Raw genomic sequence first — 72,089 nt, forward strand, 5'->3', positions numbered from 1 at the left:
TTGTTGGAAAGGTTATTCTCGTGATTTACTCTGCCCGCCAAACCAGGTTGGTCTCTTTGTTCATTTTGTTTTTTGGCGGGTTTCACTGCTGAATCCCGCCTCTGGCTCCAGCGTGTCTGGCAGGGCAGGAAGTGAGGGAGGTGCCCTAAACTCCCTGTGTTTAGTCCCCTTGGTTACAGAAATGCACCCAAAGGTGATTGGCCGGCTGGCTGTCCATGGAGGACAGCCACCGTGCTGTGTGAGTGATAGCTAGGCTGCAGAAGAATGGGACAAACCTGCATGAAAGGCAAGGCTTTTTGCTTGGAAGGCAGAGTCAACCACTGGACGAAGGAATCCGAAGAAGAACTTGGAAGAGACGCCTGCTGCAACTCCTGGACCGTTGGTTTGCCCGCTGAAGCCCTGCTGCATTGCTGAAGCTCTGAATTTGCCTCGAGTAGATAAGCCCTGCAATGGTCAACTTCTCCCCTTGGGTTGGTGGGACCAATCAACACCAAAGCGAACTTGTCTAGACATCCTCTTGCAGCTGGTTTTGCTTCTGATTGCCAGGGAGAAGAACACCAGATCGAGTGCATCATTTTTAAGTCAGACCCAAGCTCCAGGAAGATCCTCCGCACTCCCATGAAGCAGGACTAACCAAGCCTGAGCCACCTCAACAGAGTGCTGGACCCCAGATGCGAGGAAAGTCCATAGAGGTATCCAAGAACCGCTGTGGTGCTGTTTGCGAGAGCTGCAGAATGCTGAAACTGCAAAGTGCTGCTGATCTGAAGTTTGCCCATTGCTGCCGCCAACCTTCAATTCGTAGTGCAGGAGTCCCCAGACATCCTCCCTCTTGTCCCCACAACTGAGGCTCAGGAACACAGGATCTGCAGACCTACAACTGGAACAGAAGCTAGCTGGAACCAATTTCTTCAAACCAAAGGTACTGCAAAACTAAGGGGTTGCTTACATCTTGTTGTGTAGCCTTGCTAGCTCTCAGTTGAGACTTGTCTTGTTTCCATTGCAGAGTTGCTTGCAGATTTGCCCCTCACAAGCCTCCCAGCTTGTGGCCATACAGTGATTTCATTTTCTACAAAGATTTCTAAAACATTGTTCAATACGTTTTACCTACCTTCAAGAAGTGCTTCAGCTCACCTAGACTTTTGCTCAACCAACATTGGCTGTCTTGGCTCCCTGAAATACTCTTCTTACCTCTGACTTTGTGCTTTAACTATCCCTCAACAAAAATCACACATTAGACAACTTGTGTAGCTGGGAAAGGGTTAATTTACTTTGCATTGGAGGGTTCAAAAAGTACTTATCTGCTGAAGGATATTTGTTAACCATTTCTGCGCTTTTTATTGGTGTTAATTGCTAACCTGTGTACTCTTCTCTTTGTACAGGTTGCGGTGATGTTCCAGAGTGATGAGCGATCGAAGCGCTGCTTGCCCAGGTAAGTGCTTTGTTAATGCTGACCTTGTTCCTTCTCCCTTGCAGGTTACGGTGAAACCCGGAGATGGGCGAGGTAAGAGAGGCGCAGGGTGCTGCCAGGACTCGCTGCTTGCCCAGGTAAGAATTGTTATTAATGCTGTCCTTGTTTCTTTACCTTTGCAGGTTGCGGCGGACTCCGGAGATGGGTGAGGTAAGCGAAGCGCAGGATGGATTCAAGAACGGTTACTTCACAGGTAAGTGTTCTTGCTCGCTAATGCTGTTCTTGTTCTTCCAGGTTATTAATGGAATCTGGATCTAGGGCTTCAGGATCGGGCCACCGGAGAAGCAGATGAGCAGGAACTGGACACGGTGAACGTTACGCTGAAGGAGTTCAGAATAACGCGAAGCGTGTTGTCCTGTTTGGGTGTGGTTTAAATAGCCCAGGTAAAGTAGTTCCAGGCCAAGTAGTTCCAGGCCCAGCCACACCCAAAACACTAGACTGCATGGCTTGGTTCTAAAGAACTGAGCTGTGTAATAGGCATCCACGTTGGATTAAGGTCCAAAACTGGTATTGCTTTATTCCTGATAATGAGCCTGGCACCAAAGGCACCAGGACTGACTCCATGTATGTTTCTGATGGAGTTTTAAGGCCCTTGGGGCTAGTGTGAAGGGCTTTAGCCCCATTGCTGCCAGGGGGCTGTTATACCTGAGGGGGTCAGGAGCATGGATCGTGACAACACTCCCACATAAGACCCCTCTCAAGGTATTTCCTCCGTCCGGCCCTCGTTTGGTCGGATGGTTCAGATGAAATCATCTTACCAGGCATGGACATGCTCGCTAGGCTCCCATGTCCTGTCCTTAGGGCTGTATCCCTTCCAGTCCAGTAAGTAATATAACTTGGACCTGGTGAGTTTAGAATCTAGGATGTCCTTGACTTCAAATTTGGGTTCTCTGTTAACCAGTACTGGATTTGATGGTGTTTTGACCCGAGTTCCAGGCTGAACAGGTTTTAAGAGTGACACGTGGAATACGGGATGGATCTGCATATTTGGTGGTAAAGCTAGTTTTACTGACATAGGATTTATAATAGCCTTGATGGTATAGGGCCCTAGATATCTGGGATGAAATGTTTGAGTTCCTCTTATGGGCACGTGCCGATCTGAAAGTCATATGGCCTGTGAGGGGGTAAGGTATTAGCCTGTTCTTTTTGGAAATCGTCTTGGAAATTGTGGTATTCGCTTGGTATTGTACTTGTTACACCTAGTACCAACGCCTCTTTATCTCGGACAGGTGTCTCTGGGTCAGACAATGGATTTTCCCTTGGTAGCACGCATGAGCACACTCATTGGAGAAGGCTAATTTCTTGGCTTGCCAGTTGATGTTAGGATTGTGAGCCACCAACCACGGCATCCCTAGAATCACCCCGAACTGAGGGGCCTTGATAAGGTTGAAGGCAATGGCTTCCCGATGTTCGTCTTGGCACAGAAGGGTCAATTCTGCTGTGCGTTGAGTGACAGGACCAGAAGCCATCTCTCTGCCGTCGACAGTTGTGACCTTCTCAGTTGTCATTTTCTGACAGAGGGGAAGCCCATCCTTGTTGCCAGGCCTTGGTCTATGTAGTTACCAACGGCTCTATTGTCTATGTATGCTTGCACAGCATGCATCCGAGATGGTTGTTGGTGACTGACAAAATCACAGGCAGGGCAAGGTATGAGATCTGTGGCTCTTTTCCTTTGCTTGACAAATGGACCACTACGCTTGCCGGGCCTGGAAGTGTTCCGACTCTTGTTCTCCTCTTTCTTTCTCTGTAGCTCCAACTGTTTTCCTAGGGGGTTTTATGGGACATTCTTTGTGGAAGTGACCTGATTTCCACAGTATAGGCATAATTGCTGTTGTCTCTTTTGGCCTTGGTTAATGGGCTCAGTACTCCCCCAATTTGCATGGGTTCCTGATAAACGCAGACTGTTCTCCTTTGAGCATACATACACAGTCCGATTCTCTGTTCTGGCTTTATCTGTCCTTCGATCTTGCAGCCTGTGGTCTAGCTGCACCACTAGGTTGATAAACTCTGCACAGTCATTTGGTGGGTTTACCACCTGAGCTAGGACGTCTTTCAATTCCCCCCGTAATCCTTGATGGAATAACGTTGTTCGTTTCTCCTCAGGCCACCCAGTTTCAACGACAAATCTGTTAAAAGTGTCGATATATGTTAACAAATCTTGGCTGCCTTGGCGGAGGGACAGAAGTTCGTTATCCAGAGCTTGGCCTTGGGTATGTCGGGTGAACAGCTTCTCCATCTCCTGTTGAAACCCCCTGAAATCCCGCAGGAGTGGGTCATCCTGGCTTACTAATGGTATGGACCAAACTGCGGCACTGCCACTCAGATATGACAGAATGAAGGCAACCCGCGACTGATGGTTAGGAAAGGCTCCGGGTCTACAAAGAAAATTAATATTGTATATTTTCTTGGGTCCCCCGTAAAACGTTCCGGTGGGGCCAAAGGAACTGCCCCAGGGAGGACCACCTGCACTGGATTGATGGATGTGGCTGGAACCGACGGAATACTTCCTGGCAACAGAGCCTGCCAAGCCTGTGTTTGGAGCAATTGTCTGGCTAATTCATTGGTGCGGTCCTTGGTGACAATCAACTCCCTCCTAAGGGTGTTGGTTTCTTGCCGGGCAGAGTGCATTCGGCCCGTAATTCTCCCAGTAACTGGGCTTGTTGGTCAGTCTCTGATGTTTCCATGACGCCCATGTGGATGTTTTAATTGAGGCTTTGCGTTCTGTTACGCTCACCTGGTATCCACGGGGGCGCCACACGATACTGGATGGAGGTCCAAGCGCTATCCCGGACCCCTCTCTGCTTGGTTATGTGCCAGACATTGGGTAGCGCCTTTAACAGGAGTTCTGTGATGGGTGGACTCCCACCTCCCTCTGGTCCAAATCCCCTCCCTTGGGGTTATTGCTCACCTTAGGTTTTTGTGCGTTGAATTCTCCGTCCTGCGTCTCTGTGCAGGTCCGTGTGGTTGGTGCGGGCGTTCCGTGGACCTAGTTGCTTCACTGGTCGGTGTGCCCTTATGTCGGGTCCAGACCGGCTGTGACTCCGACTCTGCTTGCTGTCTTCCAGGTGAGTTATAATGTCTCTTCCGTCTTTATTCTGTCTCTTTCTTTCCCTCTGTTTTATCTGTCTTCTCGGCGTCTTGCTCCACTAGGCTGTTCCCTAACAATGTCTCTTTTTGTTTTCACAGGGATGGTTGTAATCTCGAAGTTGCCACACCGATGGCAAAGACCACGGTGAGTTATTGATGCGCGGAGCGCTGCGCTGTTTATTGGTGTTAATTGCTAACCTGTATTCTCTTCTCTTTGTACAGGTTGCGGTGATGTTCCAGAGTGATGAGCGATCGAAGCGCTGCTTGCCCAGGTAAGTGCTTTGTTAATGCTGACCTTGTTCCTTCCCCCTTGCAGGTTGCGGTGAAACCCGGACATGGGCGAGGTAAGAGAAGCGCAGGGTGCTGCCAGGACTCGCTGCTTGCCCAGGTAAGTATTGTTATTAATGCTGTCCTTGTTTCTTTATCTTTGCAGGTTGCGGTGAACTCCAGAGATGGACGAGGTAAGCGAAGCGCAGGATGGATTCAAGACCAGTTACTTTACATGTAAGTGTTCTTGCTCGTTAATGCTGTTCTTGTTCTTCCAGGTTATTAATGGAATCTGGATCTAGGGCTTCAGGATAGGGCCACCGTAGAAGCTGATGAGCAGGAACTGGACACGGTGAGCGTTACGCTGCTGGAGTGCAGAATAACGCAAAGCGGGTTCTGCTGTTTGGGTGTGGTTTAAATAGCCCAGGTAAAGTAGTTCCAGCAGTGGTAGAAGTGTACGAAAAGAAGTAGTGGAGCTATGTTCTCTGCTGGTCTGCCCTGCTCCCCACAAACCCTATCCCTGCGCCTCCTCCCACAAACAATCCAAACCCCCAAAAAAACACACCTGCTATTTATGGGAATGTGCAGTGCAGTGCACTGAAGTGCAAGCTTCAACTTCTTCCTACACTTTTATTTGAAAACTAAACCATTCCGGAACGGTTTCGTTTTAAAATAAAAGAATAGGTACTGTGAGACTTAAAAATAAAAACTATGGGAGCACCGCTCCCGACCGCTCCCGCCCGCTCCCGCCCACTTCGTCCTCTGAGTTCCAGGCCAAGTAGTTCCTGGCCCAGCCACACCCAAAAACGCTAGACCGCATGGCTTGGTTCTAAATATCTGAGCTGTGTAACAGGCCTACCTGTTGGATTAAGGTCCAAAACTGGTATTGCTTTATTCCTGATAATGAGCCTGGCACCAAAGGCACCAGGACTGACTCCATGTATGTTTCTGATGGAGTTTTAAGGCCCTTGGGGCTAGTGTGAAGGGCTTTAGCCCCACTGCTGCCAGGGGGCTGTTATACCTGAGGGGGTCATGGGCATGGATCGTGACAGGGACTGCAAATGGATTGGTGAGTTCCTTGCAGATTTTTAAAAGTTCAGCCGTGTTGTTAGTAGCTCCAGAAATGCAGGCTGGAATGTGGGCCCGCAACTATAGTGCTTTTGCAGCAGGCAACATACCAGTTTGTCAGAGGGTGAACCTGAGGGCTGCCACTTCTGTTTGGCAACTTTGCACTTGAGTTTCAGGGCTGCTAGATCAGTCTCATACCAGCTGTTGCACTATAAAAGTGTAGAGAGGTAGATCAAGAAGTAAACTTGTGCAGTAGTCTACTTTTCTTAGCACAAGAGTAAAGTGTTTTAAAGTAAATAATTCTCTCATATGTATGAGGTTGAATATCCCAGCAGGAGCAGTGGGCATGATGAAATGGAAGAGTCTCAGGTCACTGTGAAGGAGAACCTCAAACGTGCGAGCAATGGGTGAAGTCAGAACTAAAGGAGTTTGGTGAGAGAGAGAAGGGAGGAAGTAGAGAGAAAGAAATCAGGGGAGAAGAGGATGGTGAGGGAAAAAGGTGTTAGAGGTGAGTGAGAGACAGAGGACCAATGAAGATTAAAGGGGGAGGAGAGAGATAGAAGTGTAGATGGAGAACGAGAAGAGGCTGAAGAGACATTGTGGATAGAGGAGACGAGGACGAACAGGGAGCGGGTAGGCGAGAGGAAGTGAGAGCCAGGGTATGTGGAGGCAAACATCACAAGACCATACAGGAAAAAGCATCATTGTGGGGACTTTAGAGTTAGGAACCATTAGGAACACCAAGAGGGAGTCAAATAGAAAAGGCCCCTGCTCTATGACCTCCCTTGCATCTTAGATGTAGGAGTTACCTCTTGCTAATCTTTCATTTAGAGATCTTTTTTGGGGAAGGAGGGATTCCTGGACTAGGGTAGTAGGAGCCCACCAGGACTTCCAGGGTTACGCTAGGCACCACCACTGTCTGGCCTTCCCAGGCCTGCCTAACTCACAAATCTTGGAAAGTTTAATAAAAACACCTGACATTTTTATTTTTGTCCACACATTTCTAAAGCCATCTGTGATGCTCCTGAGAAGTAAATACCCCAGAAGCTATGACTCAGGGATCAATTCACATGGAGAAGAGAAATGTACACCCAAACATGGTACTTTCCAAAGTACCAGAAAAGGAGAATGTGGTTCACCAAATCCTATCCAGCAGAAAGACATCAAAACTCAACAGGTCTCTCCCATAGATTGGAAACACCCCTTGTTGGTTAGGGAAGGTGACCCTTGGAGAATGTACAAGTGTCCAATGTTCTTCTTAAACTGATACCCCCAGGAGTCAGAGACAGAGAATGTAGGGGACTTCAAAGAAAATAAATATATATTTTTTCATACAGAGCTCAGTCAATGTAATTCTTCACAAAGACAGGATGTTGTCCCCTATGTTGAGGCGGACCCAGTGTAGCAGGGGTTTGCAGGGCTTTGGAAATTTGGTAGACAGAAACATGGCGTGAAAAACATTCAAAATGAACAGGCATCTTTCAACTGCTCACAAGCCTTCTAACACAGAGCTTGCAAAGCCTGGTGCAGAATAGAGACAGCTATGCGTACCAGATTGGGTATGAATGATGCTCAGAACAATGGGCCTCATTCTGAGTCGCGCAGTTCGGTAATGAAGTCCCTGTATCCATGGGTACCTGCACTTTGCTGGACCGCCCGACTATGTGTTTGCCGGTGGGGCTCCTGGGTTACCTCCAGCTCAATGCTGGAGGTAAGCCAGGCACCCTGATGGTAAAAAAGCCCTCATTACCGGTGGCAGTAATGATGAAAAATCCCCTCATGGAGTCCTATTGGACTCCATGAATGGGGATTTACACTGTCCCCCCGGCACTCGTTATCCGGCGGCAATGCTGCCGGACCGAGTGCGGTAAAGGTAAGTACCAGATGCCGGTATCCTAGGATACTGGCATGCTCAGAATGAGGCCCAATGCCTGATGCTGATGAATGTAACCACTGGTCATCTGAATTCAAGATGATGCCTGGCTTAACAAATCCTCAGTTAGTGGATATTTGCTGCGCAAAACTTGCAGATCAAACACAGCTGAGAGATTTGTGGTCCACACTCACTCAAAGCGAGCGTCAATCACACACATGCCTAACAGTGGTGAACAGCTGTTACCCATGAAACACTAAAGCAGCATTCAGAAGGGTCGGTGGCTGAATAAAAGGGGGTAGGAAGAAATGAGGAGTCTAGGAGTGAGGAGTGAGGAGTGGGAGGAGAATGGAGAAAGGCAGTGCATTCAAAGGAGGAAAGTGAGAGAGGAGGAAGGGAATTTGAAGGTATATGAAAGTAGAAGTCTGGAGTAGGGGAGACTGACAGGAGACAGGAAGAAAGGAGGTAAAGAAGAGTTCAAAGAGGATGCGAGACAACCAGTCAAGAGGAGTTGATAGCGCTGAGAAAAGGTAGTCAATAGGATGAGAGGACCGAAGTGATGAGGAAAAGTCATGAGGAGGAGGATGAGGTGAGAACCCTAGAAAGAGGAGGTGGAGGTGGAGTGGAGCAGAAGAATGTAGTGGGGGTGTACAGAGTGAGGGAAAGAGGCAGATGAGTAGGTGTATTTACAGGTTCTCTTATCTAAAAAAATACATGGAAGATCGCTTAGATCCAGCAATCAGGATCTTCTGCTGATCCCCAGGTGTAGCATCGCAAAGGCCTCAAAGGGAGCCTTTTACGCTGCTGCCCCTAGGTCTTGGAATGACCTTCCTCTTGAATTAAGAGGCATTGACTCAACTGATGTCTTCAAAAGAAAACTTAAGACACTGCTGTTTGCCTAAGGAGATCAGCTTCTGCCTACTACTCCTCTGTAATCTGTCCATGCCTGCAGAGTTTCTGTTTTTCGTTTGTTCTATGTCCTGTTGCGCCCTTTGCGCCCTTAAGCCTATGGGTCCATGGCCTGCGCATTATAAATGTATAAAAGTAAAGTAAAGTAAAGGAGGCGAACAAAAATCATGAAAGGGAAGAGTAGAGGAGGCAAGAGAGAAAGTAGAGGGGCAGAGAAGTGGGGAAGCCGAGATGATTTAGACTGCTACAAGAGAGGACTAGCAAAGGAAAGAAAGGGTGTAGGAGAATAGTGTATTGAAAAAAATCAAGGAAAAGAAGAGCAAAAAAGAGATACAGGAGGAGGTGTTGACGGCCAAGGAGGAGAACAAAGGCAGTGATAAGGAGGTGGTAATGACAACCAAGAAAGATAAGGCAGGAGAGGTCTGGTTGAGATTAAAGTCATAGGGAATCCTCTAGTTTGGTGGAAAGTAGTACCTAAGGAGGTTGCTAACAACCTGTCAGTGGTAAATACACACAAACCAAGAACCCAGCACAATCCTACATTGGACCATGCAGGATTTGATGCTTGGGCTCTTTCTAGATGACCCAAGGCACTAGGGCTAGTCGTGCTGCCAGAATGTCCTAAAGTTGAATTGTGACATCTTGACATCTATGCAGGGCAAGGGAGCATCCCCAACTACCAAGAAAAAGGTGCCAGGCACTTTAAATCCTAAAGAGTGTTTCTGATATGCTTAAGGGGGAGAAGGAAATATGGAGGACATACATCCAAAAGGGGAAGCTTCATTTGTTTTGTTCTGTTGAATCCTCATTTAGTAATTTTAGTTTACCCTAATCACTTACTGTTTGTTGTTTTAATAAAAACCCTTGAATCGTATAACCCGGCTTTGTTTCGAACCTTGATCCCATGAATGTGACATATAGTGTTAGCTGTGGGATTACAAACCTTGACCAAGTGAAGGTTAGCTTAATGCATCAATTAGGGTTTGGTAAGAACTGACCCAGTAGATTTGGATCCGGCCACCTTTGCTTCTTGTCCTCTGGGGATGGAAGGGCAAGCGTCCACAGACTGCCCTCCTCCACATGAAATGATATGTTTGGGTCAGCTTAGTCCAGTGACCAAGCTTTTCACCTCTTCCTCCTAGAAGGACAACAACCCTTTTCCATTGCATGACAATGGAGGCGGAGACAGTGATGTGGGCCAAGCCAAGAAGAAGTTGTCCAAGAAGAACTGAAAGCCAATGTCCCATTAATTTCTCAGATTTCAGAAAATGGTTTCTTTGTCAGTGAGGAGTACCACTAAAACCGACAGTGAGGAGTACCACTAAAACCGATTGTAGTGGAATGGTCAAAAAAGGTCACCATCCAGGAAGTTCCAAAACAAGCACGCAGTCACAGAGGGTCTCGTTGGAAATCCAGAGCAATTACTGGTGAAAAATCAAGTGATGGAGAAGCCTGTAAACCCAAAGCGTTGTTATGGAACCTGATGGAGGGAGATAATCAGAGGACAACCAGACCAACCTTATCAAAGAGCCTGAACCCAAATGGATTAAACCATCTTTCAGTGCAGGAGACAGCCTCTGGGTCCGTTCTTGGATACCCCAGGATTGCACTGCAATGGATCATTTAGGAGTGGGTATCTGGAAAGCTGAATGTCATTGGCAAACTTAAGGTCCCTGTGGTTCACCACAGATAGGAGGTAGCCGAAGAGGGTGAGACATTGGTTATTATTACTTGAGAAGAAGAGCTGGACACCTCAGCAGGGTAACGATAGTAAGTTAGAGGGGACAGAGGGAAGGATCTTTATCCAGTGAACAGACCATTCTATAAGGTTCTTTGCTGGGAAGGAAAAATGAAACAGCCAAGAAGAAAGAGAAATGGAAAAACCCCAACAAACAACTATTTGAGATTCCCTTAGCTAGAATATAACAATATTTGTTGTTGCACCCCAGGTGGTGGATGGTCAGCCCATTACAGGCACCCAAAGAACCTGTTTAGCTTTGTTAATTCCCCTTTCCCCTTGCCAGCTAATTTTCTCCCTCAAGCCTTTTTAGGCACAGTTCTAACAAAGATTCACACTATGAACCTTGTCCCTTCCTCGGATCTTCAATGAGCTCAAGTTATCAGCAAGACTCTCCATCTGTTAGTGCTTTTACCTTGCCTGCACTCAAGCACCGGTTGCACTATTTTCGTCACTTACCTTGCAGCATCTCCTCTAGTTGTTGGCACTCTTGGCTTGGTCAATGCTTGGTCTCTACTTGGGACCTCACTGTCCCTTTTCTCCTCCTCCTTCCTGACTCTACTCTGTCTCCAACAATTGGTTTCCTTCTCTGCTTCTACTCACTTGAGGCATGTTTCATCTTCTGCAAATTATAGCACTCTGGTGTGGTCTCTGACCCCCTTGTTATACTCGTGTCTGATCAGGGATTGAGACAATGAATGTTTGTCTGGACACCTCTGAATGATAATTAGCCATCTCTCTGGATTGGATTAGTATCTTCAGTCCTATTGCCAACCCATGTGTAGCTACTCATTTTTAAATTACTAATGGTTAGCCCTTGGAATTAGGAGGTCCTCGCATTTTGGCTGCCTGGTTCTGACAAGGTTCTCTCCTCCCGGGTCTCATAAACACAATAACACCTTCTTGTCAGTGACTGGCATCCAGAAAATGCAGCATATGATGCTATGAATAACTCAGTTTAAAACATAATTTTATATTCGTGCAAAAATAATCATTAGTGCATACATTTCCATTTACATCAGTGAACACCTTTCCAAATACGGTTTCTGTTATTTACCTCCATCACCAATCACCAATCAATAAATATACATATGATGAACATAAAATAAAAAGTAGATACAAGAGATTAAAGACTCACCCTAAACATCTTCTAGACATTCATTGGGGGAGGTTTGTCTAGCCCTGCATGTTTCAGTTATGTCAGTTGGACCTTCTTCAGAGGCATAAGGAAAAGTGGGATTGGGTTGATCTTGAATGGTATAGAAAGTGTCCTGTAACAACAGTTTTACACAGTATACTCATTGCACCTTTCTACAAAGGGGGTCCTTTTGTGAAATACTAATTTCCTCTCCTGAGTTATCAATACCTCTAAGGTTTACGGGTCTTCACCAGCCGGTTATCTCATAATTGGTGGGTCTGTACAATAGCCATTAAATGTACTGCATGTTAGGAATTTTCATTCGCTTACGATTTTATTATTACCAGGGTATTATTGTGCTTGATCATAGTTTTGGGAAGCAACGCAGTGTTTTTCAATCACAGAGCAAAGAACACGGCGAAGGAAGCAGAGAAGTGAGCTGGTAGCTAACAGCAGGGGAGAGGAAGGGTGGTCAATTTGGCAGCAAAGGCTCTATAAACAACCTGGGGAGAACACCACCCGGTCTCACATAGGGGGTGGAGTTGCTGGTGTGTGGACTTATGTTTTAAGACAAAGCCGTTCCTTGTAAAGGAGGGTCTTGATCTCCTTTCTGAACTGTAAAGCGAGGGAGCAAGTCCGATGTTTATTGGAAGGAAATTCCAGAGTCTTTGGGTGTAGACAGATAAGGCCTTTCTTCTGGTTCTTTCCTTCCTGTACATGTTCTTACTTTTGCTGGATCGTGGGCTTCTGGAGATACTCATTTTCTCAGTGAGGTAGCATAGGAACTTCGGGGTAACATCCCTGTAGATGATGCAGCAGGATTTAAAGATTATACGGGCTTGCAGCGGGAGTCAATGCAGTTTGATGAGTCTTTGGGTGTAGACAGATAAGGCCTTTCTTCTGGTTCTTTCCTTCCTGTACATGTCCTTACTTTTGGTGGATTGTGGGCTTCTGGAGATACTACTTTTCTCAGTGAGGTAGCATATGAACTTCGGGGTAACATCCTTGTGGATGATGCAGCAGGATTTAACGATTATACGGGCTAGCAGCAGGAGTCAATGCAGTTTGATGAGGGTCGTGGTGAATTCCTTGAGTCCTTTTTTCAAAATTAAAGTTTATTACAATTTTGGAATCAGGAACAGTGAGGTTACAAACAACACAGTCAAGAACAATAGTCCAAAGCCATATCCGTAATCAATACCATTCCCCACCCTCTTTCCCCTAACACTCCCTAACCTGAAACCCATCTCTCCCATTACTAGGCCAAGTGGTTAGTACAGATGCATTCAAGATACGCAGCATTAAGAATCAATGTACAAGCAACTCTATCTGCCCTATTTGTCTAACAAAGGGATCCACCACTCCACTATACTGTCCATGGATTCATCTAGTAAATGTTCCATGAAGCCAGTCCCTTTTCGATGGTACAGTCAGCCACTTCCGCTGTTGGGCTATGCAACTCCTGGCTGCTACCAAAAGAGTATGGGACATGTGATTCAGACCCTGGTTATCATCTTCCTTATCTTCCATTACCAAGAGGACCAACAGTGGGTATCAGGTAATAATATCCCCAACAAAAATATTGCTGTAAATATGGCCGTTTAGTTAGCCATAGGCAATATTTTCATTGGGGATATTATGTGGGATCGGCGGTTGCGGGGGTGTCCCCCGCACATTAAAAAGTGATTCAGGGTTTGTGGGGGTGTCCCCCGCAGGGTCCTTTGTGAATTTCGGCACACAAATATGGCGATATTTTTGTATGGTGATATTTATCCGGCGAAATTATCACATGGAACCGGGGAATGAGTTCTGGATATTCCATCAAGCTACCTTATCCAGGACAGCACATAAATCAAATATTTCTGTATCTCTCCACATCTCCATCACATATTGGCAAGGGAGGAAGGATAGTGCAGAGGCAACGCATTTGTCTTGGGAGCAAGGCAACGCAGCACAACACAGGTTTGAATCCTGATCCCACGCTTAGGAACCACTTGCTGATATTACGCGCGTTATAAATGAACAATAAAATAAATAAAAATAAATATGCCAATAGTCTGCTTTCACAGGACCACATTCACATCAGCCCGGGTTAACTCTGGGATATATCCTCGACAGTTTGTTCAGAGGATAATGCCATTGATGTAATTATTTAATAGCTTGCCATCTGTACTATAGAGACACAGTGAGGTGTGACACTGTTCAGCACATGATGGACTAGAGGCCATCTGCAATATCCCTACCAAGATCCTTTTCCCATCTTCTCCATGTTTAATCTCATTAGACAGCTCAGCAAGCAGTAATTCTTTATGCAGGCTAGCACTAAACCCTTAGAACACCTCCTCTGGATCAGGATCTTTTCGAAGCAGGTTAATTCCCTCTACAGATTATCACCCCATCTCAAATCAGGAAGCACACGTTTCATCTGTAGATAGCGGAGGACTGAGATGTTGATAATATCAAGGTACTCCTGACTGTTCCAGAGATAAAAACTTTGCATTTTCCCACATCTGTCCCTCCTTCCCCAGACCACCCTCATACCAATCCTGAAAGCCTAAGGGTTCATTGATGCTATCCCTTAGTGGGGAGACACAAATGCAACTCAGTGGTGAGGTGCATGTTGTGAGACATTGCATATGATTCTCATCCTTCCACAGACTCCACAACACCGCTAAAACGGGATGCTCCCTAAACCTTTTTGGGATTTTTGTCCGAAGAGCTCATAACCACTCCCTCAGGGACACAGGGACCAAAAGAGCATTCTCAATATCCAATCATTGTTTGGGTTTAAGAGGGTCGAGATGATCCTCCACCACCCTAAATTGAGCTGCTTTAAAATATCTTCCCTGGTCAGGGAATTCAACTCCACCTGCCTCCCTTGGTAGTATGAGTGTGTCATACACAATTCTAGACCTCAACCCTTTCTGAAGTACTTGTAATAAAGCCGTCTGAACCCTTTGGAGAAGGTCAGAGGACACCACAGATGGTATTATCTGAAACAAGACCAGACATTTTGGAAAAAGCATCATCTTGATACAATTCAATTTGGCCATCAATGACATTGGGACTGTCCACGTCCTTGCATACCTTGTCCCATAAGGGCACATCATTAGCCTAAAATGTGCTATCCAACTTTTGTGGGATACACACCCCTAGGTACTAAACCCCTTCCTCCGTCACTACAAAAGAAAGGCTTCCAATATAATCTAAGTACACTCTGTGTAACGGCCCCACTGGGAACACCACTGATTTATCCAAATTTATCTTGAACCCTGACTGCCTGCCGTAGACCTCTAATCCCTGTAGGAGAGATGGGAGTGAGTGCCTCCGGTCAGTCCCATACAATAACGTGTCATCTGAAAACAGACTAAATTAATAAGACTTCCCCTGGATAGCAACCCCTCTAACAGACCCATCACCCCATACACTTGCCACCCATGGTTCCATCACTAAAGCATACAATAGCAGCAACAAAGGGCATCCCTGTCTGGTGCCTCTCTATAGAGAAAAAGTCTTCAACTCCCTTCCATTAACCAGCACCCTCACAGAAATCAAACACCTATTACGGAATCACTAAGAGATAGATTTATTAAATTGGAGAGATCATCCATTAAGGAAATAAACAAATACTATGAGAAATCTACATTAGAAAATTATTTGGACAATGGACAGATACCACGTGGTCTTAGAGGCATAATCTTTCCAAATGTTAACAACCTTGAGGATACGGAAATAGCAGAGAATTGGTACCAGAATCTAAACAACAGTTCCAATAAAATGACCGAACTACTGATCGAACACGCAAACAGTGAACATAAATTAATTGAAAAAGAGATGGAAATGGTAGAAAAAGAGATCAGAGACTTCGATGCCCCAGAAGCTACCGAAAAGAAACATGTTAAAACTATGAAGAATATATTTAAACAACATCAGGATGAAATTTAAATTAAGTAAGTCACGCAAAGTATTTAGGGATGACAGGCTGAAATGTATGTACCCGATCCATCCTATAGTCTCTGAGTACGATGAAAGAAACAAGCATCCCTCAAGGGAGAATACAGCTGAAACTTCTCTAGGTAGCACAGATATAGACAGTGACAGTGAGAGACAAACTCAATCAGGATGCAAATAGTGACCAATCTAGGGGTACCCAGACGTCAACAGCTCCTACTAAAAAATGTTGTTTTAGAGAAGATCAAACACTATCGAAGAGTGAACAAATTGCAGAATCAAAGACAAGTCAGATTTCTGGACCCTCTACATACAGATATTACAACAACAAGATTCACCTCTTATTGGTAGAGAGGGCGAACAACCAAGAACCGCAGAGGAAAGAGTAAGGACTCCCTTAGAATACAGAAGAAAAAGATTGGAAAGGAGGTAGATCTGGTTCTTAATCTCTCAACACACATACTAGATTAATACGAGATACAGGTTTTGAATAAAAGACTAATTTTGCACCCACCATTGTTAACAACTATTGTCCCTGGAGCTAGCATGATAGCAACCTCGTCTGTCTCCTCCTTCCTCCCCTCACTGTTTTTTTCCTCCCCAACCCCCCTCCAGCCCTATCTGAAATGTCGTCAGGCCTAATATGATAGTCGCTTGTTTTGTTCCTCCCCTACCTTTCTGTACCCCTCTCCCTCACCTCTTGTTTTTTTTCCGGCTCTACCAGAAATGCTGTCAGGCCTAGTATGGTAGTCGCCTGTCTGTTTCCATTTCCTTCCCACTCTCCCCCTCCCTTCCTTATCTATGTTTTAGCTCTTGCACTATCTGAAATGTCATCAGGCCGAGTATGATAGTTAATTTCACATCCTTACTGTTCATGGCCTGTAAGAATGTCATTGTTTTTTCCCTTGTTCCCTCCCTTGCCTTGAAGCGCTTTGAAACACATTGTGTATAGGCGCTATATAAATAAACTATCATATCATATCATATCAACTATGTTGAGATTCAAATTGATATTTTCAAGTTTATCAGGAAATTGAGACTTAAAACATTCTTTCATAAATTAGATCTTCTAAATGTGTAAGCAATGGAACTATCTGAAATTAGTAGTTTGACCATTGAGGACATTCAAGATACACTCTTACTTGTCGTTAGAGGATCACATGTCGGGTATAGAACTAATTGATAACTTGCAAATTCAGAGTACTACCTTTCTGGACACTAATCTTAAAAAGAAATCGACATTCATACCACCTACATTGCAGGGTAACATTTTTGATGTATTCAACCAGGCAATGATTGGGGACATCTTACAAGTTATGGATCAGAAATCTAAACAAAATCCTATTTCTGGCTATAATCATTTATATGAGGAATTCCTGACCTATCAGAGACTGAGCTCCTACAAAGACATTGTAATCAAGGAGGGCAACAGAGGATGCAATATTGTGGTTCTGAATAAGATAGACTACATTTGCATGTCCATGACCATCTGCCTACACCGAGTTGTTATCAAGAAGTCAGGAAAGAATGTATTTCTGGAACTACAAGTGTCCTTAGTGACCTGATACTGAAATGACATTTGAAACGAATTATCAGAGATGCTGAAAGATGATTTCTAATCAAGGATGAATCTTGGATTCCAACAATATATTTCCTACCAAAACTCATAAAAATATGACAACTGACCAAGTGTTATGCCAATAGTCGTGGCAATGGGTGGGCGACTGAAAATCTTAGCAAATATGGTGACCCATTTCTGAGATGAGAGGAATATAAACTTGATTTGTACATTTGTGATACTATGCATGTCTTAGAGAAACTTCAGACTGTGACATGGAAGGGAAATTTCATTCTAGCAACTATGCATGTGAAAGCTTTATATATATCAATCCACCACAAGCTGGCTCTATCCACTCTACAATTTGTGTTTCAAGAAAAATCAGCATCCTATTGTCTACATGTGCAAATGCTAAATGAGTTTTTAGAATTAACACTAAAACACGTCTTTCTATTTAATGATACACTGTATAAACAAACTAAGGGGATTGCTATTGGGACATACTTTGCCCCATCTTTAGCAAATTTATTTGTGGGAGAATTGGAAAAAAACATGTCAGGACACATCACACCTTTTCAAATAGAATGCTTAAATGGTTCCATTATATTGACAATATCCTTATAATTTGGGAAGGTACTGAAGAGGAACTAATACAAAACTGTATATATCTTAATGATAATACTTGTGGCTTGCAATTTACATTAGCATGAAAGAAGTTAGCTTCTTGGGCCTAAATATCTATATTAAGGATAATAAGATCCATACAAGAAAATATAGAAAGCCGTCAGAAGTTAATGCTGTGTTGCATGCAAATAGTTGCTATCACAAGAATATTATCAAGAACAGGGGAGTATGTAAGAGCAAGACACAATTGCAGTGTACAGCATACTGTTGTTTTCTGAATTTTAACTGATCTAAGATAGATGGTTGGAAAAAAGCATGTTAACTATGCACAAGACCTGATTTTGAATAAATCATGATCAGAATTACTCACTCTTAAATTCGTAGCAACAAATTGGGATCTGATATTGTCAGAACACTCAGGATAACTACCTTATTCATAAGATTGTCAATAAACACTGGCACCTTCTCAAATTAGATCCAGATCTACAGAGTTATATTTCTGAGAAACCAACTTTTACCTATTCACAAGCTCCAACTTTGAAAACGAGACTTAGTCCCAGTCATATGTGCACTTTTAAACAGGAGGTACAAACAAATATCTTGACGAGACAGCCCGTAAAAGGTTTTTTCCAAATGTACCCACTGATATGTGTACATTTCCATTGAATAATATTAAAATGTATACTACTAAAAACAAGCAAACAATTCATATACAAAATGTTATTAATTGCTGAACCAAATTTGTGATATACATTATTGTTTGCTGTTGTGATAAACTGTATTTAAGAAGTACAATCAGAGAGTTGAGAATAAGAATCAGAGGACATCTCCACAGCATAACTGTTTTGGAACAGAAATCATCTCTTTTCGAGCACTGGGCAAAGGAACATTCTTTGGAAAATTGAGAACATTTAAAAAAGTTTTGATTGATACATATTCCAGTGGACCAACGATTGGGAGAGCATGAAACCATTGTTCGACAAGAAGAATCCAAGATTATTGGTCTACTTAGAACTACAAGAGATGCCTTAAACTCTGACCATGAGATGCACATGTTCCTATAGTTAATGTCCATAATGCTATTGTATATTATGTTAAAGGATATTTATACTGCACACTATCACCACCGGAATGGTTCCCTTATGCTCTGGCGGATCTGAAAGTTAAGAGGGTAGTAACGGTTAGTAGGGTGTAGCGGGATAAAGGTACAGCGAGATTTGGGGTGTCCTGTTGGCAGCTTCAGTTCGGTTACCACTGTTTGCTGAGCATGGGTGTGGTTTCCGGATCTGTGGGCTCCCATGTGCTATTGTGCGAGACTATGTGTGGTTTGTTTTGTTGTTGCAGTGTAGTGATGTGCTTGCCGTTTGTAGTGAAGGAGAGTTGTTGGCTTTGTTTAGCTTTTGAGATGCCTGTGCCAAGAGTTGAGGTTTTAGCGGATGGGTTAGTGAGGTTATCTCCTTCTTTTGGGCATCTGACTTGGGTGTCTGTGGACTTGCTATCTGCTAGATCATTCCTCTGAGGTTCATTCATCTGGTTCTGTGAGAGGTGGTGGCCTATCTCTGAGGCTGTGTAGTAATCCATGGGAGGGACGGGAGGTGAGGGCCTCCCCCACCCAGGGTTAAGATTGCTAAGGTTATCAGGTTTTTTTGGGGTCACAAAAAGGGCTCTGCCTAGCATCATCTCCCTGAGATCCTAGGGGGTGGTCTCCTCTCTATGAATGCTAAGCACTCCCTGTCTTATCTGGTGTGTTTAATACTCCTTTGTCTCTAGCAATGGTCTTTGTTCCTTGGGTTTAGCCTAGCAAAGGGGTTTGGCTTCAGAGGTACTAGATTCATTCTGGTTCTGTGGTGAAAAGCCAGGTTTTGAGTCGTTTCCTCAATTGTACGTGGTCTTTTGTATTTTGTATGTCTTTCGGGAGGGTGTTACAAGTTTCTGCTGCCAGGTGAGAGAAGGAAGATCCCCTTCGTTTTTTCCTTGTGTAAAGTTTTGGTTCTAGGCAGATGTCCTTGCTTGATCTGTGTGTTCTTGTCTTTTGGTCATGGATTGCTCTGTGCGTTATTCACATTGTTTTAAACTTGATTCGTTGTTTGATTGGAAGTCAGTGTAACATTTTTAGCGCTGGGGTGATGTGTTCCCTTCGTAATAGTTTGAGGAGGAGTCTGACGGCTGCATTTTGGATATGTTGCAGTTTCTTCAGTAGGTGTTCTGGCCTTCCGAGGTAGAGACTGTTGGCGTAGTAAATTCTTGACATGATGAGGGTGATGATTGTCAGTGTTTTATGGGTGAAGGACAATAATGGTAAGATTCTTTTTACAGAGTGTAGGATGAAAAAACATGTATTGATTATTGCGTTTAACTGTGGTTCTAATATTAGCCTGTTGTCCATTAGGATTCCAAGGTTTTTGATGTTTTCCAATGGTGTGGGTGCTGTTCCTGGTTCTGTGGACCATGGGATATAAATGTTATTTTCCCGATTTTTGGATATAATCATGATTTCTGTCTTGCCTGGGTTGAGTTTTAGGCTGTTTGTGTACATCTATTCACAGTGTTCTTTGAGACATGATCCCAGGGTTGTGTTCTCTTCTTGTCTATGTATGGCAATTTAAATACTTTGAATCTGCATGGTATCTAACTGTTACCCATTAGAGATACCATCTTTAATGTTACCTCTACAATAGGAAAACAGATCAATCACAATATAAGTGATGTGTTGATTTCCAATTCCAAAATTGGCCATTCTATTCAGTGAAATATTTGCATATTGTTATATACTACATGGTGATATTAGTGACAAAAGTAATTCCTAGCATAGTTTCTGTGATTAGAAGAGCACCAGTAAGTACACTCAGTCACACTTGCGGTTTAATGTGGATCTCAGACACCAATGTCGGTCCAGAATTGTTAACTTAATAGATATTTGTATCATGCCTAGTACACCATCCAAGTGGTCCAGAATTGTTAACTTAATAGATATTTGTATCATGCCTAGTACACCATCCAAGTATGGACGACCCAACAAGTTACACAATGGACATTCCATTTCCTCTATTAACTCAACTCAGACCATCTATTTTTCTTATGACCTTTTTTAAGATTATGCATTCTTTTTTCCATTGCTCAAACCAACAATGTATTGACACAGACTATGGAGGTTTCTTAAATAATTAGCATGTTTATATCACAATACACTAATAATGAAATCTTGTTCGAGTGTTGTCAACATATGTGATCTCATCACGTACGTTCACTAACGTATCATTGTACTAATTATCAACAAACATGGCACTCATGTTCACAGACAGGAATGCCTTTGCAGTATAAAGAAGGAATCTTTATCCATTGCACATGTCCCTTTGAAGGAATAGTGATTTTTCCAAAATAAATAGCACGTATGTATTGGTATACACATGACGTCATCATGTTACGTGCACTAATGGATGATTTAATAAAGTATTTACAAACATGGCACCAGAGATCACGAGCGTGGAACGTTGCTGCAGAGTAAAGAAGGATATTTTATCCGGCACGCAAGCCCTAATCAGGTTACTTCATTGCAAGAGACCGAATTACTTCAACTGCTATAGTTTCCTATGCAAATGAGTGTGCTTTTAACAGTTAGACTTTGTCGCTCATGCTTACTAACGAGGTACATGGCTTTCTCATGAGAAACAATGTCTTGAAACTGAACCAAACATTATAAAATGATCAAACTCACTTTTAAGTTAACCTTCTATAAATGAGTGATCTGATAAATACTTAATCAATAAATTATACGGGATTAGTGTATGTTTGAGAATCTTGTGCTTTTCATTGGAAACTGATATATTCCAAAATGTCATCCGCGATTACTCACACGGTATGTGGCAACAGTATAAGGATAATTGTTTCTACAAATCTCATGGTCTAATTAGACTTACTATAATTAACAAGAGTAGCTTATCTTACAACCAGGTATCATGGAGACCAGGCAGTATTCCTCAATTACTGGCACATGAAAGACATGTACTAAAAGTAATAATATGATTTTGCACCTTGTCCTATAGTTATTAATTTACAATGGTGTTTAACTTGTTTTACTTTGCCTCTAATGCCGAAAATGGCAGCCTTGGATATTTTGAATAAATATAGTGTTAACAGTTTACCTAACAGATATCCTGACACAATGCTGCTACAGCCAATTATGGTTTAACTTTTTCACTAACAACCATGTTGCATGTGATTACAGAAAAGTTATTTTGCCACTAAGCTAGTTGTCACCTCCTGCCAGTCAGCTATCACCATAATGGGTTTGAATTTGGATATGTTTTATTTTCTATTTCTTTATTGTGCATTGCATTTAATTATAAAACACTAAGGAAATATCTTAATCAGAATAACAACAACAATTAAAACATATGTTTTTCTCCATAAAAACAATGAATGAAAAATAGTTAATCAACATAACTATATAAAATATAAAATGTTATTGGGCCTCATTACACGTTGTGCGGTAAAAATCAACATTTACCGGCATGGTGCAATTAACGTGTCCGCCCGGGCAAGAGGGTGCTATTAGCGTACCATTACGAGTACGCGGACACGAGCATAGCGCCATGCCGGTAAAGAACCTACCGCCTTGCCGCTAAAGACCTCCAAAAGTCCCTTACCGGCTTCGACGAAAGTGCAGATTGCACCTCCGCCCTCACTCTACATGCAAATAGCGGTCACTGATATTAGCGGTGACCGTAAAAATGCAGAACCGGAAATAGTGTCATCGCACAGGATCTTTAAAAACACAATCCATTGCCTTCCCACGGACGTCATTTCACCAAAATGCCAGGGGTAGCGGAAGTGACATCACACGACCCTTGACCCCTGGTGACTTCACATGAAGTGATGTCATTTGGCCCCACCCCGAAGTGATATCGTGGGATGCGGTGGAACGTGACCTTTCACCCGTTGACAACACAGGAAGTGCTATCACATAGCATTGTACACTACAAAAAATATGGTTACGATATCGCTATAATGTGATGTACATTTCATACAAGAATGGATCGCCATATGTATCGTTAAGATCAGTGTATATAGGCCCATATTACCAAATTACTGTGAATGCAAGCAGACATCCACGATCGAATGATAATGATGTGTTCTTATATAGCACTTAAGCTTAAGCGCTTTATATAGAAAAAATATACACCCAATATCACCCAACCTGTGTTGGTACTCATTTATAGACCTCAGAAGGATGAAAGGCTGAGTTGAGGCGTTTAAGAACAGACTAAATCAGTGACTCACCCCCTGGAGTGTGCCTGAAATAAACCTTTAATGAGTCTAGCAATTATTGTATAGAATTCCAGAAAGACACATTATTTGGTATTCCTAATCTTTCTTATTTAGGGTCAGTGCAGAAAATGTTAGACTTGAGTCACTCCTTTTCTTCTTTTTCTTCTTTTTTAAGGGTCTTTAACAAGAAAGCCAGCCACTCCAGAAATAAAGAAATAAAGAGCCACATGGTGCTGGCCACAGCCCATGAGCTTACATTACAAAGAAAAAAAAATATTCTCTTTTTTTTCTATTTTTTTTCTAGGGGTCGCAAGGGTGACCACAGAGGTTGCAAGGGAGACATCAGAGGTCGCAGTTGCGACCTCTGGTGACCCCCAAATGACGTCCCTGTGCCATCCTCTGCACCCAGGACCTCTTTCGACAAGACTCCAAGACAAAATCATCCAGGACAGCGCAAAGATGCCCAAGTCCGTCAAGAAAGGCGCTGATCGCCAGCGAAAAGAAAAATTCAGCGACGAGGAGCTGATCATGCTTAATGAGACACTTGAGGCAAATGCCAATGTAGTATTTACAAATGACATTCGGCGGGAGACCCTCGTCAAGAAAAAGGCCATCTGGGCAGAGGTTGCCCACAAAGTCAGTGCGTTGGGCACCACCACCCGCACTGTCAAGGACTGCCGAAAGCGGTGGGACGACCTACGGGTCCGTGTACGAAACATCCTGTCCGTGAATTGCAAACTGGCAATGGCCAAAGGAGGTGGTGCTGATTCCCCTATAAAACTCCGGGAGTGGGAGGAGACCTGCGCCGCCACAATCGGTGTGGAATCGATCGAGGGTGTTGGAGACATGGAGCATGGTGCGCCCACTTCATCAGATGGAGGTGAGTGTATACATCAAACAATGCACAGTGAAGGGTGATGGGCCCCCCAAATATGAGTCCATAATCAGGCCATCAATCCAGCCACAAACCTACATGCACGCATCACCACACACACGTGCAACACAGACCCATTCATGCATGACCCACCCGACATCCCCATTACCGGAATCAAAATTAAAGAGGCCCCAATGCATAGAGCGGCATGACGTAAATATTCTGCATAAGGCACGTAGAACCATGAACGATGATATTCCCTATTTTTGTCCCCTACAGGGTCACAGACAGACACTGATGAACCAGGCACTGTGACACCTGCTCCACCAGCTAAGAAAAAGCCCAGGACACATGACAGAGGGGACACCGCCACCACCTCGAGGGCAACCGGGAGGAGTGATCAGTAGCAGAAAGCAAGGGCAGCAAGAACACCAGTTCTACACAGACTGAGGCCATGGCTGCTGCAATTGTTCCACCCACAGCAGTGTACCCCATGACATTGGGAACCAGCACGGAGGGCCCGCACTCTGCTTCCAACAGTTCCACTGGTGAGACAGCAGCCACTGCCCGCTTTCGGACGTTGAGGAGGCAATTGAGGTTCCGAATCAAAGCCAGACCCCCAGCCCACCACGGTCCTTTGAGCCAAGCCCAAGGCCATTATCACAATCAGGTAGCCATGTAGAATCAGGCAACGAAACTGTGGAAGGGCGATGGAGCCCTCAGGTGTCCTCACCTGATGCCAGAGGCATGGACCAGGGTGCAGCAGCCACCCCAACAGCTGGATCCAGTCAACACGACCTTGCAACCATCAGCCAGAGGCAGGTTGAAATCACTGTGCTGGTGGGCCAGCATGCGGCAGAGGCAGCCCGTCCGAGGGATGACCTTAGGTCGTATGCAAGCCAGACAAGGGAGGGCATGGAGGCCTGCACAAAGAGGATTTGTGAGGAAATGGCCCAACTTAGGCAGGCCATCACACGTATTGCGGATGCCATGGAGAGACAATATCCCCCCCACCACAGGATCAACCGGGCACCTCCTCCTCTGCGAGTTCCCGACAAACAAGCCCCTGGTGCCGCTCTCTGCGCACCATGAGGCGCACGCCATCCCAACCACCCAATGGCGGAGGAGGCCATGAGAATTAGGGGCAGCAAGAACTTGCTGGCACATATCGAGCAGGACACCTACACACTATAAGCCTCACATGGGGGTGTTGTGGGGGGAGGGGGGAAAGGGTGTTTTTGGGAGTGTTGTGGGGGAGGGGGGAAAGGGTGTTTTTGGGAGTGTTTTGGGGGAAAGGGGGAAAGGGTGTTTGCACATTTGGTGCCATGCACTTTTTGTTCACATCTTGATCACAAGACACTGTTGAAAATTTGAAACACAGGCTTGGTCTTCATCATTGTGTATGTGTACTTCATTGGGGACAGCGTCCTTTGTGGGCCTCACCACATACATCAGGGCAACAATACCCATCGCCATCCATAATAGTTCTCCCTTGTATCTCATGACATTTGTTACATCAGATGCTGACGCACATCGTGTCCCTCCTGGCCATCGCCTCTTGCATGTCCTGGCGGACTATTTCACCCATCCTCATCCCCATCAACATCATCCTCATCTGGTGGTTGCATGTCAATGTCAGGTGGCATAGGCACATTCCGTCTGATGCACATTTTGTGCTGCATTACACATGCCATGGTTATCTTCGGCACTTTGTCATGGCTGTACAGGAGAGCCTCACCCGGCCCGCTTAGGCACCAGAGCTATGTCTTCGAAAGGCCAAATGCCTGCTCTATCACGACGCGGGTACGGGTATGTGCACGATTGTAGTCCTCTTCCTCCCGGTTCTGTGGGTTCCGTACAGGGTTTATGAGCCACCTCTTCAGGGGATAGCTGGCGTCGCCTGTATGGGGTGAAGAATTGGTACCTGTTACCGTTCACCTCAGGTGCGGCCTGTACATTTCACAGAAATTGACTTTGCATTGTGAATCAAAATCACGACTACCAGCATGCATGCTGACGATCTGCGTGACTGCAATGTGCAAAGGTGAGCTTGACCCTGCAAGTGGACATGCCCAAATCATGCCTCCAACAGCAAATGACCTGTCCTTGGTGAGGCTAGGTCTTAGGTGTCCCTGGGCCCAGGCAAATTTGGTACCACACGGCTAGTGTACTGCCATTCCAACATTGATGTTGCCATGCTGTGTGGCATCACTTCAGTGGTGCTACAGGTGTGTGGTTCAATGGTATGGCTAGTGGTACCTCTGCATGCATTCAAGGGCACATTGCTGTCTTGATGTTCTGTGCTGATTCTTTAGTACCATCTTGACGCCATGTTGCTGATTTGTGTGGTATGTGGTGTGGCATGATGTGCAATGTGGATGTGGATGGATAAGAGATATTCGGGAACCTGGATTGTACTCTATGTTGTGCAGCTCATAATTGCATGTGGGTTCTCCTCAAGGACATTGCGGCCTTCCCTGATGGACATTGGCCTACATCTGTATGTCCATTTGTCCTACAGGCGACAGTCAACACCCAGTAGGAGTATGTATCTCTCCCCACCACATCACACTGCCATGTGCTTGCCCTGCTACTCACCAAGTAGCCAGGAATGTTGTCCGGCTTGTCGCTCCATGTAGCGTGGCATGTTTGAGTTACGCACGGCCATGGAACCATGGGTTGATCCGGGAAATCGGGCACAACAATGTGTGATTATCTTCTTAGCGTCAGATACCATTTGCACTTTGATGGAGTGGAATTGTTTTGTGTTTTGGTAGACTACTTCATTGTGATGTTGAACCACCAATTCCACATGGGTAGAGTCGATGGCCCCGAGGCAACTTGGGATGCCTGCCAGTGAATAGAAGCCAACTTTGGTTTTTGCGATCTCCTGGGCAGTTCGGGGCAGGAATATGTGTTCCCGTGCATGCTTCAGTAGGGCATTGAGTACCTGGTTCAGCGTGCCTGAGGATACTGGTTGTGAGATGCCATGCATCTGCCCCACTGTATGCTGGTAGGTGCCTGTGGCCAGGAAGTGGAGCACAGTCACCACCTTCAGTAGAGGGGGGAATGGCAGTTCTGATGTCTATGAGGCTGACAGTGTCGTCATGTGTCATGTACACGATGCTGGGGATGGTATCCCGGTCCAGACGGTACAGGGTGTGTATCTGCTCAGGGGTTAGGTTTAATGGACTGGCTTGGATCCTGGGGATTGGTGGCTGCCTCTGTGGTATGACTAGGTGTCCTGGTGGTGCTTGCTGCGCCTGTCTTGCCATCCTCCTCCATCTCCTCCTGCGTCTCCTTTGTGCTGCCTGTTGTTGTTGTGCTGCACTGCAATAATGTCCTCCAACCCAGGTAATGCTGCTAGTATTGGAACCATCTTGGTGTGGGAATGGGTGTGTGAAGGGGTGTGGTGTGCTCCTTTTGTGCTGCTACAGTCTCCATTGCCTCCACCTGTGCTGCTTTTGTCCACCTGTGGCAGGTGGGAACACTGCTAGATTCTGATAACGGGTGGTTCGAGATGCCGGTATTGGCGCCATGCCGCTAAGGGGTTTTGGGGGCTTTTCCATGCCGCTATTAGCACGTCCGCCTGGCTTGTGATGATGTGCTATTAGCGGCATGGCGTTATTTACGGAATCGAGGGTCGTGCGCCCGCGGACTGGCCGCTATTAGTGGCACCGTACTTAGCGGTGCCGCAAATAGTGGTGAGCCGGGTCGTAATTGGGATGGGGATTTAACGATACCGGTATTCCCTTACCAGTAACGTTAAATAACTTGATTGCAACATTCCAAACTGAAAAAGCAGCAGGAGTAATCACAACTGATTGGGCCCCAAGCAATGATGACCGAAATTGGTCCTTACAGATATTATTAATTCTACTAACATAGCCCCCATAGCCTCTCAGATAATTCTCTGCCAAAACAGGACAAGCAGTGAGGACGTGTCGACTCGTTTCAATACCTAATTGGCAAAGCTTGCATTGAAAATCTTGCAGCAATGCGTCATGTCATGTACCTAGTTATTCATTAGTAGGGAAAATATTAAGCCGGAGGTACAAAGTGAATCACTTCAGTACAACATTACAAGATTTAGTTAAATAGCTCTCTCTGCTCATTTTGTTCCCCCGAAAGCTCTGATAGGAACATTGTCTGTATCTCTTCAGGCCGTGTAGCTTTTTGAAATGTGAGGCAAGATCCCACTGCTGTGTTCGACCTTTAATTATTCTTTCATAATCTTGACTTTGATTGGAAATATTTAATTCAAGACCCAAATTGGTCAAATGATTTACAGTAAAAAGTTCCAAGTCAAGTCCTCTTTGAAAGGATTACTTCCCTCTACGCCCAGTCATTCTCCCATAAATTGTAAGAGGGGATTAGAATTTCGGTCGAGTTTGAGCAGTTTCGCAAAGAGCAAAACTCACTGTATGCACCATAGAGAATAGAGGGAAGACAGGCCGTATTCGAGCCTCAATGCCTCGACTGGTACCGCTTTAGGGAGGTTAATTATAGAGCATAATAGTCTTGCCTCTAGCTTTCCTAGACAACCTACTTGTGATCCCCGAAGTACTTCCAATGAGTATAAGATTGAAGGAATAATACTCAATCTATAGATCTCCACAAATCCTTCAATGTTATATCCCCCACAATGCTCAACATAATTTTTAATCACTAGCCATTTTTTCCAAATTTGTTCTGTTATGAGACATTCATAATAGATAGATGAAGGACAATTTTTAATCGGAAAACCCAGCTGTATTATTTCTTGTGTTTCTTCCAACACAATATTATAAATGCTCCATTTAAAATGTTTATTAGTTTTAGGGACCTTACCAAGGCACATCGTCTTTGTTTTTAAGGTATTTATTCTTATATAATTTTCTTTCGCATAATCTCTTAATGCCACCAACGAACGTTGCAGGCCAATTGAAGTTTGGTCAAAAATGATTGTCGTAAGCATACGACAAACGAATGGCTTTAATGCCATTTATCTGCGGAGGAAAATTTCAAAACTGACTCAGATTTTGCTCTAAATCCACAGTGTAGGCATTATAAAAAATGGGGAATAAAGAATTGTGGACAGTGGTGCACACCTAGTAATATAAAAGTAAAAATATCAAATAATAAATCTCAATCCAGCAAAGCTGGTTCAGGAATTTTCAGGTGTGGGGGAGGAAAAAAGGCCTTTGCACAAAGCCTAAATCAATAAAGAGAAACAAAAGAGGACCCAAAAGTGGGGCCCTCCCATCCCCTGCACACTAATTACTGATGCCACAAAGGGCATTCAAACATATAAACATAACAGTAGTTTGTCAATTGAAAGCATAACAGTTTATTTGGCAAAAAACAACATTTGCCTAGAGGCACATTCAGTTGCAAGAAATAATTGGTAACATTTAGCATATTAAAAACTGCGAAGAAGCAATAGATGATGCAGAAGGAATGCTGTCCAATTATAGGGTGGCCGACGCGTTTCGAGGAGTCCCTCTTCTTCAAAAGGGCCTAATTGGACTATTTTCAACAATTCAAGGAGACAAAAGAAAAAATTAATTTCAATGCCAGTGGAATACTAACAAGCAATACATATTGCAAGATGCAGGAGCGATGGTGAAGAGCAGAAAAATAGAAAAATAAAGTCCCGGTGTAGTAAAAAAAGTGAACTAATATATTCAGGATATCCACCTCGTGCTTATAAACAAACCCATTCCAAAAGAGGTGAGTTCAGTAAGGTCCACCTGTGGGGAGGGGGATGTACTACGACGTAAACAATTGTTGGACACGGAAGAATAGTGCATAGGGAGCGAATTTAGGAATGGCAAAAAGCAGCCTATGTGTGGATGTAGTAAATCAAATGAATTATATGTGCTCAATAAGATTAAAGATTCTAAATTCAAGCTGGGCACGGATAAATATATACACTCACTCAGGTTCCATGGCGAATATCCTAGGCAACTGAGGCATCCGCGTGGACAACGAATATCGGGAGGTAGCAAAGATCAGATGCAGGGCATCTGTTGGAAACCACGTACTGCTAGCACCTAAATAGAGACACATATATGTCTAATATTATAGTCAGCAATGTGCCATGGGTCTACCACTCAGGCAGAGAGTCGCGGATTGCGGTCGCTTACCTGTTCAGTTCAAGGAACAAGGTGTATGCAAACTGGATCCGGCAGACAGTGACTCAGCGCCGTCGTTACCTTGGAAACGTGCTGCGCTGGAGTCAAGCCGCCAAGAAGGAAAACAAATCGGGGTATCGACATAGAAAAGGGCACAGAAGCAGATCAGTAAGGAAATGGGCGGCCATCTTGAAAAGGTGAAGAATATAGACACACACATAAGAACTAGACAGATATAGGAAAATATACAGAAATATAGAGTGAATAGTATCCATGGTGAACCATAGAAATTCTGATGTTCACCACCGCATCGCATCATATTGCTTTAGTCCTAATGAAACAGAAATTTGTAAAGACAACAACATTCATTGTAATCATGATAGCAAGTGCAAATAGCACATGTGGTTACTCTTAGTGATACAGAGCAAATCATACAGGGCCCAGAGGCTTCTCATTATACAGTCAATCAGGTTTGGTCAATAACAAGGAGATTGAAAACAGAAATAAACAGATTGCAGTGTACCATGTGACTAATACATGGTACGAGCCGATAGATGGTGACCTCAGTTGGTCATTCATGAGCAGATACAAACAGTTAAGAAGATATATACAGGTCATATATACAGATCATACAGAGGAAATCACACCTCCCATGAATGCCTAGCAGGGTCACCATGGTTAGAGGAAGAAACATGGTGAAAGACATAGTTGAAAACAAGGGATGGGTTACAATCTCTTACAAACAGTGGTTGACGGTGTGACCTGTGATTATGGTTTAACAGTTATCTATAAAAAGCAGCTCAGAGAGAATTCCTCGTTCAAACCCTTAGGTTGAAGAGTATCCAGTGTGTGAATCCATTATTTCTCTTGCTGTGACAGTAGTGATTGATAATTACCACCCCTGTGTGGTCTTTTGACAATTTCTAAAACTTGAAATTTCATTTGTGCAATCGTATGCTGGTGTTCGATAAAATGGCTTGCCACTGGGGATCTGAGGTTCTTACACCTGATGGTAGATTTGTGTTCAGACCATCTTTCTTTAATGGGTCTTGTTTGACCTATGTATAATTTACCGCAGGGACATTTTAGTGCGTAAATGACTCCTGCGGAAAGAAAGGTAGAAAAGTCTCTGATTTTCAGTTTCTTCCCAGTTTGTGGGTGAGATATCGTTTCCCCTTTTATGACATTGTTGCAGTTCGTACAGTTCAGGCAGGGAAAGGTGCCCTTCCTTCTAGTGCTCAATACAAGTTGTTTGTCCTTAGGAGGTCTTTCCGCTCTCACTAATTTGTCTTTGAGATTGTGTCCACGTTTAAAGGCCATCATCGGTGCTTTGGGAAATAATTTCAAAAGAGCAGGGTCGTTGTGTAGAATGGTCCAGTTTTTACACAGAGTTTTACTGATTTGGAAACTCTGGCGTGAGTACTTAGAGATATAAAGTAGTGGTGTGGACTTATCCTTGACTTTCGGAATGCAGAGTTGTTCCTTCGTGAAGGTAGCTGATCTATTACAGGCTTCTCCTGTGACTGTACCTGGATAACCCCTGGATTCAAATCGTTCAACCAAGAGTGAACATTCAGAGTCAAGGCCTGATGGGTCTGAGATGATCCTCTTTAATATTAACATTTGGCTAAATGGGAGGCTTTTTAGCATAGGTTTCGGATGGAAACTGCTAAAATGTAGAAGATTGTTCATGTCTGTTGGAACTGAACAGGTAAGCGACCGCAATCAGCGACTCTCTGCCTGAGTGGTAGACCCATGGCACATTGCTGACTATAATATTAGACATATATGTGTCTCTATTTAGGTGCTAGCAGTACGTGGTTTCCACAGATGCCCTGCATCTGATCTTTGCTACCTCCCGATATTCGTTGTCCACGCGGATGCCTCAGTTGCCTAGGATATTCGCCATGCAACCTGAGTGAGTGTATATATTTATCCGTGCCCAGCTTGAATTTAGAATCTTTAATCTTATTGAGCACATATAATTCATTTGATTTACTACATCCACACATAGGCTGCTTTTTGCCATTCTTATATTCGCTCCCTATGCACTATTCTTCCGTGTCCAACAATTGTTTACGTCGTAGTACATCCCCCTCCCCACAGGTGGACCTTACTGAACTCAACTCTTTTGGAATGGGTTCGTTTATAAGCATGAGGTTGATATCTTGAATATATTAGTTCACTTTTTTTACTACACCCTGACTTTATTTTTCTATTTTTCTGCTCTTCAACATCGCCCCTGCATCTTGCGATATGTATTGCTTGTTAGTACTCCACTGGCATTGAAATTAATTTTTTCTTCTGTCTCCTTGAATTGTTGAAAATAGTCCAATTAGGCCCTTTTGAAGAAGAGGCACTCCTCGAAACGCGTCGGCCACCCTATAATTGGAGAGCATTCCTTCTGCATCATCTATTGCTTCTTTGCAGTTTTTAATATGCTAAATGTTACCAATTATTTCTTGCAACTGAATGTGCCTCTAGGCAAAAGTTGTTTTTTTGCCAAATAAACTGTTATGCTTTCAATTGACAAACTACTGTTATGTTTATATGTTTGAATGCCCTTTGTGGCATCAGTATTTAGTGTGCAGGGGACGGGAGGGCCCACTTTTGGGTCCTCTTTCGTTTCTCATTATACAAAATGGGGCCTAAAAACAGCTCTGCTTTAGGCCCCTGAATTAGAATAAGTGGAGTATTATACTACCCATTGGTTTGGGCAGATTAATTTGTCATAAATGAGTTGCCCGATTTATCATACTTACTTCCGTTGGTTTATTTTTCAGGGCTCTGTTACTTTGGTGATATCAATTGACTAACAATATAAACAACTAATCCAAGGAATTCCTTAAAACTCTTGTTGGCTGGAATTAAACCAGATTCAGGTATACTCACACACTTTGACACAAATTGGTTAGCAGTTCTGTTCATATGGCATGATTTGCATATGTCTATAAATGAGACGGAATACAAAACAAAATGTTTTGATTAGTTTTGCAGAACTAAGGGTTTTTGTTATATATAAGGACATATAAAGGTACACAGAAATTATTCTTTAAGGAGTCAATACAACAGTTGCTTATAATCATTGGTAAGAATATTCAGATGAGAAATGTAAGTAGTATAATTTTGTTAGTACATATCTTGTTCTTGTTTTTAACAGACTTTTCTGTTTTTTCCCTTACCTTTTCCTCTCTCACACTTAACTTTAACAACGCAGATTCATGGAGTCAAAACAAGAAATGTTTGAAGGTCTAAATAACTAGCTTTTTGACTACATTGTGCTTTTGCATTTATTTGGTAAGAATTTGATGTACTTTTGGAATCTAACTAGAACTTGATGTATTTGATATTGAGGGTTGGTGCTTTGATAAAATCCCTGGAGGATGAAACACAATGCACGTGCACCATTGGGCTTGTGTCAACAGTATCAGATGTTTGGTATAATTATATGCCTGAAATAAGATTGCAATAAATCTATTGCCCACGGCAGTATTATATGGTTGGTGTCATTGGGGGTCATTACGACCCAGGCGGTAAGTACGCCAATTTTACCACCATGGTGTAAACTATGTTTACACCATGGTGGATGGCGGATTTACCGCCCCATTCCAAGGTGAGTGGGGCGGTAAATCCCCATTTCCCATTTTACAAAAAAAACCCATTCCCATTTTTGCCCCATAGGGCATAATGGGAGTGGGGAAGGCGCTAATTACGCCACCGTAAATTACGGTGGCGTAATTAGCACCAAGGCGGTTTAGCGCCATGGATTTTAACGGCTGCTAGAAGCAGCCGTTAAAATCGGAATCAGGCGTTAAGGGTTAACGACGGCGTTAACCCTTAATGCCTGAGTTGTAATGAGGCCCATTGTATGTCTGAATTAAGATTGCAATCATTCTATTGCCTACACACTACTATTGTTTGTGTCTATATTGGTATTTATTACCATACTTCTATGTCATAACACATTCAAGTATAACTAGCATTCATTTGTGCACACAAATAGTTTATTAACACAGCGCAGTAAGCCATAGTAGGTAAATTGTGGGGTTGAACAGAGTGCAGCAACCCATCCCATCCACCTACTGCCCATGCCTACGTTTCACAGTACAGGGTTTTGTAAAATTCTGCAAAGCGCTCGCGAATACCATCAGATAACACAATCATGTTCCCCTCCCTGTTACCAATCCGGTCCACCCGCCTGTCCTTTCCCACTGCCCGTGCCAGCCAGCATGGTGCCCACCTTGTCTCCCTTCTTATAATATCTCTGCTTAGCGATTTACATAGTCCTATGAATCTTCCCCAAAGAGAAGGATTGCAATTCCTGTCCTTTCTCCCATATGGACAGCAAAATCAAACTAGGATCTCGGTCAGCCTGCGGTTACCGGGCTCTGAGAACTTCAATACCTTTCTACAGCTTATATTCCACCAAGTTCCTTTCTTTCTTTTTTGCAGCTCCTTCTGCTATGATGAGGCTCCTGAATGTAGACTTTGAAGCTTCCCACACATTATGGATATAACCTCAGACAACGATCCCTGTGACTTTATCACGACCACCTATAGCAACTATTTTCAAGATCTTCTAGATGAGAATGCTCCACTCAAAAACAAACAAGCTTGTCCCAACCCTAACTACCAAAATTGGTATAAATCAGAACTAGGCAAACTAAAGACAGCCAAATTAAAACTTGAAAGACAGTGCCTTAAAACTCCCTCGGACCTCAACAAAGAAAATTGAAAATAATTTGACGCTTTGTACAGAACCAAAGTAATCGAAACAAAGAAAAATTACTATAACGAGCAAATGGCCGGCCCATCTAATTCCACCGGTAAACTGTTCCAAATCCTAAAAACGGTTGAAAAGCGACCCACTCTCTCTCCACCCTTCCAACCAACCATGTCGGACTGTGAAAAAGTTCAAACAGCTTTTGCATACAAGATTCTAAAAGCCAGAGATACCATAATAAACTGTAAAGTCACAGATACTCCACCCGTCCACAACATTAACAAAGCAAATCCAGAAATCAAAGTTCCCAAATTCCAGTTCTCACCAATTTCATTAGAAAACATGCTAAAGACTCTCTCGTCCATAAACTGTACCTCATGTTCTGAAAACATTATACCCCCTAAGCTCATGCTAGAAAATGCAGCCATGTTTGCACCATTCTTATGTCGCATGACAAACTTGTCATTTAGAGATCTAAAAGTCCCCGCTGGAATAAAACAGTTACAGTTACACCACTGGTGAAAAAGCCCGGTCTAGCTCAGCAGAACCCAGCCAACCTTAGGCCAATACGAATTGCAACTTCTTGCTGAAAATTCTCCATAAAATAGCTACGCAACAGCTACAAGAGTATGTTATGATATGATATTTTATTTATATCGCGCTATTACACAGGTGTTTCAGAGCGCGACCAGGCAAAGGGAGGGGAACAGGGGAGAAACAAAAACAGCGATCTTACTAGGCCCAGTGACATTGAGAACACGCAAGTGCATGGGGAAGGGAAAAAGGGGGAAAGTGCATGGGGAAGGGAAAAAAAGGAAAGTGCAGAGCATAGTAGAGAAACAAAATAAATAGTAAGTACATAAATAATTAAATAGAGTGTTAGCAGTGGTAGTGCAGCCTGTAAGAGGCAAAGGTGCTAGGTGACAAACATGACCTTCTACATTCTCAGCAATCAGGTTTTAGAATTGCACATAGCACCGAATCCACACTACTTGAACTTCAAACCAAAATGCTGAATATTTTGGACAGGGGAAAGGCAGGCCTGTTGATTCTTTTGGACCTCTCGGCAGCTTTCGATTTACTAGACCATGGAAAGCTCTGAGAAGCTCTAAATACAGTGGGAAACTGTTCGGAAGAAGCCATTGAATGGGTATCTTCTTTCCTGGAGAAACTCTAAAATCACTTGGGGCGGACACTCCACCAGCTCCAATCCCGTAGACTGTGGCATCCCACAGGGAGCTAGCTTCTCTCCACTCCTCTTTAACTTATACATTGGTTGTCTCTGCACTCTCCTCTCTCAGCTGGGGATTTACTTCACCAACTTTGCTGATGATAGACAATTGATTCTGGAACTATGTGGAGACCACATATTAGACAACAACATACTATCAGCTATCTACAATACTATTGAGAACTGGATGAAAGACCAATGGATGTGTCTAAATGGCTCCAAAACCGAACCTATGACATTTGGAACAACAAAAGCCCTACAAAATCTAGGTCCAGCCTTTCAATATAAAAGACTCCAATAGCACAGTCACAAACAAAGTCAAAACACTTGGTATGTACCTGAAATCTTCACTAGGAGCGGAGGCACAAGTCGTGTACCTGAAAAGAAACTGCCAGTGTAACCAGAGATTATTATGCCGCATCAGACTGTTCTTAAAACCCAAAAACAGTGCTACCATTGCTAGGGCCACCATCCTATCGCGGCTCGATTATGGAAATGCATTGTTGCTAGGTTCCAGCAATGGCTGCATTAAGCAATGTCAAACAATCCAAAATAATGCAGTTAGATCCATCACTAGGAAATCGAAACACAATCACATAACACAAGACAGAACTGACCTCCACTGGCTCGCCTTAGAGGAGCGCATTAGATTCAAATCTTTGACGATGGTCCACCGCTGCCTATACGGCACGGCCCCAGCATACCTAAAAAAAGAATTCAAATGCTATGAACCAAGCAAAAGCTTAAGATCGGCTAAACAAGGGTTACTTGAAGCTGGCCACGTCAGAGTAAAAGCCACTGGCTTAGGGAGGGCCTTTCCCACCAGAGCTGTCTCTCTTTGGAACGACCTACCTTGCAACCTCAGGCTGGAAAGCAAGTTTCTCTTCTTCAGAAAGCAGTTTAAAACATTACTCTTCAGGTAATTTGTCACATTACACGGCCCTGGACTCATATTGATTCCATCTTCTTTCTTCTTTGTATAGTCCCGTGTTCTCTCCGGCTGTCACGATGCCTGCCCCCAGGAAACCAGGTTTGGCCCAGCTACCCCGGAAGCAGGCATCATGCCATTTAATGCAAGCCCATGAACCCCAATTAGGGGCTATTTGGGTGCAGTCCTGGCGCCTATGGCGCCAGGCTCATAAGTTCAGAATCAATCCTGGCGCCATGGGCGCCAGGCTCATGGTCAAGGACTTACCTGAAGCAGACCATGCTGCTAACTTACCTGAGGCAGACCATGCTTCCAGTGACCAGAAGTCAAATGAGGCCCTGGAGGGACTATTTTTCACTAGGAACTATTTTTTACTCGGGTGGGGCCGCGGAAGGATACTTACTTGGAACTACTTCCAAGGCTATTTAAACCACGCCCTGACAGCAACCCATGCTTCGCATTATTCTGCACCTGCAGCGTAACGCTCACCGTGCCTGCAGCAGCTTCCAGTCTTCAGCCACGCCCGCCTGGATGCCGGAGCTCCTGAAAACCTGAAAGAAAGCAGAGGGAAGATTAGAACCGGAGTTTTACCTGCAATCCTTACCTGAATCCTGAATCTTCTTGGCTCTGACCTTCACATCCTGCAGCCCCGCGCGGGAACTCACCTGAAGCAATCCTCCGCATTCCATTGCGCTTTTCAGCATCCAGCGGCCGCTCTCCAACACCTGTGGAAATAAAGACAATAAGGTGAGCAAGGGAGCATTCCCAGACAATAATGGCAATCCCCAGGACTTACCTGGCCGCAGGAAAGAGCCATCGATAACGGATCTGCTGATCCCGAAGAAAGAGTGACAGAGGCCGAAGCATTCTGCGCTTTTGAAGAGTCAGCGAGGAGAGGTCCTGGAAGATCTGTATCGGGATTACCACAGCTTCTCTGCCGTACGCCAGCCCCAAAGGGGAAACTAAAGCAACACAAAAGCGCAAGTAGGGGAAACCGAATTCCGCTACAGACTTACCTGGTTACTGCCTGAGGCCGCAATTACTGGAACCTCCACCGATTCAGCGCCTGCAAAAGGAAAGGGTCACAGGTTAGACCAGGTCCTCATTATCGAACTGGACAGAATCCATAAACACTTACCTGCATCTTACTGGTTGCCACTTGGAACTCTTCTCAAGAACTATTAAGGCAACCTAGGTAATTTGGACAGAGTGAAGGCCAGACGTTTTTGAACTCTTTTTCAAACTATTTCCTTACAGAGTCAATACCGTTCTGCAACTCTCCAACATCCCACACCAGTGAAGTAACTGGTCATCTACGCGCCCCTGCGCTCGAGGCAGGATGGAGAGCTCATCTTTCCAAACTATCAGGTGAGAACATAGCAAGTGTTCGGAAGTAATTTGTGGGAAGAGATCGCAGGAGTGGGGAAAGGTGGGGTTGGCGCCCAGTCCCCGCAGGTGGCTAATTCCCTTTTCTCCATTACAGAAGGATATTCATACGGGCAAAACAAGCTAAGCTGGGTGGTCCGGTCCAGTCCATCATTTCAGCGCCCCGTGTGTCGCTGGAAGAGGTAACAACAGCCCAGTTCAGATCGACGCCCCCGTGGACACCAGGTGAGCATAAAACCGTCTTTGTGTTCTTGTCACGCTCTGATGCTTGCTAGCTGCGGCACGTTACAAATATATAAATAAATATATAAAAAATGTCTCTTATGAACTTCCCCCATATCATTTACTGCAAAGAAACATTCAATCTAATTTTCCGTAAATTTCCTAAATACCATATGCTTGAGCAGGGAGACTTTACAGCGCCATTGGTAGTGGACATTCCGTCTATCCCCTATGTTCATAACTGCAACTTCCATGTCATGGTCTGACCATGCTATTGCCTCCACCCGAATAGCTGTTATAGAGCTGAGACATTCCCTGGAAAGTAAGAGCATGTCAATACTAGTACATGAATCAAGTGGGGGGGCGAGTAGAAAGTGTACCCTCCCGGTTTATCATGCTTACCCCTGCATATGGCAACCCAACAGTGATCCTCAATAATATTCGAGAGGGATGCATTTTCCCTACTCTGTACCTTCCAGACCCCACTCCTTCCCGTCTTCCAATCCAAAGCCAGGTATTGGATCATATTAAAATCACAACCTAGCAAGGTAAGACCGTCAGACCATTGTGCTACCATCTCCATCCCTTACTCAAGAAAGTGCTATTGGCCAGTGTTAAGGGCGTAGAGAGTGGCCAAGGTAACACAATCTCCCCCGAGCAACCCCTTAATCATCAGCAACCTGTCTTCAAGCCCTTGTTTGTTCTGAATCTCACAGAGCCCAAAGTTTTAGCAAGGAGAACACCAACTCCCCTGCTTTTACCTACCCCCCTCAGAGGCCAAGAAAGTCTGACCAACAGTCTTTTCAATCAACTGATTTTCTGCCCCACCGAAATGTATGTGTCTCCTGCACAAATAGTTTCTTAAGCTGCTATCGCCAAAATCCTCTAAGTAACAGGGATCGTTTGTGAGGTGAATTCAATCCCTTTCCATTTAACGTTGCAACCCTAATCATATCATCCATGATCTGAAATAGCCTTGCCAATCCACACATGCCCAATGCAGCCCTGAGAAACAGAGCCTCCCCCCACCCATGACCCATTCCCCAACCCCCCATGAACTTCCAGCCCCCAAACCACAAAAAATAAGGATGGCAATACAATCGGGACGAGTAATCCCAGAACCGTTGAGACACCCAGTGTATGCCGGGCCACTAGGAGTGACAAGACCCTGCTTCATGTATGGTGCCGATTAGTAAAGCACAAAACTTCCATCACACCACCACCCTGTGTCAAACCTACGCAATCTGGGTGGGTCAACTTTGAAATATCACCAGCGATGAGTATTGTCTATTTCTTCCAGGAATTACCCCACTGTCTTTGAAGAGGGGAGGTTCGTTTTTGGGAAATTTCCTGGCCCCAGTCATTTCCTTTCACCCAAAAGTCTGCGCAAAGGTCTTTTTGAAATACTCCTGCATCCGAAGCTGTCGGTGGTAGTTTTCTGTTGGTACTTTAGCAGTTCTTGCAAAAGTTGGTCCACCAGGTCTCCATCCCTGCTATCATACTGATCTCCCATCACTTCCAAAGACACTATCTCCAGGGTTACCTAATCCTCTCAGACTGCAACCAGGACGTCAATGATTTACGTCTTTCATCCAAAGTATAAACCAATACGTCTTGGTATATTTGAAGCTGCGCACCCTCCTTTTCATAGTATATGAGGTCCCTCGCTTTCAGCAGAACCTCCTCTTTATTCCAAAAGTAATGGCATTTTTCCACAACATTTCCTTTTCTCACATTTGACGCCACCAAGCTTTTGATTTCTTCACTTATCTCATCACGTTTATTTTATTGTTCTGCCACCCTCTTTTCACTCCCTGTCTCTCGCTTGGCCCCTTTAAAGTATGTTTTCAATGCTTCTGTTTGTCTCCTACACCTTCTTTCTCCTCATGACTCAGTTTCTCTGCTGTTGTCTGCCGTTGTCTTCTCTTGGCTGGCTTTCGTTTCACTCCCGTCTCAGGTTTAACTTTATCTCTCTTGTCTTTAAATCTCTCTATGTCCTCGGGCCTCTTATTTTTCCTCTCTTGTCTCTTTCTATTCTACTGCACACGTTCTTCACTCTCAGTCTCAATTTGAATGATCAGTTCTTCACCCCCCGCCCCCTGTGGCAAATCACAATTTTGCTCTTTTTCTTTGCTAGCTCTATTTCACCAGAATGCTCTTCCCCTATCGCTCTGTACTATCACCTCTTATTCTCTATTCCGTACTTCTCTTAAGACCTATCTTCGTCACTTGACAACCATGAATACTTTTTAGTACTTTTTAACCATGCATTTTTAGTGTACTGTTATGTGTGCTCTCTGTTCAGCGCGTTGGCGTAAAGCACTTTATTAGTCACAAATAAATACAAATGTAATCAATCTGGGTTCTGCACTGGCACCTGCCCCCCTTCGAATTCTGTCAAGCATAAAAGTCCTCGACTCTTCCGCATCCAGCAGAGCCCTAAACCTAGCCCCCACTCTCCTTTACAGGACCCTAGTCATTTCCCCATCGGCCTGAGGGAGACCCCAAAGTCTGAGGGTGTTCCTTTACTCTCTGTTTTCCACATATTCGATCTTGTTCCGAACCTCGTTTTCCCAAAGCTCCAATTCCTTCATTTGTGCACCCACCAACCCTTCCTTGAGCGCTGCTGTAGATGATGCACCTCTGTTTTGAGAGCTCTAATCTCTGAAAGAACAATATCAACATCTGACTGCAGGGCCTCCAGACCCCCTCCTTTTGAGGCTCAGCCATGGCGAGATGTGTTGCACGTGGAAAACAGTTGTATAAGGGGTGCTGCCTTTGAAAATTCTAAAAGCCACTCACCAGGCACAGCTACCGCACCAAAAGGAGGGTCTTTCCAGGACAGGTACAGTCCAATAACAAGGGTAGTCCCTCAGTGCCCTCACACAGCTGCTAGGTCCTTTAGCCCTCAATCTAGGATGGGATTTACCAAAGAAATCATTTCAAATGGCTGGCCCTGATGTCTACACCCTACTCCGGTAACGAGCCTCTGGATGCCCCAGAGCTGTAGGGATTAGGCAGCTGCTAATAGAAAGGCGAGCATCTCATTTATGGGCGTGACAGAGCTCCTATTTTCACGCCATTGTGTGGAGCTTGTCATTCACACAGCCATTTTCTCCATGCCCCGTAGTAATCTCTCCCACAGTCCTTTGAGGAGTCGTGCTGGAGCATGCAGGCCACATCTTCAGGGTGCCTGGGTGGTCATTGGATGGCCTTCCAAAGGGGCATTGCCATTATTCAGATGGGAGAGGACCAGCGCTTGAACAGAAGATTTGAAGTTGTTTTCTCTAATAAAGGACTTTGTGTTCTACTGGAGACGTTTGTACCAGGCTGTTTGTGTAATCCTTGCTATATGCTATTTGAAGGAGAGGTGTCTATCCATGTCGAACCAAACGGACTTAGTGCCGGTGGCTGGGTGGGGTGTGAACTCCTAGATGTTCATAGCAGAGAGCCAGGTCTGCATGTCAGTGTGTTTGGTGTTGCTGGCCAGCAGTAGTAATTCTGTTTTAGAGGGGTTGAGTTTCAGGTAAGCAGGGCATCCATGAATGGATCAATGTGAGACAGGCCTTGAGCCTTTGTATGTCTTCGATAGAGGATATCTTCAGGTAGAGCTGCGTTATAACTATGTATTCATCTATGTATTGATGGGTGTGTATGTTGTGGGCAGTGAGCAGGGTTCCAAGCGGTTTCATGTAAAAATTGCCGATCACGGGGGAGAGGATGGATCTTTGCAGGACTCCACAGGTGATGGGTGGAGTTGGTGATCTGGAGGAATCTATTTGTACGAACTGGTGGCGATTAACAAGGTGGGATTGAAACCATCTGAGGACGTTTTCGCTGATCTGCATTCAGCAATGTAAATTGTCAGTGAGTGTCCAGTGCTCTAATGTGTCGAATTCTTCTGAGAGGTCAAGGAGAACAAAGAGGCAATGATGGGCATTATCGAGAATTGGCATTGTCAATCACCATGATGTAGATGGTTCTGTGCTGCATCTTCGTATGAAACCAGATTGGTATGACTGAAGGAGGTTGTTGGCTTTGAAGTGTTGGAGGAGTTGCATGGCTACTGCTTTCTCAGGGATCTTACCTAGGAAGGGAAGATGGGTGTTTGGGCGGTAGCTGCTGAGGTTGTTGGGGGTCCAGTGTTGATTTCTTGAGAAGTAGGAGAATTTGTCTGATCTTGAGGGTCGAGTGCAAGGTGCCTTGAGTTAGGGAAATGTTGATGATTGTCAGTTTAGGGAGTAGTGCTTCAGTCGGAAGGGCCTTGATTACAGGGGCAGGAAGGATGTTTTCTGTGTACAATGTGGCTAGAAGGAATTCTAGGGTTTGCCGGGACATCTTCATAGTAAGTGTCTTGAAAGTTTCCCAGGTAGTTGCGGAATGAAAAGTGCAGTGTGCTGCCATTGTGGCATTGTGTCTATGTCTGGGCGTATCATGCTGATCTTGTTAATGAGGAATGAGTTTTTGATAGAATGTGGTATGGTTGGGTTGGGCAAAGGATTGATGCAGTTCTTGATGGCTTTGAAGAGGGATCTGCTTTCATTGTTGACCTTGGCTTTGGTGTTTTAGTAGTAATTAGCCTTGGCAGTGGTGATCAGTTATCTACGTGCAGCACAGAGTTCCTTGAGCAGGGTCAGGTCGGATGTACTGCAGGAATTTTGCCATGTCCTTTCTTGTTTTCTGGTGGACATCTAGGATGTGAGTGGATGTGAATGTCATTGAGGTCACAGCAATGAAGGTGACATCCAAGTCATGTGTGGTGATGAGGTCAGCAATGTCTGCTGCATGGTTGATTGCTGACCAGAGATGTGTGAGTATCAGTTTTCGTGTAGTGGTGGATGATGGCATGCTGATGGGGTCTATGGTGATGTTGGTGAGGATGCTGGGATGCATTGTCCATGTTGTTGCTGGGGAGTGGCGTGGTTGGTCTTGAGTCATGATGATAGGGATGAGCTATTCGGAGGGACAGATGAAAAACATATTCGAGGGAGTTTACCTGATGTTAGAGGAGCTGGGTTTCTGGTCCTGGGTCTTTTGAGTCTGGACATAAATGCGTATTTCCCCTTTTCTTCATCTGTCTTTCACTTCAGACAGCTGGGTGATAGATGCCCTTTATCTAAGAGTTAAGAAAGGGGCAGGTGTAAGCAGGTGGGTGGAGCTAGGTCATGTGACCAAAATCCACTTGCACCTAATCACCAACTTCAACAGAAAAGAGGCTGGAGAGCTGCTTATGTAGGGAAAAGGTGCAGCAAAACAAGAAGGCACCTACAGATTAGCAGTGATCGACAGGTGGCTGGCGCTAAGGTGATGTGACCAAGATCCATCCACTCCTGCAAAGGAAAATAGGCTTGAGCGCTGCGTAAGTAGGGAAGAAGGGTGGCAAAACAAGAAAGAACCAACAGATTGGCAGTGTTTGACAGGTGGCTGGAGCTAAGGTCACATGAGCGAGATCCACTTGCACCTGCTCCCCAACTGATTGTAATGCCAAATCTGCTGTTACTCATAGGGACTCAACAATCCTTGCGACTGCAGAAGCTCATGCCTATCCTCCTCATTGGGTCTGTGTTATTAGCTTTCCTATCACCCATGGCTATTCATGGCTTCTGTTGATCTCCCATTGCCTGTGATTGCCTGGTGGTGGGATCGTGAACCTTGTCATCTCCTGGGACAGCGCTAGCATGCATCTCTCTCTCCCCAAAGAAATTTGGCATTCATGTGCAGGAATCGCTAATGGCGCGTCCAAGGCCTCTCCAGGAACATCTGCCCCTGGTCTGAACACTTTTCAGAATGATGGTTTGGGGTTATTCGAGTGGGCAGGCTGCAGAGGTTGGTGATGGAGTGGAAATGGTGGCTGTCACACAGTGGGCGGCCAGATTTCCTGGACTCAGTGATCAGGCTTCATCACAGGGCACAGAAGGAGCAGATGTCTGTTCAGGCGTCTTTCCGCTGGGATGCCTCGTGTTGTGATTAACTGTGGATGGATAAAGACAAGCCGGATTTATCATTGAAAATGATGTCGTATTGTACGTGCAGTTGTATCCAAAACATATGTCCCCTGACCCAAATTACAATAGAGGCACTATTCAAAAATAAAACACCAAACAGTACTGTAACATCAGCATGATAGAAGCACAATACAATAATGCAATAGGAACACAACTGTTGGAGGGTGATCCAGTTGGCTGAATGTGTTGCTTTTTCAATCAATCCTCGTTATGTGTCCCTTTTATCAATACACCTGACCCTGATGTCTTAGAGGATTGTATGCTTTCTCTTTTAATTGCCCCAGACACTGCTGGCCTGATGGGTTTTACATTTTCTAATGTGATCATTCACCGGGAATGCCCTACCACAAACCCTGTAGGATTGGGTTTGAAAGGTTGGCCAGAGGGTATGGGGGAGGAAAGAAGTTGCGTGGAATCCAGTAATAAGGTAACTCCTCTGGTATGCTCTACTGCAGCACCCATAGGACTGGGTTTTCTTGCTGGCCCAATGGCCTAGCGGCTCTTAATGCCCTAACCCCACCTCCCTCCCCAATACTTTTTATTTATCAGTCGACACATAGGGGAGATTACACAAGGACATTACATATAGTATCTCAGGTCATGTAACCCAGAGTCCCTGTCACCCACCCCGTACGTTCCCCGGCAATCATAGTTCTCGGCCTTAGTCAGACTGGCTCGGCGGCACTGGCGGGTCCTCCATAGCGTGAAGGGCCCTTGCGATCAGGGGCGGTTTGTAGGTCAAGGCCAGATAATTCCGGTCATAGTCTAGCACTGGTTCCCAGATATCCCGAAAACGATGAAGCAGTCCTGCCCTGGCTGCCGTGACTTTCTCAGCTATTAAAATATCCCAAAGTTTGACCCAGCAAAGGGCCATCAAGGGTCCGTCCGCGGACTTCCAGGTGCCGGCCACCGTGATCTTAGCCGCTAATAGGAAGTGGGATATCAGGGCCGCTCTTCTCCCAGACCGCGGGTATGAGCCTGACAATGGAATCCCTAAAAGGACCTGTTCGGGCGTGAGCGGAATGATCTCCTGGGTGATGTCTTTAATGGTGGCTAGACAGAGAGACCAAAACTCCTGCACTCGGGGGCAGGTCCACCACACGTGGAAGTAGGATCCTGGGAGGCCGCAAAGTCACCAACAGAAAGGGTTTAGTGCTGGTTGGAAGTGATGAAGGCGTAGAGGGGGTAATACCAGCGCAGGAGTAGTTTATGGGCACACTCCCTGTTGGTTATACAGCAGGAAGACGTCCGCGTTCTTGTCTACCCATGTATGGTCCTCAATGGCGTGTCCGAGGTCTGTTTCCCATTGGGACATGTAGGAAGGCCTGGACCGGAGGGGGCCCTCCTGTAGCAGCCTATACAGGGTCGATATTTTCCCCCAGGCCGGTAGGTCGCTCACCGTCAGTTCCAGTGAGGTAAGGGGTCTTGTGGCCGCTGCTCGGGTCTGTGGGTGAGGGCACCAGTGTCTGAGCTGAGCATAGGAGTACCTATCCGTTTCCGCTAGCTGAAAAGTCATCTTGCAGCGTTCAAAGGTTAGGGGGGAGTCCCCTTCAAAAAGTTGTCCTAAGGTGGTGAGGCCCCCTGCGACCCAGTTCCTGAAGTTTTGGGGACGGGCCCCGGGGGAGAAAGCTGGGTTGAGGAAGATTGGGGAGAGTGCACGCAAGTCTCCTGGGACGCCCCGGTGTCTGCGAGCCCACTCCCAAGCCCTAATTGTTTGTTTTGTAGCTGTGAGAGTGCCCGACCAGCTGCGGCGTAAAGCTGTGGGTAAGAACAGGAGGAAGCGAAGGGGAAGAGAGAGGCAGGATTGTTCGATCTCCACCCATTTCGGTCGACCCGTAGCAAGTCCCCATGCCTGGAGGTGGGCCAGCTGTGCCGCCATATGGTATTTGCGGAGGTCGGGGACCCCCAGGCCTCCCAATCTCGTGCTGGCCATCATTGTTCTCCGCGGGATGCGCGGTTTCTTCCCTTTCCAGATAAAGTCCACCATCTTCCTTTGGTGCCGCTGCAAGGGGGGAAGTGTAATGGTGATCGGGAGGGCGGCACAGGCATAGAGGAAGCGCGGGAGTAAGTTCATTTTGCACGCCGTGATCCGGCCTAGGAGGGAGATCTCTTGGGGTTGCCAGCAGGTCAGATCCTTTTCTAGTTCCTCGAAGAGTGGCGGGAAGTTAGCTTGGTAAACTTCCGTTGGGTGTGCGGGGATATGAACCCCCAAGTATGGGATCGATTTGATGCTCCATTGAAACGGACCTCTCTTCACCAGGGCCTCCCGTTCAGCTGGCGTCATGCCCACTCCCAGCGCCGCTGACTTTTGATAGTTAATCGCGAATCCCGAGACCATCCCAAAGTTGAGGATTTCAGTTAAGGCCTCGCTCATGGTTCTCTCAATGTTTGTGATGGTAAGCAAAACATCATCCGCGTAGAGGGCCACTTTTTGTTGCGCATAGCCGGTGCACAGGCCACTGATTTGGGGGTTCTTCCGGACTCGTTGATCCAGCGGCTCCATGGCCAAAGCGAAAAGCAGAGTGGATAGAGGACATCCCTGTCTCGTTCTGCACGTGAGGGAGATTGGGTCCGACAAGCGGCCTTTGACTCTCAGCCTCGTCCTGGGGGACTGGTAGTTTGCCAGGATCATCTTCTGAAAGGTCGGACCGAAGCCAAAGGCCCCCAGAGTGAGGCACAGATAAGACCAGTCCACCTTGTCGAATTCTTTAGTTGCGTCCAATGCCAATAGGGCTAGCTGTTGGGAATCCCGAGTGGCGATTTCAATGATATCCAGGGCCCTGCGGATGATGTCTTTCGTCGACCTGTGGTTTATAAAGCCTGTTTGATCCGGGTCTATGATATTAGGGAGGATAGGTGCCAGACGGTTGGCCAAGACTTTAGAGTATATGTTGGCGTCCAAATTTAGCAACGCAACGGGTCTATATGAGCCAATATCGTGAGGGTCTTTCCCGGGCTTGGGGATAAGGACTGTAATAGATTCTTGCATCGTTGGGGTGACGGTGCCAGTGGCCACGAATGAGTTGAAGAGGCGGGGCAGGGGGACCGCTAGTTGGGGCCGGAAGATTTTATAGAAGCGAGTGGAAAGTCCATCCGGGCCCGGGGCTCTGGCTTTTAAGCTCTTAATGGCCGCCTCCACCTCCTCGATTGTAATCGGGGCCTCCAGGTCTTCCCTGGCCGCCTGTGTTAGGTGTGGTAGGGTCGCCTCTTGGATGTATGAGTGCTGCTTAATTGGATCTCTCGGGGCTGCAGTCATTATTTCCAGGTGGTGGGCTGTTGCCAAGCGTATTTTCTCATGGTCAGCGTAGTGGATCACCCCCTGCGGATCACAGAGGCCTAAGATAGTATTTCTGCTCTTCGCCTTTGCCAGTTTGCTAACCAGAAGCTTGTTGGCCTTGTTGTTGTGAGCGTAGTACCATTGCTTAGACTTGGTTAGCAGATTCGCCGTAGCCTCAGCGTAGTGGGCTTCCAGCCGTTTCCTGGCCATTTGCAGGATCCTGTAGGATTTAGGGGCCCAGCCCTTCCTTTTATGTGTAGCCTCAGCCTCTCTGACTGCTGCTTCCAAAGCGTCGCGTGACGCCCTCTTCCTTTTGTGGTATGCGGCTCCCTGGGCAATCAGCTCGCCTCTGAGGACCGCCTTCACGGCGTCCCAGGTGTTAGCCAGGGAAGTGTCCTTGTCCCGGTTTTCACCGAAAAGGTTCCTAATGGAGTTGGCGATTGAGTCCCTCCCTGCCATGTCTCCCAGGATAGGGTCATAGAGGCACCACCGGCGGTGCGGAGGGGGGTCTGGGTCATGGGACCGCAGGGTCAGAGTAACTGGAGCATGGTCCGAAAGGATCCGGGGGCCAATTATCACATCATCAGTGAAGGACAGGATCTGTGGGGAGATCCGGATTAGGTCAATTCTGGAGAAAGTACGATGCACATATGAAGAGAAGGTAAAGTCCCGTTCATCCAGGGACAGAACCCTCCAAGAGTCCACAATGTTTAGTGTGCGAAACAGGTGGAGCAAGCCAGCGGCCAACTTCAAATCTCTAGAAGACGGGGGTGAGATCTGTCCTTGAGAGGGTCCGGAGCCCCGTTAAAGTCTCCTCCCATGACGACATGCCCCTCGATGAATGGGAGGAGAGAGACCTCCAGATCCTGGTAGAAGCTTTCCTGATATTCGTTCAGGGCGTACACCGAGAGGAGGGTGTAGAGCTGGCCCTGTATGGAGCATTTGACTGCAATAAAGCGACCCTCCTGGCACTGTAGTGAGTCAAAGCTCTGAGGCTTCAGGTCTTTTGCGAATAAAATAGCGGTGCCCCCCTTCTTAGTGCCGTTAGAGGAGAGGAATTGTAGCGGGAAGAGTTTGCTTCGCAGGCGTGAAAAGCACGCCGGGAGCAGGTGCGTCTCTTGCAAAAAAGAGATCAACGACCCGTTGTCTTGTAGTCTCTGTAGGATCGATTTCCTCTTCGGGGGGGAGTTCAGGCCCCTAACATTCAAGGAGGTGAACTTGAGTTTCAATTGAGGGGGTTGGTCAAGGTGATCCTCTTGCTTGGGGGAAAGTAGTCGGTGTGGGGGTGAGAGAGAATGATCGGGTTGGAGTCTCCTGTGGTTGAGGGTTTTTAAACTGGTCTAACTGGTCTCCAACGGGAGAAAACATATTCAAAAGTGACCTCCAACGGGAGGACCAAAGTGCGGTTAGGGGGGTCGATTTAGAACTATCGACATGTCCCCTAGGCACCCGGGCTGTCATTCGACAGCACCAACATGTTTGAAATTCTCTCCAAGGGTAAAGTGGTGTCATCCGCCTTGGAGGGGGTTATGGACCGCGTCGGATCCGCGGCAAAATGTGAAGCTTAGGGTCGTTCCAGCGTCATGGTTCCAGTGCAGGCGTTAAGGTGTGTCATTTGGGTTTACGATTTCTCTACACTCTGGACCATGGGGTCCGTTTCGGTCTTGGGGAGGTTGCTTCTGAGGCTGGGCTTCATCGGCCCAAGGCGGAGAGGTCTAAGGTCTCTGGGGAGTCCGGGAGGAGGAGTGACGACGCATCATCGAGGTGGCTGATGGTGCGCTGAGTGCCCTTGTACGAAAACTGTAGGGCCGCAGGAAAGAGCCATCGATAACGGATCTGCTGATCCCAAAGAAAGAGTGACAGAGGCCAAAGCATTCTGCGCTTTTGAAGAGTCAGCGAGGAGAGGTCCTGGAAGATCTGTATCGGGATTCCCTGAAATGAGAGCTTGTCCTTAGAGCGGCCAATCGCTGCTATGGCCTCCTTAGTGGTGTAGAAGTGGACCCTAGTGATCACGTCCGGGGGGGTCCGTATCGACCCCTCGACGAGGGCGCAGTCTGTGGGTCCGATCCAGCAGCAGTTGAGTCTCGTTCAGGTCTGGCAGGAGGGACTGGAAGTAGGTGCTAACGTATTCCAGGAGCTCCCGATCAGAGATCGAAGTGGGCACCCCCCGCGAAGACGTAGGTTGTTGCGGCGGGAGCGGTTCTCCAAGTCCTCCTGTTTATGTTCGAGGATTTCAGTTCTTGCCACCAGCGATTGGACGGTGCATTGAATTTCCGTCAGTGAAGCGGAGTGATCCGTGGTCAGGTCCTCGAACTCGCCAACCCTCAGTTCGATGCCGGCGACTCTTTGTTCGGTCTGTTCCAATTTGGCGGTGAGTTCCGACATGCAGGCTCTGAATTCAGATTTAATATCGCTCATGAAAGCCTGAAGATCCTCCTTAGTTGCAAGCGTTCCGCCGCCCTCAGACGTTTTCTGGGGGGTGAGCTTGAGGGGGTCCGCCTTCCCACCCTTCCCCGAGGCCTGTAGCATAGCAATGATGTCGGCTGATTTAGGAGGTTTTAGTGCTTTGGCCATCGTTCCGCGGGGAGGGGACGTCCCCTGGGGGTGACTCCCAAGTTCACGTTTTGCAAGGGGTTGAGGGGGCGGCCGAATAGATGTGCGGCGTGGGCAAAGCCCGAGGATCCTAGGCAGTGGAGCGGACAGGTTAAGATTGAAGCTTCTCGTGAAATAGAACAGTTCCTCAAAGTTGGGCAGTCCAGCAAGCTAGTGAGGAGGCGGTCGGCACCTCTGGCCGGTGGTGAGCAGACATGGGCAGGGGTGCCCCAGGAAGTCTCAGGGGGGACACACTCCGTGTGGGGTCGGAGTAGGTGGAGCTCGAGGGCCCTCCTGGCGGGGATATTAGGCGCCTGGATTGGGTGTTGTGGTAGGCCTCAGGGTAACCCCGGGGGGGGGGGGAGCAGAGAGCAGGTAGCAGAGGGGCCAGAAGACACAAAGTCGTCCCAGGGCGGTGTGTGTTGCTCAAATCAGGGCCACGCTGTAGCTGGAGTTGGAGGGCCACCGGAGTGAAGGCTGGCCGGGGGGGTTGCTGGGGGCAGGGCTGAGGGGCAGCCCACCTCACCTGTGCGTGGCCGACCCCCGAGCCGGGGCCATGCTGCAACAAGTAGGCCTTCGATGGTAGCCGGGGGAGGCAGGGCCCCACCCCCGAGAGCAGCAGGCCAAAGATGGGCAGGGGCGCCCCAGGAATCGAAGAGGGTGCTGAGGTGGAGCTGAGGGGCCGCCAATCTCAGCCAGGCGACGTGTGTGGCTCTCGCTCGAGCCGGGATCACGGGGGGCCTCCGGTGGTAGCCAGGAGAGGCAGCAGGCAGAAAGTGGGCAGGGGCGCCCCAGGAAGACGAGGGTGGAGGGTCCGCAGAGAGAGCAATCCCAGCGAGGCGTGATCACAGGGGTCCCGGCGGCAGGCCTGGCATCGTCGTGGACCAGGCACAGGGGGGGAAGACGCTCCGGTGCAGGGTGTCGGGCGGGATGAGCCTCATACGCGTCTCATGGGCAGACGATGGCAGCCAGCCGTCAGCCTGGATCGGGTCGTGAGGATGCGGTGGCCATTTTAGGTCGTGTTACGGGAGCAGGCCTTCGCGCTCCCTGTCGCGTTTTCGCCGTTAGCGAAGGCGTTATGCCCTCAAAACGCTGCCATCCACTGCCCAGGACCACAGCAGGTGAAAGCTCCCCATCACGACCAACGAACTTAGCTGGAAACGGGTAAAATTAACACTGAGCCGCGGATCCGTGCGGAGGCCATCAGAGGAGCTGCCTCATCGCTGGCTCTCCAGGCCACGCCCCCCCAATACTTCTTTTTATGAAACCCTGATGGGTCTCCAAGGTTGAAGGCAGAATTCCTAGTTGGACCTTGCCCAGTGCAATCCTCCCTGAAGGCCAAACCAAACCTGATCTTCTGATATAGTTCCCATGATGAACCATTCCTGCTCGTTCCCACATGCTTCTCATTGCTTGTCTGTTCTCCAGAGCTGTGTCTCTACTGTGATAAAGTGTGAGGTTCCTTGTGCAGAGGCTGGAGCAGGAAAACAAGACAATTCCGGGTCCTGCCATAAAACAGCCCCGCCCCATTGCCTGCCTGATGACGCTGATACCGGCGCTATGACATAATCACAGTGACCTCATGCATTGCAATGGGCAGGTGCAGCCACCTAACACTCCTCAGGCCACCTTCCTGCCACCATACACAATCCACAGTGAGTGCCGGATAGGAATGGTGTGCGAGTCTGGATGAGAATGGATTACAGACACAAGGATGTATACCAAAGGGTCAATCAACATATAATCCAGGCAGTGCTAGATGACACTCCTCGTTATGAGTTAGCCGGTCCAGATTTAACGGTGCTGGACTGGCTAACTCCGAGTTCAGTGGCCGTGTGGCATCACACCCACCAGGTCTGATGTGGCGGGTGTTACGCCACCGGCCGCAGACGGACGCGGAAACACTGGCACCATTACCGCATGGTGCCAGTGTTTACGCCTTCCCCATTCCCGTGGAGTCCTGGACTCCACGGGAATGGGGAGTAACGGAATGCCGGCGCCGGATTTACCAGACCACCAGGGCTGTAATGCCCTGGAAATTCTGCCAAGTCCGGCGCCGGTAAATCCTCACGAGTCCAGCAGTAGCCTGCCGGTTTTACTGGCACGGCTAACGCCAGACTTGTAATGACATTATTTTTAATTTCACATTTTTAAAACTGAAGGCATAGAGAGATAATGGGCAATAATTACAAGTTTGGCAGCCTTAGCTGTGCTGGTACTCAGTACTGCCAAACTGAATTACCATTTCCACCAGTCCTAACCTTACTTTACTGCCTGATTATGGACTTTAGTTACTCCCCATTCGAAGTCCCATAAGGGAGCGGCAGTATTACCACAAGCGGTAATACTGCCTGCACCGTTACCGCCATTGTGAGTGGAGTTAATAGCTGCAATCACAGTCAGGTGTTATTTTTGTTGCCTATGCAAGCCCACTATCCAGCTCAGCAATAAAAAAGGCGATATTTGGAAATAGTTCGTGTTTTACCATTACTGCCACACTTGAAATGTGGCCAAAAGTGTATCGCTCAGAATCACATGATATTTTTATGGGTTAATTTCTCTAAAGCAGGGGTCTGCAACCTTTGGCTCACAGATGTTTTGGACTACAATACCCTTCAGCCCTAGCCAGCATAGTCAAGGGTAAGGTGTCATGAGTCGTAGTTCAAAACATCTGACAAGCTTATTTCATCTGAAAGAAGCGAGGGTCAGAGTTTGCAAATGCTCTCGGCACAGCACGAGAATGTTCTCTGCTGTTGAAAATGCCATATTTGTCGCACCTCCTGTGTTCATGGTAGGCCCCATTAACGGCTGCATTCTTTTTGAAATCTTGGCAGCAGTTACGCAGGTGATGCGCAGGCGGCGGCGTGCACAAGCACACTTTGATGGTGAGGTATCGAGCCCTTTTGCCAGCCCTGTTTCAGCGGCGAGCCGCCCTATAATTAGGCGATGAAGTAAGTGGCCTATGGTGCGTCTGTATTAGGCTAATGATGTCACTTGTCTTACTAAGCCTTGAGTGACTATAAAGGCCTTGCCGTGGGCGGGGCACTCAGATCCAGTAGCCTTGTAATATCTTCCTGATCAGGTGTCTTGTGAAGCCCAGAAAGTAATACTTCTACAAGGTTCAGAAATCCAGAAACGGCGACCCAACCCTTTCCGAACTTCCGGCGCCAGGCCGCGTTACACTGTTCATAGACTGCTGTTCTTCAGAACGTTAGAATCAGCACTCCAGCTGTCTTCTTCGTCACTGACCTGATAGACACGTGTCGGCACGTCGGCTCAGCTGGTCTGGCCAAATAAAACAAAAGCAAACATGCATGAACTAATGCACACACTCATGCACGCACACTCGGCCCCCACCCATCAAAATGAAGGTTTAAATAGATATTTATGATATGATATATTTTATTTATATCGAGTTCATACGTAAGTGTTTCAGAGCGCGACCAAGCAAAAGGGAGGGGAACACCGGGGGAAGAACAAAAATAACGATTTTACTAGGCCCAGTGACATTAAGAGCACGCAAGTGCATGGGAGAGAGAAAAGGGGGAAAGTTCATGAAAGGGGGGAGAAGTTGAAAGTGCGGAACAGAGAAGAGAAACAGAATAAATATGAATAAGTAAAATAATTAAATAATAAAGGTGATAAAGAGTGGTAGTGCAGCCAGCAAGTTGCAAGTGTTAGGATAGTCACATAGGGTATATCTGATAAGTGCAGATGAAAAGTGGGTGGGGACTGTATGGGTACAGATACAGATCCCAGTGCCAGGGGTGGCCTGGAGACAGTGCAAGAGGGAGGCAGGGTGAGCAGGTACCTGGGCACGAAGGACAGAGGGTGGCCAGGTGCATGGTCCGAGAGAGAACAGATCAGCAGGGGAGAAGAGGTGAAAAGGCAGAGTCGAAGAGGAAGGTCTTGAGGTGCTTCTGGAACCGGAGATGATTCTCCTCAAGTTTCAAGGTGGCAGGGAGGCTGTTCCAAAGGGAGGCCCCAGCCGAATACAGAGATCTACCCCGGCACGTTTCTTTGAAAAACGACTGACCCTGAGGGAGTTAGAGGTAGACGAGCCAAAGGCTTCAGAGGGGAAGTATTTACGGAGGGAAAGTTGAAGGTATTTTGGACCCAGGCCCCAGAGAGCCTTGTGGACATTGCAGAGGGTTTTAAATGTAATCCTTGCATCCACTGGGAGCCAATGGAGGGATTTCAGAGCTGGAGAGATACAATCACAGGGCTTGAGGCCAAGGACAAGTCTCGCTGTCCTGTTCTGGATTAGTTATAAAGGGCGGAGAGTGGAGGCAGGTAGATTTAGAAAGAGGCTGTTACAGTAGTCCAATCTGGAGAGAACCAGAAATTGGTAGACAGAGCTTTTGAGGGAAGGAGAGGAAAGGCAGAGTACCTCTAAGGAGGTGCAGTAGGAAGTTTGATTTTTTAGAGACGTCAGAGATGTGTGAGGAGGAGGAAAGTGTAGAGTCAAAGATAACACTGAGGTTCTTAGCCTCGCAGGTAGGGATAGGGAGTAGGCCAAGGGAGGCCAGCCAGAGAATGAGGGGAAAGGATGGTGAAGGTGTACCAATGAGCAGGATCTCAGTCTTGTTGGCATTTACACAAAGATTGTTGGCGGCACACCAATTTTTAATAGCAATTAGGCAATCAGAGATGAGGGTGCCAGTCTAGAAAAATGAGATGCCCCTCGAACGGAAGGCAATGTAGGATACTTGGTTGGCCGAAGACCAACCGCCTCATTTTCAGTGTTAAGAATATTTAGTTATTAGTCATTATATAGTCATTAGCTTAACTAGAGTGGAGCCATTTTAAGATGACCAAAATCGCCATTTTGTTTTCTCTTCGTTTTCTCTAACGCTGCCTCTTTGCCTCATGTAAAACTGCTTTGCTGAGATATTATTCTGCTTCAATGGTCCAAGGTTGTTAAAATGCATGTTGAAACATAATGCTGTAAGCCAGATAGAAATGCCCGGTTCCCTCCCTCACGTATCCTTGGAGGCGAGGAGCAAAGCATTCTAATCAGGACACCGATGCCAGCGAGTCTCCCTAGAAGAATAGCAAAGTACGAAACTAATATTAAAAGGTTTAAATGATGTTCTTCTTTGCAGCCCCCCCTTCTTGAGCACTGTGAGGCCCAAGAGAGTAAGCTGACCTCTAGAGCGTGAATAGAAACCAGGAGATAGCAAGGCCTGGAATGTGCCATCCCCCTACGCACAGCTTTCCCACGAAAACAAAAGCGTTGTGTTCTTTAAAATAAAGACTTGTGTCTGTAGGTCCGAGATTATAAACTGTTGCTAAATATAATGGTCTAAGGTGTCATATTCGTCACTATGGTCAATCATCGCCTCCAATTCAAAGGGAATGAATTAGGAGCGGCATTGAATGTGTCATTACTGATTGTAAGATGCTCATTTGGTATATATGTAACTGATGTATGACTCTCGCTCTCTTGCATCCCCCGAAGTCTGTTAGACACACGTCGCGGGACGTGGTACCATTTGGCCAACTGGGACTATTTACTTTGCAATAAACCCTACATTTTGGGAATACAACCTCGTGTCTGGCGTATCAGTTTGTGTGTGATGATTGTACCTTGTTTCCACATTCAAGGGTCTCTCAGGGGCCCCTTAAAGGGAAGGAGAGAAGGTGGCTGAAGGAAGCTTGAAAATTAGTTGGGTGTCATCAGCATAGCACTGGAAGTTTGAGCAGAATATGGAGATGCAGTAGGCGAGAGTTGCCAGTTATTGGTTGAAAAGCCAGGGTGAGAGGTTAGACCCCTGGTGAACACCACAGGTAGAGAGGGAGATGGAAGATAGGAAGGGCCCAAGTTGTACCTGGGAGGGTCGATCAGAAAGGAAAGAGGTCAGCCAGGCCAGAGCCTGATCAGTGATACCCAGGTTGTCACGTAAACGATTGAGCAGGGTGGTATGGTTGACTGTGTCAAAAGCAGAGGAGAGATCAAGTAGGATGAGGAAGAGGGAATGTTAGAATCCAGGTTGGAGAACAGGTCTTCACAGATGTTCAGGAGAGCAGTTTCCACGCTTCTGGCAGCTCTGAAACCAGATTAGTGGTCATGGACAGAGCCAACAGAGTCAGAGTGAATGTTAAGCTGCGAGATGGGCAGCTTTTCAAGGAGCTTACCCAGAAAGGGAGTAATGGAAATTGGGTGATAGTTAGCCGAACAAGAGGGATCAGCTGTGGGTTTCTTGAGGAGAGGTCCCACAAGGGAGTGCTTCAGAGGCGAGGGGAAGATCCAGAGGCAAAGGAGGGGTTGCAGAAATCACAAGGACTGGAGCAAGGGTATCAATGTGGTCCTTAACGGTTTACGAGGAACAGGGATGGACCTGTTTTGATGAGGCTTTCATAGTTTGGACTTGTCTAGCGACCTCATCAGGGGAAAAAGAGGAAAGGAGGAGAAAGAGGGAGGGGAAGCTGAGGGAGGGTCAACCTGTCGAGAAGGAGAGGGGCGAGGAGGGGAGCAGAGGAGAGGGTGGACAAGTCCTGGGTTTTAGAAATAAAGTCCGAGGGGGGGGAAAAGGTGGTAGCGAAAACCTCGACGGACACACGCTTCATGGGCCAGATGTTCGAGAAGGTGGGTGTTAAGCTTGGGGTAGGCTTGGCTTGAGCGGAGGAGATGGAAAGATGAGAGGAAAGGAGGCAGTGATCACTCCAAGAGAGATGCGTGGTGAGGTGAGTAGAGAGGGGGAGGCCGGAGGAGATCAAGACATCAAGTGTGTGATCAGCAGAGTGAGTCGGGCCGGAGGGGAGGATAGAGAGGGAGAGTGAATCACAGAGGTCATAAAAGAGCGCAGATGATGAACAGGGAGAGTCAAGATGGATGTTGAGGTCACCAAGGAGGAGGAGTTGAGTGGTTGAGGCCATGAGGGAGGAGGATAGGTGTGCCCACTCAGAGAGAAAAGAGGTGATTTGACCAGTGGGATGATAGAGAGTAGCAACAGTAAGAGAGTGGCTAGGCGAGAGAGAGAGAACCTGCAGACAAGGCATTCGAAAGAGGAATAAGTCTGAGTGAGGATGATAGAGGCAGGAATCCACTCAGGGAAGATCAGGGCTACACCCACTCTGGGCCAGTTGGATCTGAGGGTGGAGAGGATCTTGTAGCCATCAGGGAGGAGAGTGTTAAAACAAAATGTGTGACAGAGCTAACTGTGAACCACGTCTCGGTAAGACCGAGGACATAAAGGTTAAGTTCTTCTAGGAGGTGGCAGATGTCAGAGGAGTGTTTGACAGCCGAGCGAGAGTTGAGAGTGGCAAGATGAAGAAGGTTGCCAGCCTTAAAGACCATCCGGGGCGGGGTACAAATCAGAGGTACGCCCTGCAGACGTGTGGAGGGAGCTTGAGATGGGGCAGAGGAGGAAGGGGAGGAGGGCAAGGTAGCCAAGGGAGGAGAGCAGGTAGGGGATAGCTGGAGAAGAGAGGAAGTTGATGAGGTGAAGGAACCGCCTATCAAAGAGGAGGATATTAGCTTGAGGGCTTTGCACCATGGCAGTGCCATTTAGGTAGACATTAATGATGACTCTCGAGGAGTCAAAGGAATCCATGAGGACTGCCCAGTGGGGACCACCATTAATGGGAGAGGAGGAGACAGGACAGAGAACAGAGATCATGTGAGGGGTCCAGAGATCTGGCAAAGGAACGAACAAAGAGGATGTCAGTGAGGGTTTGTCTGGCAGAGGCGCTGGAATAGGTACCAGCAATGGGGAGACCTGGGTTGGAAGCCAAGGTATCCTTGGCTAGTGAAGTATTCAATCAGGTCAATTAGAGGTACGAACAGCGTCAAGTTTATTTACATATAACAAAGACCCGGCGCCCTGCAATGCTTCCTTTCCGCTCGTCCACCCGTTCTTCGACACCAACTCCCTTCCATAGAATCCCCCACACGCTTCCAAGATAAACATTCTACTTCACCCACACGCAGGCAGGTCACCCCCATACAATGTAATGATGATGTAAATCTACAAACTACAACATCTAGAAACAGCACATTAAGGATCAACATCATCAAGATACAACATCACCCACCCCTTAAAACAATTATATGGAAATAAAGTCAGAGAAATAAAACAAAATCAACCAAAAGAAACAAAACAGGAAAAATACGCTTGAATGTATATACATGGCTCTCAAACAGCTTAGACGAGCAAAATAAAGTCTTATTATTCTTTGTCCATGACACAGTCTTTTGACCAAAAAATGATAGTCTTCTAATTAATTGTCAATGAAGTGGTCTTTTGACCAAATAGGTAGCTTCTTATTCTTAATTGTCCATGACGTAGTCGTTTGACCAAATAGGTAGCTTCCTAAATCTTGAACTACGAACAATCCTATCATCATCAACAACATCAGAACTGTTCTCTCGATATACATTTAATTCTCTCACTTCATTTCTTTGTTCCCCATTTACGTCACCATCCTGTGAGCAGACATCATCCCCAAACAACTCGACAGCCCTTATGTTATATCTCTCCTGCATTCGTCTTTCCATTCTATCTTCCACAACCACTTACTGACCCTATCAAAGTTCCAAACTGAACCACCACAAACTTTAACAGCTCTTTTGAACACTTCTACAACTTTGACGGGACTGCTGTACTTGGACTCACCTTTTCTCACATTACGTCCTAGTTTGATTCTTTAAAAATCACCAGGGGAAATTTTTAACCCACCTTGTTCAATACACACCTCTTTGCCATCACACTATTTTCTCTTCCTATAATTTACCCACACAGGATTAAGCAATGTGTTAGGTACTCTCCCTCTCATCATTTCGAATGGTGACACTCCTGTGTCTCTCCTGACAGACATTTCACGCTCCATAATTTCTCCTTAAGTGCCTCATCAACAGGCATATTATTCCTCAACACTAGTTCCACCGTCTCCACAATGATCCTATTACACCTTTCTACTAAACCATTAGTCTGTGGGTGATACAGCACTGAAAATCTCCAATCAATCCCTGATCGTCTGGCAAACTCTTTAACCTCTCTGCTTTTGAACTGTGCACCATTGTCACTAATGACTACTTTAGGATAACCCTCCCTCCTGAAAATTTGCATCAAAAATGTTATTACCTCATTGGATTCAATCTTATTAACCGATTTGACCTCCAACCACCCTGAGTAATAATCCACCAACACCATCAAGAATTTCTTTTCATGTGTCAAATTTCCATAAGGGCCTATAATGTCAATACCTACCCTGTCTCATGGTGCCTCCCCCTTATACATGTTGATAGGTTCAGACTTAAAACTTTTGCACCTTTTGTCACTATTTTGGCATGGCCAACAATTTCTGACAAACCTTTCAATCATCAAATCCATACCAGGCCACCAATATTTTGTCCTCACATTGTTTTTTGTCTCAGTAATGCCTGGATTTCCTTGATGAGCCTTTTCAATTACTTCCTTATATAACTCCTGTGGAGGAATACATTGATCCCCTCTCACTAAAAAATCATCTTCAACGGAAAATTAATCTCTTATCTCCCAGAACTTAATACACTCATTACAAACCATTCTCTTTTCAGGCCAACCTGATTCAGTATACTTCATAGGTTTTTATAACGTCTCATCCTTACCAAGCTCATTTAACCATGTTTCTCTTGACGGCACTTCAATAACGGTTGCCACAACTTCACAATCTTCTTCAACGCTAGTGTCACTATTTATTAAGGGCAACCTAGATAGATAATCAGCTATTATATTTCTCTTGCCCGGGACGTACTTCACTATGAAGTGATAATCCTGCAATTTGAAGCTCAATCTAGACAACCTGGGAGAAGCTCTACACATCCCACGTACAGTGAGAACTTCGAGCAAAGGTTTGTGATCCGTCTGTATTATAAATTTGCTCCCCCAAAGGTACTTTCTAAAGTAGTTAACTGCCCAAATACAAGCTAATAATTCTTTTTCGATAACTGAATACCTACTTTTAGTATCAGAGATTGCCCAGGAAATATGATTAATAACTTTTTCATGACCATCTTCAGTAATCTGAGATAACACCGCTCCTAAACCACTCCCACTGGCCCCCACTGTGACTCTGGCTTGTCTTCCAAATACAAACCCTCCCAATTCTATGGCATTACAGATCTCATCTTTTATACATTCTGTTGCTTTATTACACTCATCACTCCACTCATACTTTGCATCCCTTTTCATTAATTTCCTCAACGGTTCAGTTACAGTGGCAAAGCTGTTTACAAATTTATTATAATATTAACACAAACCAAGAAATGATCTGAGCTCATCCTTATTAGTGGGATTAGGCAAATTTCTAATCGCTTTCATGGCCTCTACCTTGGGTTTGTAACCCTTTCCATTCACCATGTGAACCAAATATTCAACCTCTTCCACCTTCAACTTGCAGTTACTTTGTTCAATTTTCAATCCAACAGCTTCCAACCTTGCTAACACCTCATTCAACCTTTTGTTGTGTTCTTCAGAACCTTTACCAAAAACAATAATGTTGCCTTGGTATAGTAATGTTCAACTTAAACCTTTCAGAACATGCGTCATAACCCTCTGAAACACTGCTGCTGCGGACGCCAATCCAAATGGCATCCGCTTGTACCTGTATAAACCATACGGTGTGATAAATGCTGTGGTGTCTCTGCAGTCCTCTGTGAGCGATATCTGGTGATATGCACTTGATAAGTCCAACCTGGAACATGTATCTGCATCCCCAATATGGTTTAACATCGACAATATTATTGGCAGGGGAAATATGTCCGTTATGATGTTCTTGTTAACATCTCTCAAATCCATGCAAATCCTTGGCTTTCCATTCTTCTTTATAGCCACAACAATGGGACTCACCCAGTGCGATGATTCAATCTTTTCAATGACCCCTTCTGATTCCATTCTTCCTAATTCTTGTTCAACCTTATTGGCAATGGCAAATGGAATTGGTCTAGCTTTCGTGTGTCCAACCGGCACTGCTGCTGGTTTGAGTCGTATTCTATGAGCAAAATGTTTTAACAAACCCAAACTTGTTTGTTATTCATGACCATGATTCACTTCTCTCTTAATTTGTTCTTTGCTACTGTTCACAATCAGAATTTGTTCTTCTTCACACGGATCTAGCCTTATTCTCAAACCTGCTTGATCGCTCCAACCTATTATGTTCACACCTTTTTCAGCTACATAAACTTTCACCTGAGCACGCCTGTCCTTGAATTGAATAACGCTTGAAAACCAATCCACGATCTGAATCTTCGACCCTTCGAATCCACCTGGATTCCTTATGTCTGATGCTTTCAACTTGCATCTGAGGCCATCTGCAACCAGTTTCTGCCACGTCTTCCTCGTAATGATAGTCCATGGAGAACAGCTATCAACTTTTACTCTTAATTTCCAATTGTCCAATATGAGCTCATAACTTGGACATTTAAACTCTCCTCCTGGTGGTTCATGAATTACGAACACTCTCTCTTCATCGGATTCTTCTTCCTCATCTTGAATTGCTGAGACTCTCTTTTTACGTCTACAAGTAACAGCAAAATGTCCTTTAACTCTGCAATTACCAGATTTTTGCCAATCGCAGGGCAGTTTCTAAAGTAGGCATAATGGCCTAATCTACCCCAACTGTAACATCTGTCTCCATCTCTTGTCTGCGGATTCTGGACCCTGGATTCAGGTTTCGCCCAATACTTCCCTTTGGGAAAACTTCCTTTAGTCTCCAACCCTTTGGGTCTATTGCCTTTGTTTGTGGCAAAATCAACTCGATCCTTGGTGTGTAATGTATTAACTAGGCTTTGCTTTTCTACTTCTTGTGCACCTTTGCCACTGGTCTGTAACATGCTTTGAGTAGCTTCCTGATTTTTGTTCTTCATCTCCTTAGAACACAATTGACTTTGTTTTATTCTTTTTGCAATGGCAATAGTCTCTGGCAAAGATGGGTTCCCCACCATCCATAACCTATCTTGAATTAGACTGTCCCTAGTATGGATTATGATCTGGTCTCTAATTAGTTCATCAAGGGTGATCCCATTTCCAAAATGACATGTACGGGCCAGTAATCTAAAAGCCAAAACATACTCTTCAATATTTTCCTGCGCCTTCTGAACTCTTGTGTAGAAATTATACCTATTGATAGCCACATTAGTCTCTGGGGCATAGTATTTATTTAGTTGTCTCAGGACTTTATCGTGCTCATCACCATCACCAGCCTCATCACCTGATAATTCCGGAAGCTCTCTATATTTCCTTTGACCCTCCAAACCTAAAGCATGGAGTAGTAAAAGCTTTGTCTTGCGAGAAGTAAGTCCCTCTTGCTCCACAGTCTGAATGTAATTTAACCAAAACTCTTTCCATTCAGACCAAACTACTGTGGGTTGCCCAGGAGTTGGGAGAAAGCTTGCTGGCGGTTGAATACTAATGCCTTGCATGGTTAGCCTTGCACTTTGTTGACCAATATTATCTCCTTCCAGAATAGTATTCAAAACTTCCTTAAGACTTAAATTCTTCTAAACTTTTCAAAAGTTGACCATAACTTATTTTCAGAATGAGTGGTCAACTGTATCCTTCGATTCATGTAACAAAATGTCTAGTGACTATTTTGCTGGCTGAATACAATATAAAAAAAATTATATATATATTTTTTAAACACTGGGACGAAGATGAAGCCTGACTTGCAACATCTCTGCCTGACTTCCTGGTTCGTGATACAATGAATTTGTGTCACGTGGGAGCATGACATTCAGCAAGGTCCTTTTCTCTAATTATCTCAGAGACAAACTATGCACTCTACGCGCACACGTGTTTGAATCAGTCTCTCCAAACAACAATATCCCAAAAAATAATCAGAGGAAGCAACATCTTCTGATCCTGTAACCTCCGGGACCGTCTCACCAGAACAGCACAAGCAAACCTAATACGTTCGCTCGGAGCAGCCGCTATCTCTCCTTTCGTGGGTGAATGCGATGTTCATCGCCAAATGAAGTATTCAATCAGGTTGATTAGAGGTACGAACAGTTTCAAGTTTATTTACATATAACAAGAGCCGGCACCCTGCACTGCTTCCTCTCCACTCATCCACCCATTCTTCGACACCAACTCCCATCCTTAGAACATCCAAATTTGATTTTCAAAGGCAAATGCTAAGGCACCATAGGTAGGAGTTGAGTTACCGGTGAGTGCTGAAACAAGAGCTTTAGCGAGCATACAGGGAGACCAGTTGGAACAGGCAGAGGGGAAAATCCAGAAGGGAAAAAGAGAGGGTAGGCAGAAGGAGGGAACTCACCCATGGAGAAGGAAGTAAGAGAGTCTTGGTGGTCCAATTTCATAGCTGAGTGAGCTGGCAGCCCCAGGGAGGGTTATGTTGCAGTAGTAGCTTCATGTTGCATCCTGGTAGCAGGGGCAGCCCAAAAAGGTGGAACCAAAGGCTGAGGTAAACAGTACGTCAAAAAAGGGGTAGCCGCCTTGCAAAGTTGAGACATACTATAACTTTGGTATGTAGTTAATTATATTGGAATTGGTGTATACAAAGATTCACCAGTGATTCATCCTAGTGATGTTGTCCACTCAAGTGATGATGCTATGCAGATACTGGTCACAAGTTTATTATCACAATTCAGTCATTGCTTTTTGGTCACTTCATTTCTTTTGTGACGTACTGCATCCTGGTAGCAGACACAGAGCAGACAGGGGCCTTAGAAGTAGGCATTGGAACAACAGGCCGGCTCCACGCCTCCCGGCCACACCAATTGGAAGATGACAACAGAGGCAGCCAATCAAAAGGGCCCAAAGGCAGCACAAGTTGCAGTACGAATCATGCTGCCATTTTGGAATGGGTTGCAGGATACTGCTAATGGAGGGTCTCAGCTGGGCAAATCAGGAGCACACAACAGCAATATGAAGAACAAAAAACATGTGCTACTGCACACGTGCTTCTCCAAACATGTGGCTGCAATTAAAATGCGCACAACAGAAATGCACTTTCACTTCATCATTCTTAATTTTCTTATTTCTTTCAAATCTATGGCCTTTTTATTCTTTTTCTTTTTCTTTGCTCACAAATTCATCAGAGGGGTGGGGGCAGTGGCAGAGAGAATGGGGGACACAATGCTTACCGCTGAACAGTGAGGCACCTATCATGCCTAATGTAAGAATCACTTTTTCCTTCCACAGGGGAGGGTGTTGGTCTCACAGCTTTTTTGATGCTATCGACAGCTAACTCCCTTTATGAGATCTTTTCATATTATGCTTAAGCCTAGAACCTTCATGCAGCAGGAGAGACCCAGCTAAGAACCATATAGTTACATTGCTGACTCTAATTGAATGTGAGGGGGTTGGGGGGAGTATAGCTCCCTGGAATGGTGCTTATTAGAATTATACACAAGGCTATCTGTGGCCGTGGGCCACTCTATCTTCAACCATTCCTGACCAAATACTCTCCTTCTAGACTTCTCCGTTCCTCTGGCACCAACTCCCTCTGTGTTAAGTGCTTTGATAAACAGAGAACTGGTGGGCGATCACTTTCCTCAGCTGGCTCCCTCCTATGGAACAGCCTCTCTCTACCTATGCGTCTTGAGCAAGACCTCCTTAAGTTCCGGAAAAGCCTCAAGACCTTTCTCTTTACCTCCTCCTTCTCCTCCTCTCTTCCCTGCTAATCGTACAGCAGTGTGACTGATGTACAGGACCCTTATGTGTCCTTGAGGCCTTGACCCCCACATCTCTCATTTCAGCTGCTTTCTTTCTACTGCACTTACTTGGTTCACCCACTCATCGGTGGTTGCACTTACATTCTTCTCCTCCTAGCACTTACTTCTCCATGAGCATCAAAGCACTTTTTCCCTCCACCCTACCCCCTCTGCATTTGCATGTTCTGAACACTCACAAGGCATAGTAGGTTTGTCTCCCCTTCCTTCATTCTCATTATTGGTTGTACTATTATTGCAATTATTTATCCTTGCTGTAATTCCCTGTCTTCCCCTGTCCCCACCCTGTTTGCCCTGTGGACTCTTTGAAACAGTTTTGCTAATTATATAAGCACCTAATAAATGACCAATAAATAAGTAAGTGTATGAGCCATGAAAACCACAACTCTAATTGCCATTTACCTGCTAATTACATCTTCATGGTGTTGGGAAGGAACTAGGGTCTTCCAGCACCCCCAGGAACTTTAGAATAAGGCAAGACTTCTTTTGACTTAGTTTAGTTGCCATATTGGGGGGAGGAGCGGTACTGGGAAGGCTTTTTTATGCAAATATAATCATGTACACAGACATGGGCAGGCACTGAAAAAAGGTAGTTATTGTTTAAATATAAAGCACAATTAACTATTAGCTGAATGCATGTGTAAATGTCAAATCCTATGCATTTCTACAATCTTAGCATGGTAAAGGCAAGCTCTCTCTTCCTGGAAACAATGCAGCCTGTGCTAAAAATAGGACTACAGGCTTTTGCAGTGTTCGTGCTAGCACTAGCAGCACAAATTCACTGACCAGCTGTCTGCTGTCAAAAGCCCATGCATGCTAAAATGGGATTTTACATGCTTGATGCACACAATGCAGAATTATGAAAATAATGTTTAAAGGAGATTATAGGACCAGATACAAACATGAGTAGAATGAGTGGAATATGGATATAATGAATGAAAAGTAGTTATAAAAATGTTTAGGTTTTTACTGGGGCTAAGCCTCAAGGTTTGTAAATGTCTGCAGGGCTGCAGTGTGTTTCTATCTAAGGTAACAATATGTAAAGTAGCATGTCCTGAAAGAAATCGCTGACAATCAAGAAAAGAAGACTTTGGAGCATCCCTGGTATGGAAGCAGGATGGTTTGGGATGTACCCATGAGCCGGATTCAGTGATAAAATTGCAGCAAGCCAGGAGTTTATAGACCCCTGCCTGGCATCACTGTGGCAGGAGAAAGGAACGGGTGAGGGACAGAAGAAGACCGTTCAGGGAGCAGAGTTTTTTGCACCCATCCTCATTTCTGTAAAGTTAAATTTGTTATCCTTACAAGATAGACTCTGGACCTTATTTCGATAGTGTGATGTATTTATTCTGGTGTGAGCATAATTAGGGACACCCTTACAATTATGGTCACCCTTACAATTAGGGACAACCTTACAGTGGTGAACCGGACGTGATCTATTTTTTTTCCCCCATACTTTGCGAAGCCCATGCCAGTCACCAGGAAGGCGTCACGACCATCTATAGCGACTGTGGCTCCAGAAAGAAAGACAGGCCAGTATTGGGACTTCGTAACTGAGGAAAACTCGAGTAAACACACACATGTGAGTATACTCTTAAGAGATAACAACAAGGGGACATGTATGTATGACAGTATGAATGGTTGAAGTACGCGGTCAATGACAGATTGAATAGGACCTTTGGTGATGTGTTATGGAATAGGTTGAATGGGACTTTTGGTGATGTGTTAAGTTATAGATTCAATAGGAACTTTTATGATGTGTTATTGTATAGACTGAATAGGATTTCAGGTGATGTGTTAAGGAGTAGATTGGATAGGAGGTGGGTTATGTATTGAAATTGTATTTCTGTCTTTCTACTTTTTATAATGGAAAAAGGGAACCTCAGCGTATAAAGACAGAGATGAAAGGGAGCCTCAGCGTATAAAGACTGAGAGGTAATCGATCCTCAGCCATAATAGGTGGAGAAGGTAGTACCATATCGTATTCTTTTATGACGATCAAAGCAATGGGATCCTCAGCATATTAAAAAACCTGGGAAGGTGGTATTACAAGGATATAAATAAGTAGTAGCTCAGTATAAGGAATGCGCCTGAATTTAAGTCAATTATTTATGTATATTTTCTCTTGCTGTCTTTTGTGGTAAAAAAGGAGGGAAGGTGGATGAGTCGCGGTGTGTGTATGTGTGAAAACAAAGTGGAAAAGTATAAAAGGGGTGGGGAAAACGTGAGCTGATCTGTATTTTTGTGTAATAAGTAGTAGCGTGCGCAGCATCCGTGAAGCATTAGGGACACGTTCAACATTATGGGGAAGAAACCCCAATAATACACATGCATAGGGTCCTGCCACTGTATTGTGACAGGCTATATAAATATCACAAACAATGGGTATTGGAAAAAAGTGGGGAATGTCCTGCTCCTGGCCAGAGCATGGCTCCCATAACAGAAACATGCTAGAAAAAATGTCTATCTTTTTTAGCAGCAAAATATAAGGGGAACACAGAAAAGAGATTCTAGATCTCTGGTGATTATTCGAAGATCTGGAAGTTCATGAAGATGAAAAAGAGATCCAATGTCAGGGGATATGCCCCGTAATGCCTAAACCTGCAGTAGGGTATACATATCCAGTCTATACGCCTCCAGTGGTAGAGAGAGTGTCAACAACAGGATTATCAGGATTAGCAACTAGGGGTGGAAACTCAAGAGCTTTTGCAACTCCACCTCCGTATAACCCATCCACAAGAGCTGGCAGGCCTGTAGCATCAGTGTACCCTTGGGTTCACAAGCAGATATAAACAACGAGTTAAGTGCGTTGCAGGAATGGTTAGTTAGGTTACAAGAACCTGAAGAAGTATCACCAGAAATAAGGGTACTGGTGCAGAAAATAGGGGATTGGAAGTCAGGATATTTTTTGGTTAGATTTAACCCTGGGGCAATAAGAAATGTTTGTGTCGAAAAGGATAATGGGGAGAGGGTATGGATGGTTCTGGTACAAGAAGTAGAACAAGCAAGGGAAAATGAATGGGAAGATCAAGGTGGCAGAAATAATGAAGAGGCAGGGCAAGAAAGAGATCAAGGAGAGGAGGCAGCGAGAAACCCGTCCCCGCCACAAGAGGCATTGAGGAGGGATAGACCAAGAAATAAACCAGATTTAATGGTGGTAGTACAAGATCAGAAGAATTCTAAAAAAGGGGTAGAAAACCAAATAGAAATGCAGATGCCTCTTATACATAAAGGAGTATGGATAATCCAGTATGTGCCATGGCCTCAAATGGACAAAATTAATTTGATTAAAGCACTCACCAGCTTATAGACGGAGCCAGTAAAAGGATCTATGAATTTGATAAACAAACAGCAGGGGTAGCCTTAGCACTAGGAGACCTTAAGAGTTTACTGGTCACCATAGTTGGGGACCAGGCTGGGGACATATGAACAAGGGCTGGGTACCCTGGGATAAGTCTTGCAGATAATCAACATGATGGAGCTGCCTTTAATGAAGTAAGGGCGAGGGTATGGTGTGATGCTGGAAATGCATCGGAGGGACAGGGCCTCCGTACACTTGTCCTTATTGCTTTTTATCATGTGTTCTGTCGTCTTTTCCTCGCAGTGCAGCTCTTTCTTTTGGTTTGGTGAACAGACCCTTGGGATACCCTTATGGCACCCTTGGGTGGGACTACAACCCTGTACTCCTAGTGTATGTCATTGGGCACCTGTGTGTGGTCCACAGAGCAGGATATGGGCTGGTGGCAGCTCTGTGCTGAATTGACAGGTGTCCTGAGCGTCCTCCATTTTGGGATGCCCATGCCCTGTCACTGGAATCAGTAGATTCCTAATGGAGACAAGATTGCCCCTGTGGCCTCTTGCCTTCCATCGCCTGTTACCTTAGTTTTCCCAAAGTCCCGGGAAGCCCTGACTATGTCCCTTAACCCTAAGTGGCTGTTGGGTGGAAGTTCCATATATGGTAGTGTGGGGGAAGTGCCACCCAGATTGGCTGGAGCCTTCCCAGTGACCGTATGTTGTGGGTACACCCGTAGGGTTGGACCTGGGTGAATGGAGTGTGTGACAAATACGCATTTCTTGTTTTGTGGATGTCTAGTATCTGGTATGTGACACAAAGATTGAGATAGCCCTGCCCAAAACTGGCATGAATGCAGTGTGGAGTGTTGAATGGCTGGGTGCTTGTCCCAATGCACATTACTTGTTGTGAGTGTCTGGAGAGAAGTGAATGGCATGAATGCACTGTGCACCCGATTGGCTGACTCACTGCCTGAATGCCCGTCTGAGTGATTGGTTGCCTGAGTGTGACCCAACAGAATGAATGGGAGATCAACTAATATATCTGGGGGCTTCTCACTGCTAGAAATCGTTCAGAAGATGAAGTTGAAACTGACATTGAAACTAATGCTTAATCTTCAAGCCCTGCTGGAAGAGAAGAATTGCTGTTGCTCTACTTCGTCGATCTGAAAGCTGTCGTGTCTCCAAGAACTGATCCAAGAGAGGACCTGGTAAGGAGACCTCTTCCCGAGCTACCAGGGACCATCGTGCACTGCTAACCTTCGCCGAAGCACCTCGGAAGCCAGCCTACGAAAGACTGTCAACCGGAGACGGGGACCGCTGACGAGAACGAAGAGAAGCACCAGACCTTCCGTCCATCGTCGTCGACCACGGTCCGCAGGTTCGCTATAACTGCTGGAGGTTCTTCGAAGCTGGGTTGCCCCAAACCGGGAACCACTTGACGCTGAGCCACTGACAACCGGAGCCCCAACGCTCCCGTTGATAAGACATTTGAATCCAAGGAAGCTCTCGCCCGCACCGCCGACCGCTTTGTCCCGCCGGAGAAAGTCCAGGCCGTCGACGCGTCGAGGAGCATTCACAGTTGGGTTTCCTGCCACCCAAAGACCGTAGAGACGCCGGATGACTCGACGCCCTTGCTGTGCCAAAGTTCTTCAAAAACTCTTTGCGGTCCCGAACTATCGATGTCAAGGTGCCCCGCACGCACGCCTCACCTTCGCAGAACGCCCACGACCATGACCATGCCCTACGAAGGATCTACCCAGATGCCAATGACTTACATTCTTTAATGCAGTGCACAATGGGTGATGATGAGGACCAAGTGAGGTTTATTCTTAAATTACAGGAAATATGGAGAGTTGAGACAGGAGAGCAATGGGACCATTCAGTACCATTTTCTATTTGATTCGTTAAGAGGAGATTACCAAAAGGTTCAGGAGACACTAGATAAAATTGTGGGAGTTGAAGGGTGGGCGGAGATACAAAGTATAATAGTCCACCATTGTAAGAGAAACTAAAGAAGGTTGTCGTCCAAGCACCAGTGACGGCACTGGTTCAGGGGGAAAGGACAGGAGACATTCAACAAATTGTGAATGGCACAATTGTGACACTATGGGGTGAAGGAGGACAGGGGCAATGGGTTGGGGGGGCAGTACCCCAAACCACAGTGACAGTATGAAGAAGCACCAAGGGGAAGAGGAGGATTTCGAGGAGCAAAAGCAGGAGGCGTTGGGGGGACAGGACCTGGCAAGGAGGATTGGGAACATCACAGTGTTGGTATTGCAGGAAATTAGGGAATTTCGCAAGAGAATGCAGGAACAGGCCTGGGATGGGATTTAATTATGGGCTATGACCTTCAGGGCAGGGATTCCAAGGGCCTCAAGGAATGGCACAACAGCAATTTGGGCGAGGGGGTCAAACTCATTTCCCTTACGGGGCTGACAGGTTATGGGGCTGACAGGCAAGGGACCACAGCTGGGTGAGGGAACACAGTCTAACAGGATGGCAGGGGGTACAGGCACCCCATTCCAATGAGTTACAAAGGTTGGCGGCGGCCCTGCTTCATTCCCCGGGTCAAATGCATATTCTGGTTATGACAGCCCACAGAGAGCACTCGCGTGTCCAATCCTATTGACAACCGTACACCCTGAAGAGGAGCCCTTGATGGAGTCATAAATAGGAGACAAGCAATTTATATTTATGGTAGATTCAGGTGCAACTAAATCATGCATTATGATGTGGAACTTTCCATTATCAGGTAAAACTCTTGATGCGCAGGGATTCTCTGGGGCTATTTCTAAGGTTCCATACACTGAGGAGCTGGATATAAAAGTGGGAGGCACGGTAGTACGAGCCCCTTTGTTATAGTCAGAGAGTTTCCCTGTTAACTTGTTGGGTAGGGATCTGCTCAGTAAAATAAATGTAACTATATCATTCACAGATCAAGGTAGTGTGTTCCACTCCAGGGATGTGTGTAGCTCGAGCAATGGTAATAATCAATGCAATAGCAAGGGAGTCAGTAGTGCATGGGTTCCTGTGGTCCCGGACATATTTGTCTATGGTATCAAGGTACTAGCAAAAGCAGTGCCTTAAATTGCAACAAAATGTTGGCGAGTGCCCACAGATTTTATTTTCCGACCCATGGTGCCACCCGAGATGGTGGCAGGTGCAATATTGTCACTAGATTTGCAAGGATTAGTAGTGTCAGACAAAAGAGCAGGCCTGATTGGAACAGACCAGGACGGGTGTGAGTGGCACACAGTAATGTGTGTAGATCCAACAGCGGCAGTACAGTTGAAGGAAATGACTGATGAGGAGTTATTTGAGGACAGTGAGCAAACTGGGGAGATCATTTTGGAAATGTGCATCCCCTGTGATATAATGGTGCAGTATAGGGAGGTACAATGCCCCCGATGGCAGTGGTTACCCCGTCTTTACTTTTTTAGGAGGACCTGCGATATGTGCGAGCACAATTATGGACTGTTAATCCACATGATGTTGGGTTACTGAGAGATGTGACCACAATACAGATTACATTGAAGGCAGGATCAGTACTCCCAAGGGTGCAGAAGTACCTGTTATCAAGGAGGAAGGGATAAAAGGCACTATTCTGGCTCTATTAGAGCAATGGATCATTGTGACATCCATTACCCTGTATAATACGGCCATATACCCAGTCATGAAAGCAACAGGGGGTAGTTGGAGGATGATCCAGGATCTACATCCTCTTAATGATGTGGTGCAGAAGGGGTTTCTGGTAGTCCCAAATCCCGCAACAATCCTATGTAGCATTCCCAAGACAGTGACATACTTCACAGTGGTGG

Source organism: Ambystoma mexicanum, chromosome 6p (genome assembly GCF_040938575.1).
Source record: "Ambystoma mexicanum isolate Mex_15411 chromosome 6p, UKY_AmexF1_1, whole genome shotgun sequence".
Lineage (NCBI taxonomy): Eukaryota > Metazoa > Chordata > Amphibia > Caudata > Ambystomatidae > Ambystoma > Ambystoma mexicanum.